Genomic DNA, 72,089 nt, shown 5'->3' with positions numbered 1-72,089 from the left:
TACCGAGTTATGAATTAACGGTACGGTGGAGAGTTTTGCACAATGGCCTCAACCATCTGGGAAAACAGTAAAACCAGTGGACCAGGAAGCAGCAAAAGGCTCTTGCAGTAATTGGTGTTCACTGCTCAGCCTAGCAGAGATGGGCTTTGTGGGAAAGAGGAGGGTAGTGAGGGGAACGGGACGGAGAGAATCGTTAAGCTGATGTCTAACTAATTACTTCATTTCTTCCCTTCACCCAGAAATCATGGTACCAGAAAGGAGACTAGAATTGTATGCTTCTGCTGAGGCCTCCCTGAAAGAGGAGCTTTTCAGAAGGCAGTGTGTAATGTGATTCAGTTTTGGGGAATAGATGGGAAGGAAGAGACAGGGCAGAGAAGACCTGAGTTTTCAGGAAAAAAAAAAGAAAAGGAAAGAAAAGATAAATCTGTGTTCTTTGCCAAGAGCCCTCGGAAGACATTTTAGAAGAACAATTAGAATTACAAACATGCACTTAGCGTTGTGTTCCCTTCCAATTCAGGCCCAAAGAGTTCAATTATTATTTTCATTAATGGTGTCAGATTTTTTTCATCTGACTGCAAAACAAGAACTTTTCCTTAGAGATGTTGCTCCCAGTGAGCCACTTGGTGCCAAGTAATGAAATTCAAGAGAGTGAAGATGTTTCTGAATAGAGAAGAAAAAAGAAATTAAAATCCAGCAGAAGGCCAGACCCTCAGAAACTAGAGAGTATTCCTGGTCAGAAAGAACTAAAACATCAAAGTGGCCCCTAGCTCTGGCAGCTCAGCTCAGCCACCAAATGGAGGGAGACACTCACTTCAGAAGAAATCAGGAGATGGCTTTGAAATGGAGTCTATCAGTAGAGTCTGATCTGCACCGTGAGGGACAGCCCCCCTTCTGGTGTCTAAGTGAATACAACATATCCTCCTGGAGGGGGGCAGCATGCTTACGAACTGAGGATCTATTGCCAAGTTGAAATGCCATTTCCAGGAGCTTGTCGCTGGAGAGAAGATGGGCTAGGAAATGTTTCCACAGGGCCGGTTGCCAGCTAGGAGTCGGCATATTGTGCTTGGAGCTTGAAAATCTTTGGCTGGCCAGAGTTCACTGCAAACAGTATCGAGGACTTAGACCCACCATCTTGCTTTGTTGTGGTCGTGTTTCCCCCTACAATCTGTTGGACTGGATTAATTATATGTATGTTGTCTTATTTTTCTTTTAATATTTTTTTTCTTTCTTTTCCTTTTTCTATCTTTTCAAAGAAAATTTTCTTTGACTATTTAAGGAGTTCTTTAAGGAAGATACATCTTATTGTAGAAAGAACCCCAGTTCACAGAGAGGATCCGATATCCACTTGTGGCAACTCATCTTGAATAATTTGGAGAGTGCATAGTTCTAAGATAGAGCTAGGCACGAGTATGTCTATCAAAAGTGATGCTGCATGTGCCAAGCTTAGCCGCCATCCCTAGAGTTTGCAGGATGACCTGCCTCTCACTACTGGCCCCAGGAGGGCCCCCATTTTTGTTGTTGTTGGTGGTGGTCATGGAGCTTGAACTCTGGGCCTGGGTGCTGTCCCTCAGCTCTTCAGCTCAAGGCAAGTGCTCTACCACTTGATCCGCAGAACCACTTTCCCGTTTTCTGGTTGTTTATTAGAGATAAGAGTCTGACCAAGTTCCCTGCCCAGGCTAGCTTTGAACTGTGATCCTCAGATCTCAGCCTCCTTAGTATCTAGGATTACAGGCGTTATCCACCAGTGCCCAGAAGTGCCCCCATTTTAAGATGAACATTTAAGTAATTGTAATCGTCATAAGAATTGCTTGAAGTCTTATGGAAATGGTAGGGACATTCCAATTAGCTGTCACAGATAAAACTGAAAATATTTGCTGCCAGAGGAATTGGCTTTGTGGTCTATGTAAAAAATCTCTATCATCAAAAACAATCATGCATCCCTGGAGTAATGCTTTCAAAATTTAGCTGCGGTGACTTGATTCTCAAAACATGTTTTCCAAGAATGACTTTAACTTCTTATGTTACAGCTCTGGCTTCTTGTCTTATTCTTAGGACAAATAGAGTCAAAATCTTCCTTATGCACTTCAGCAATCTTCTGGATTTGTTGTCATTGTTTGTTTGTTTGTTTTTGTTATTGTTGTTTTGTCACCAGTTGCAGCTCTTTGGGCAGAGCCATCGTTAGACCATTGGTGATCTTGAGAAGTCTTGGTTTCTGAACATCTGGTAGACTTGTTTATTTTCCTTTGCACTTTCAAGTAGCATTGCTACAGCACACCATCCCTGATAAGAATGATAGACATTTATGATTGTTTGCTTGTTTTTCTACATAAAGACTGACTCTGCATCCATTTCTAGAGGAAGAGGAAGCAGGTTTGTGACTGCTTGTCTGTAATGAATGGCCATTCGGCTATGGCTTCCATCTTGTCTTCAATGGAAACTTGGCCAAGTTCTCGCCACAGAGACATTTTGCTAAGAGTTAAACAAAGTACTCCACTTGCAAGCTTTCTTTTTCTTTCTAGTGGCACTGGATTTTGAACTAAGGGCCTTGCACTTACTAGATAGGTGCTCTACCACTTAAACCATGCGTCTAGCCCTTTTTGTTTTTGTTTTTTTTGTTGTTTTGGATATTGTTTCACAGTTTTGCCCAGGACCAGCTTCATACCATTCTTACTACCTATCCCTCCCAGATAGCTGAGATCACAAGTGTGAACCTCTACAACCAGCTTGTAAATTGAGATGGATTCTCACTAACTTTTGCCCAGACTGTCTTCAAACTTCAATCTTACTGATCTCTGCCTCTCAGTTAGATAGGATTATAGGTGAAGGGCCACTGAATTTGGCTTTTCTTGAATTTTCCAGATAATCTAATTTTAAGGCATTCTTTTTCATCTCCTCTGTAAAATGGGTATATTAATGCACTCACCCTTAAGAATTGGTGGGTTAAATGAAATCATGTGTGAGAAATAATATGAAATTAGTGAGTTTAGATTATTGTCAATGATTATTATAATTGTCACCCTCGTCTTTTAGCCAAAAGGAGTTCAGGCATTTGAGTGTAGGAGGAAGCAAGAACATTTTCTGCTTAAAAAATTCTTATAAGCTGCCTGCCAGTGACTCATGCCTATAATCCTAGATATTCAGGAGGCTGAGATCTGACGATTGAGGCTCCAGGTCAGCCTGAGCAGAAAAGTCTATGAGACTCTTCTCTCCAATTGACCACTAAAAAGCCAGAAGTGGAGGCCCAAGTGGGATAGCACCAGTCAACCACTTTTAGTGGTAATCCATCCCTTCCTTAGGAATTTCTGAAGGAATTAGAGAATCTTTGCCTGTCTGTCCGTAGATTTCTCTATATAGTTCAAGGAGTTGCTAAAATAGCTGGAGAAGATGGAATATTATAAAAAATGAGTGCAGTCATCCCTTGGTATCCACAGGGAATTGCTTCTGGGACCTACCGTAGATACTCAAATTGGAAGATACCAAAATTGTAAGATACCTACGCCAGTCCATCAAATTATCTCCCCCTATATCCCACATGGGTCTTCTTGGACTTCCATGCTGCAGCCGCATTTTGCTAAAAAATAACAACAACAACAGCAGAATCACAGGTGTGTCATGGTGTCATGGTCATGTTGCTTTCAGAGGTAGCAAGAGCCCATTGGGAGCTTGGCTTTCCAGAGACTTCTCATCCTGATGGGCTCTACGCAAAGTTCTCATAAGACCCTTAAAGCTTTAGGGCCTTTTCTATCCTTTCATTCTTCATTCTTCATCTTCACACCACGTCTGGCTGCTGCCTCCCTGTCCTTCCTCCAAGCTCCTGCTTGGCGTGACATCTCTGGGAAGCTTTTGGGGTAAGACATTGTGCTGCAGAAGCTTCTGCTGCTGGGACAGTCCAAGAGGAGACTACAGTTAAGAACCAGAGAGCTAGAACATTGTTGTGTTCTCCACTCGGCACTAGCGGAAGCCAGTCCCAAAACTGAAAGCAGAGGGAGGGCCATGAGGACACTTCCAGAGAGAGACATTGTACCAGGGCTCCTGAATCATGGCTTCTCTCTGATGTTAGAGCCTGGACAATGATTTAAAGCATGCGTATGTCTGAAGAAGTCCTTGAAGAAGGGGGAAATGCCTCCCTCTTCCTTTTTTTTTTTTCAAAATGTCATTCTGTGACTTAGAATAGCTGATCTCCACATTTCATAGCTGAAATAACTGGAGAGCATTTTAAGGGAGAAGGGCTGTATTCTTTTTTGAAGCACACATGAGCAGTGAAAGTCAATTTCATTTCAATTTATTGGCCTCTTAAAAAAACGGACATTTAGCAGCTAATCCAGATAAAAGGTGTCTTCCACAAAAATCAATGGACACAGACCTCTTAGCACCTACGTGATTTGTGAGGTGAGAGCTACGGGATATTTGTCTCAGCCTTCAGAGGTCCAAATTACTCACGTTACCATCAGGGCAGATAAATGGGTTCACATTGCACATCCCTGCTCTGGGGTCCTGGTGAGTGTCAGGTACAATGGGAGCTGTCTGGAAGAGGCACCCACATCATGGAAGTTGTTTCTAGAATAAGTTTGAAAGTAGCGTACCTTAAGTTTCGAGGGGGAAAATATTTGACACCTTAGTTTACTTGGCATAAGGCTCTGGACAAAGATAGTTGTTAGTAGCACTAAGTTCACAATTCTTCTATGGGCATTCTTGTCCAATCATTTCCTGGGAGGGAGAAAACAAACCCTTTGATGTCATCTACAGTGTTCACCTGAAGATTTTTATTTTATGTTAAAATTATTAAGAAGGGATTAGATCTTGCTACTAAAGTTGGAGACAAGTTTGATAGTTTCTTCTGTAAATCCTGAAGGGTGTGGTGCTGGGTTTTGTGGCAGATTGTTATCCCCCTCCCCCGTGACTTCTCAGTCTCTGGCCTCTACTACTGGACCTTCACTCTGAATACCATTTGTACAATAATGTGCAAGTCAGTTTCTATTCAAGATGGAAGCAGGACATGCAGTAAGCATGTGAGACTTTCATCATGTTCTTCAACAGTAAAGAATGGTTCCCAGATGCTAGGAGTGGAGGGAGAGAGGTTTGGATGCAAGAGCTGCTGGGATCCATAGAGTCAGTGAATCTGTAGATTCATTGGACAGGTCCATGTCTGGCTCTAGGATAATTTGGTTGTGTGCACCACAAACGCATGAGCTCTGTCACTCTTCCTGAACTTCACGCCAGGTTCCATGTACTGAATACTGAGCAATGAGTATGTGCATGAACTGAGCAGAAATTTGTTCTCTTTTTCTTTTTTTTTCTCTTTTTTCCATATGCTGAGATTGGGGTTTGAACTCAGGGCCTCAAGCTTTTGCTTGGCTTTTTAGCTTAAGGCTGGCCTGTTACCACTTGAGCCACACCTCCATTTCTGGCTTTTTGCTGTTTAACTGGGGATAAGAGTCTCACGGAATTTTCTGCCCAGGCTGACTTTGAACCATGAGCCTCAGATCTCAGACTCGAGTGACTCAGGTAAACAGGCATGACCCACTAGCACATGAGACAGCAGAGAATTTCAATGTGAAATATGTACTGTTATGACTATCTCTAACCAGATGTTTTCTTTTGTTTTTTTTTGCATTTGTGGGACTTCAGCTCAGAGCCTGGGTGCTATCCCTGAGCTTTTTTTGTTTAAGGTTAGCACTTTACTACTTCAGCCATGGTTCCACTTCTAACTCTTTGTGGCCAACTGGAAATAAGACTTTCTGGGACTTTCCTGCCCAGGCTGGCTTCAAACTTTGGTCCTCAGATCGCAGCCCCCTGAATAGCTGGGAATACAGGTGTGAGCTACCAGCACCCAGTTTATTTTAGCTTTTGTCAGAAGCCAAACTCCTCTGTTATTCTTGTTCCTTCCTCATTTTCTTCCTTCACTTTTCAGACTGTTTCTTGTAAACAAACACAATCAGTGGCTTTGATGAGATATGGTTTGCATATCAGAAGGCTTGTCCATTCATTCAAAGCATGCACTTCAGTGGACTGACCTGTACTCAAGAGTTGTGTGACCATCCTGGTAGTGTTGGCATAAGACATAGAATGCCAGGTGCACTGGGGGCTGGCAAGGCCCAGTCTCCAATCTTGTGCTCCTGGGGCATTGCTGACCACCCTCTCCAGTTCTAGCAAGTGATGTGTCACTCACAAGGTTGTCACGAGAACTCCATGAGGTCACGCATGCCGAGCCCAGAGCATGGGCCCCTCATCCACCAGCTCCCTTGCCTAAGCTTTTAGTTACTCAAAGTCAACTGCAGTCCAGAAGTGTTGAATGGAGAGTTCCAGAAATCAATCATTCATTACTGGTATTGCAATGTATTGTCATAATTGTTGTTGTTTACTAATAGGTATTGTGCATCTCATCCTAGCTTATAAATTAAACTTTATTGTAGATGTGTATATATAAGAAAAAGCCTAGAGTTCAGAGAGTTTGGAGCCTTGGAATGCATCCTATGAGGATAAGGATTGGCCGGTAGCAGGAATACTCTAGAATGTAGCCTGCCATCATTTCCTCTCCTCTATATCCTTTGCAGTATTCAACTGTTGAGTCCCGTAAATGGCCAGCAGGGACAGAAATGGCCTTGACCTAGGGTCTTCCTACACCCCATGCAGTAGAAGTCCCAAAGGGATCCTCACTGAAAGGTGGATTTTGCCTAGCCACGTGCCCCTTATCTTTGGGAACCCACTGGCCCAGAGGGACGTCAACTAGCCATCTCCCTCCCGACACTTGCCTTCCACATCCTTGTCTGGGTGTATTTGAACTGTCCCTCACATCACCTCTCCTTCCATCAAGTTCTAGTCTTTGTATCTTCAGAAGTTGTTCCCCTAAATATTCCTTTCTGGAAGGCTGTCAGTTCTATCCATTTTTCTTTGCAATCATGGATGTGTGTGTGTGTGTGTGTGTGTGTGTGCCAGCCAGTACTGGGGCTTGAACTCAGGACCAGGTAACTGTCCCTTAATTTTTTTTTTTCACTCAAAGGTGGTACTCTATCACTTGAGCCACTTACTTCTGGCTTTTTTCTGCTTAATTAGATATGAGTCTTATAGACTTTCCTGCCCAGGCTGGCTTTGAACCACCATCCTCAGTCTCGTGACTAGGTAGGATTTCACTAGCGCCCAGGTATGAGCCACCATTGCCCAGCTATGGTCATGGTATCTTGATGTTGGAAGGAAGTCTAGAGAGAACTCAATCAGACTCTTCCTTTAACCACTGAAGAAGCTGAGGCCAGAGATGTGGGGTGATTTGGTTACATTGGTAGCGGTTGGCAGGCCTGGACTAGAGCATGTGAATGCATAGTTTTGCTGTAAAGGAATGCCTTTGGTACATGACACCGCCTCCGTGACCTGGGGACCTAAAGGAATGTGTGGGTTGGTTGGGGTTCACATTTTGACCCCACCTTTCCATTCCTCCTTACCCATAAAACAGGATAAACCTCCCTGGTTTAGGGCTCATGCCTCAGGAATGCAGTCCGAAGCCCTACCCACTGCAGCCTGCTAAGTGCTTGTAATATTTATGTTGTCACTGTTGTTTGCAGAAAGTGGAAAGATTTCCTGTCTTGATGAGAAATCTGCACATTTGGTCTGAATCTTGTAATTCATTTTGGTTTTCTGTTTCAGAGTGGAGAGTGCTGACATTTTCCAGGCAGCTCCAGCTTTGGAAGGATCCAGAACCAGGGGATTCAGAGAGAATTTGTTCCTTGCACGTTAGCCTGTGGCTAAAAGATGGGGTAGGCGGGGAAGGGCTTCTCACCAAGACCCAGCACACGGCGGCATGGAGGCCACACAGGTGAATGGTGGACAGGACCCAGAGAAAGTCAGAAGTGGTATATCGGCAAGCTCCAAAATGTCTCTTCATTCATCTTTAGAACCACATACATATATATACACACACACATATATATACACACATACATGCACATGCACATGTACGTGCACATATTCACATGTGTGTATATATGTACATGTATATATACATATATACTTATATATGTGTGTATATAATCTAAGCTATAATTTATGGTGGTAGCTCTTTAGAAGTAGCAGTGTATGTAATGTCATGTATTGGATTATAATATAAAGATGGCCCATGCGCCTCAACCTCCCTCCTTTTTACCCCGCATTGGGAGCCAGATGCTAAACCCTTGGTGTGCAGGGAGTCTGAATAGGTTGTGCAGGGGTCTGTGTATGTTACAAACTCAGCCCTGAAATAAGTGAAAAGAGTCAACACTGTGTGTTTTCCATCCAGAGAGCTGTAAAGGATCCTAATTTAAAATGAATAAAGCCTCTCACAAGGCTCTGTGTTTCCCTAAATCAGTTTGATCCGAAGTGAACATTTATCTCTTTTGCACTCTTCTCCAGGCTACACCATTCACCTAAGAATGCTTTCCTGAACATCAATGTTTTCAGCAGAAATCTTAGGCGCGAAGGGGGCGATGGGAAGGAGAACACACACCAATGATTTGTAAACCAGTCCAGTTCGGGCAAACGTTCCAGAGACCAAGGAGTAAACGAAAACAAACACTGAGGCTTTGGTAGGGGAAACTGCTTTTGAGGGTGTTAGAGGGGAAATATGGTGATGGTGGGGGGGAGCGGCTATTGTTTGAAAAGAGGGTCCAAGAGAAAGGACGAGGTTTCAGCATCTCCTGCGAGCATCTCCCAGCCTTGGGAGTAGTAAAGTGGAATCTGATAGGACTGGATAGAGGAAAGGTGCTCCTTTTAGAAACAAAATGTTTGAGTCCTCCTTTCTAACTCCAGAGACCACAGGCCGACATGTGGCTGTACTCTTGAATTCTGCAGCAGGCTTGTGAATGTATACACTCTGCACAAAATCAATGCTGCCCATTTCCTTCTCTGCCCTGTCTCTCCCACCCACTAAAAGATCACAAGATAGAAGCGAACCACAGACATTACAAAGCAATTTAAAAAAATATGTGGCTGTGACTTCCAAGTTCACACTCAACCTTATTGACAGATCGCGGCAGAGGTGTGTTGCCAAATAATTTTAGCAAACAAAGGATAAAAGAACTTTGAGACAGAGTTTCCTGAGTCAATTTCCCTTCTCTATCCTTGCTTATTGTTTACCTTCTCATCAGTTTTTTGGTTTTTTTTTTGGTAAGTGATACATTCAGTTAATTGGAGGCTCTTGAATCCTTTTTTGTGATTGTTAAAAATAAAAATACACAGAAGGTCAATGGTGAGAGCATTTCCACAACTAATGCTTTAAAAACAGATTTATTTTTAAGGAAGCATTGTTGATTTGTACTTCTTTTTCGTTGTTGTTGGTAAATCCTGGAGAAAATGTATATCTTTTCCTTTAAAGTTCTAATTCAAGGCATGGTGTGAGAGTTCTGAAGGGACTTTGGGACTGCGGTAAAATTTCATTGTCATAGAAACTGGAAGGGAAATAGGCCCAACTCACCTGGGACTTGAACACTGCAAAAGCTACATTTTTTTTTAAGGGAAAGGATTCTGCAAGTGAAATAAATGAAAAAAAAACTTATTGTATTTTTAAAACAAAATTTCAAAAAGGGAACTAAGTAAATTTCTCCACAGACCACTTGGGTCATTTTTCTTGGCTGATATGGTTGTCTGCTTCCTCGGGCCTGGTTTTCAAAATCACACAGATCATTGATGAGAACATGAGCTCCCAAAGTCTGTTTATTAAATCATTTTTACAATGGAGTAGATTTTGTTACAAAGAAAGATAGCTGAAACATGAGCATGCAAGTCAGCTGGGCCTGGGGAGAGAATGGTGAGGAAGGAATGCATTTCTCCAGTCTCTAAACATGATCACAGAAGGATAGAATGTACACAGATTTGATGTGATTCATTATTATACCTCATTTGTCCATTTTGACAATTGCTGAAGTATGAATTATAATATAAATGTGCTATTTCATATCAGATATTTGTTATAAAATATGCTCTTTTATATATTTGTTATGCTAACTTTTTATCAGTTGTGGGGTTTGAACCCTGGGCCTGGGCTCTGTCCCTGAGCTCTACAGCTCATGGCTAACACTCTACCACTTGAGCCACAGTGCCACTTCTGGTTTTCTGGTGGTTAATTGGAGATAAGAGTCTCATGGACTTTCTTTCCCCAGGCACCATAATCATGTGTGCCTTTATACATTAGTGGGGGTTTTTGTTGTTGTGGGTTTTTTTTTCCTGGATAATTCCTTAATGATCTGGAAGGATATTTACACTTGTTATTAATTATGTGTATAGCAGACTGAGTCTTGGAATGGTAGCCTGCCGTTTTCAGAGATTGGATTCATTGGAAGGCATGGTCATACCAATTTCAGGTGTGAGCGTGCTGGTGTATGTGGTCTGAGGAGAGCGGGAATCAGCCAGGGGTAGAGGGGTGTGGTGGGGGGGACTGGGATATTTGGGTTATTTCCTCCCATTTTAAAACCCCCTGAACAGCAGGGGTCACTGGTGTATCTGATGCCTCTTTGCAGGGTGAATGCTGCAGAAACTCAGACACTGGCTTACAAACCAGAGCCTAGTTTGTAGGTCACCCCACGGGGATGGAAAAGGCTGGTTATCGAAAACATCCAACTTGGCGGCTGGCACAGGGGCGTCCGGGTCCCTCCCAGATGAAGGCTGGGTGACATTCCCCACACCTGAAATACAATCACGTTCCAAACCAGACCTAAGCCAGTGCAGATGAGCGTCGCCCTTATGAAATGTTTACTGGGGGGTAAAACCATAAAGTTAACACGCTGCTTTCTCTTCGCAGATTCTTTTTAAAAATTTTCCTCAAGTGCAATCAGAATTATTTTAAAATAGCGGGAAACCTCAGGCACATGAGATGGTTTCAGGTAAGACGCCATGACTATTAAATAAGTCATTTGGTTTTACCATTCTTACTCTTGTTCTTTTCTTGTCTCTCCTCCCCCTCTTCCCCCCACGTACCCATCTAGCCAGCAATGCAAAAGGTAACTGGCCCGGGTTACCTCCACACTGGCTGGGCTCCAATTGGGCGGAGGGCTTCTTCGTTTTGCAGTGTTTAGGTTTTCTGCTTCTATTGCTAAAGCCCCCGGGAGGAGCACCAACCTTTGCTGGAGAGTGGATTTTAAGCCCTCAGGCTGCCGGGCACAGGCAGCTGCCCACAGCAGGAGCCGGGTTCTTGATATTCAGCCACCTTGAGATTTTTCAAAGCTGCTTTTCTGTTCTTTTTTTTTGGTAAGCAACAGCCTCTGCCTTCCCATCTCACGATTAACTATTCAGTGGTCTCCCACACGGCATGTGGAAGCTGCAGCCCCAGCAGCCGTGGCCACTTTAAGAACTCAGCGTGACAACCAGACCCATGGGACAGTGACCCAGCTGCCCAGCAGTTAAATCTGCCACCAATTTTATCACCCTGGCCACTGATGCACTGAGGAGCTAATAAAAAACAAAAACAAAAACACCGCAACACGCAAGGCCTGTTGGGCTGGAGACAGGAGAGGGTGCAGCCCAGCTAGGCGGACTTCTCTGCCTCGGACCTGGACTACACGCACCACCTGGGAATGTGCCACCCCCAGCCATACGAGGGGCCTGGAGGCCATTCTCCACAGAAAGATGAAAAGTGGGTTAAGCAATGCTCTTTAGGCATGAGACTTAGAGACAGCCCTCAGAGCAGCTCCTGCTGGGGATGGTTAGTCCACATGCTCCAGGCACCTGAAGCCAGCTGTGGGGAGGACAGCGTCAGCTTCCTCTCCCTATCATGGGTGGGGGACGTGTTGCAGCTACTAGGCCAGGCTGACTGCCGCCCTCCTGAACTTCTGCATATGTGAACTTCTGCTAAACAATTCCCTCCCTCTCTCTCCAACTCCCTTCCTCCCTCCCTCCCTCCCTCCCTACCGCCCTCCCTCCCTTCCTTCCTTTCTTCCTTCCTTCCTTTCTTCCTTCCATCTCTTTGCTTTCTTTCTTCTTTCTTTCATTATTCTTCTCTCTGTGTCCCTGTCTCTGTCTCTATCTGTCTTGCTCTCTCAAGCATGCTTGCTGGGAAAGGTGCTCTACCACTTGAACCATGCCTCCAGTCCCCCAATGCTTGAAATGTTGTCCATTTTATACACCACCAATTAGGTGTCTTAAAAGACCTTTTGTAGTGACGTCACAGTCTGAGAGGGACTTGGAACAGAGCTACTCAGTGGCTAACAGGGGATGGGGATCAGTGGTAGAAAACCTAACTAGTATAGAGGGGCCTTGTTTCACTCTCTACCCACTGGAGGAAAAAGATAGGAAGAAAGAAAGAAGGGAAGGAAAGGAGGGAGAGAGAAAGGAAAAAAAGGAAAGGAGAGAGGGAGGGAGGGAGGGAGGGAGGGAGGGAGGGGAGAGTGGGAAGGAAGAAGCACACATCATACCCATGAGAATTATTCTGGAACAAGTCCTTTAATTAATTATTTTTTTGGGGGGGATCTGGTCGTGGGGCCTGAACTCTGGGCCTCGGTGCTTCAGCTCAAAGCTAGTGCTCTACCACTTGAGCCACAGTGCCACTTCCGGCTTTTTTTTTTTGCTTATGTGGTGCTGAGGAATTGAACCCAGAACCTCAGGCATGCAAGGCAAGCACTCTACCACTGAGCCACCTTCCCAGCCCAAACCTTTAATTAATTATTAGCTAATTTATCTTTGCTATATCATGGCTATCGAGCAATCTTGCTGTGACCAGGACACTTTTTGGTATAAGTATAGACATATTCACCATTCTTACCAGGCTCTCTTTAAAAAGGTGAGCCCTCTCCCTGTATGGAGGCCTTTCCTTTGCTGATTGATAGAAAGACAAACAAAACTACAACAAAGCTTGGGAACTGAGCAGCAATGTTGTTCCCAGGAGAATGTCCTGTCTTCAATGCCAGTGAAATGACTGTAGCCCAGAAAAGAATCTTTTGGGCAGGACTGGGATTTGAACTCAGGATCTTGCCTCTTGGTAGGCAAGTGCTCTAACCACTTGAACCACGCCCACAGCCTAAGAGTGAAATTAGAAAGAATTCCCAAAGTGCCACATTGAAAATGGAAGCTAATTTCACTCCTAGAAGATACGTGGGCAAGGGAAAGGAGCAGGCTGCTTGGGTTCTTTTTCTCCCCTCTTTTCCCTCACCATCTTCAAAGCAGGTTAGACTTGAAAAGGTTCTAACAAATGTGAAGGGTTTCTAGAAGAATGTATTCTCATTTTATCTCTCCCAAATTTTAGAAATAGGTTTGTAAAGCAAATGTAGGCAAGCTGGCCTCTACTACTCCGTTCCTTCCTTCTACTTGAGATGTTCACTGCTCAAGGGTTTGCCTTGCTGATCTCTGAATGATCTCAGCTTCTCATCCCAGAACATACCTGACTTTTTCAAAGACAACCTAAATATAAGGAAAGTTTGTATTTCTTAGGATTGCACTATTTTTAGACTAAAACCAGTGTTCATTAACAATTTTCTTTCACATTTTTCTAGAATGAGGTAAAATTAATTTGTGTACCATACAACCAACCATTTAAAAGCCACTTTAAAGTGTACAAGTCGGTGGCTTTTAGCCAACTGTCACCACCACTGATTCCAGAAATTTCCATCACACCAAAAGTATGTAATTCCGAATGAAAAGAGCAATCATTTTTAAATCACAAACACAATTATTTTCATTTAGAACTTTTGTTATATGATCAAACATGTTTAATATAAATAAGTATTATTATTACTATGTATTATTATTATTATTTTGCTGGTCCTGGGACTTGAACTGAAGGCCTGGGTACTGTCTCTGAGCTTTTTTGCACAAGGCTAGTGCTCTAGCTTTTGAGCCACACTTCTGGCGTGTGTGAGTGTGTGTGTGTGTGTGTGTGTGTGATTAGAGGTAAGAATCTCACAGACTTTCTTTCCTGAAATGGCTTTGAACTATAGTCCTCAGCATCTTGAGTGCTAGGTGAGCCATGAGCATCCAGCTAAATGATTCTTTTATGGAAATTTTAATCTGCATAATAGAACTGCAAATGCTTCTAATACAATCATGAATTCAAGAAAGCCTTCCCTTCCTCTAAGACTGGCATAATCTGAACTTTTTCCAAAAAACAATGGAACAAAGACATAAATCATTATATTAAATGGATTCCCCAAGTCTAAATGGATTCAGCTCAAGTGTTTTGGGGTGTTTGAACTCAGCGCCTCATACTTGCTAGGCAAGCACACTACCACTTGAGCCACATCACAAGTCCTTCTGCTTTAGTTAGTTTTTTGAATACGATTTTGAATTTTGGCCCAGGCTGGCCTAGACTTTGATGCTCCTCTTTACACCTCCTGTGCAGCTTAAGTGCTGGAGATACAGTGGGAACAACTCAGATATAATCTCCCACAACAGTCTCACACACTAGTTGGCTTTCATCTAGTGAAGAGATACAGAAGAGCATGTGAGTGGTTCTCATGATAGAGATATACTTCTGTGTGGTCTTCACAGGATTGGCCTGCAGAAAGTAGGACCCTGTCTGACATGGTGTCTCCTTCTTTCCTGTAGAAAGTCAGCCCTGTGCTGAGATGTGCACGATGCCCACCACTATAAATAATTTTAAGTGCTTTCAGAGGTTACCATGGCATCGTGTGTAATGCCAACAGGTCTTTTGCTTGTGGCAAGGAAGCCTAGCAGCTGTTTTCCTTCAAAATGACTTATTTCTGAAAGACCACCACAAGGGTATTTCGCCTCGGGGTGGGAGGGGGGGAGAGGGTGCTGGCCTGAATACTAGGTCACTTTGGCCTTGGCAGCCTGGACATGTGTCCCATCTCCAGATCATTTTTAATGGATGTCATCTTTCCAACACAGCACTTTCTTAGATTTAACATGTTTCTCAGCTGCTATTTACTGTGTTTTCTGAGAAACTTCTGGGTGTCTCAAGTTTACCCCTTCAATGACTTCCTTTTTTCAATTAGACGGACCTACATGATCATTCTCCATTTGTGCAATGATGACAGGGAGGGGACCCTACTCAAGGCATGCGTTTCTAGGTTTCCACAGATGAGCTTTTCTAGTGTCAGAGAAATCATTTCTGGGTTAGAGGTGACTCGTTTCTGGTTGCCTACATGCCCGGGATGGGCTGGTAGACTACTAGGTATCTTGAGGGAACTCAGAGGGGCAGAGAGGAAGGGTCCGTGCTTGGAGAGGCTGTACTAGGCAGGTCTATGAGAGAAGCCAAGGAACTGATCTGCCCACATGATCTGATCTGGCTGATCTCCAGGAGGAACTAGAGAACTCCAGGAGCGTTGTGTCTGTATTGCAGTGTACCGGGTGTCACAACCACAGAGAAGGATGGGAAATTAACATCACTAGCAAAGACACCTCGTCCTCCCAGCTGGGCGTTAGCTATTACTCGATTTGACGAAGCGATGTGAGAGCAAAGGTCATGGCTACTCATGTCTTGGAGCAGGGCCAGGAACTATCCAACAACCCCTTAGGATTTTTTTTTTAAACCCTCAGCTCTTATATAAAACTTTTAATGGCACCACCATGTATTTTCCTTAAATAAAAATTGTTGAATGTTTCCCTCACACCCATTGGAGAGAGAGAAACAAGAGTTTAAATTAACTCCAAATGGTAAAAATTTAATACAGCCCCAGCTGCCTGCAGGTTTCCTTAGTTCGGATCTCTCCTTCTGAGAGCTGCCCCAGCCGTTGGAGGGGGTCTCACGTCTCTCCACCATTTGAAAGTTGCTGCGCTACCGAACAACAGTTCTAATGCACATAATAAAATCGAGGTGACTTAGGAGCTCTCTGGCCAATGGTTGTGTCCATTACCTGGTCATAAAGCAAAGCAGAGTCCAAGTGAAGAAAGGATCGTTATCTACCTGGAGTCTGGGGAAAGCTCTGAGGTTCTGCGGGTCTTTTCCTCAGTTTGAGATTTTAAGTTTGGGAAAACTCTCCACAGCTTCCCCCATGCGTTTCCCTGGTGGCATTGCCTTCTGCGTTCCCACCCCCGGCTTTCGGTGTCCCCAGTGGTATAAGAATTGGGATGCTAGAACTTTTGACTAAAGAAAATGTGTTTTGGGTTCTTGGTGGGAGCATCATGTGAACAGGTAATTGACTAAATTGCCTTTAGGAAAGGGCACATCAGACTTCAGTTAGATGCAAACAAATACTCAAATATCTGAAGGGACTTAAATTTTGGCGCTCACCCTTCACCTGATTCCACTCCAGCACAATCAGATGTAGAACATTCTGGAGCACAGAGAGTTTCTTTGTTCGGCAGTGGTGCTACATGCATTCCTTGGCTGCTTCTGATTTAGGCTACAGGACAGGTGATTCACAGAGCCTTCAGGGGAAAGTTTGGTGGAGGAGAATGACAGAGCCCAACACTGAACCTCATCTCACACACTCTGCGGCTCCCCCAGGGCTCCCCAGATATCTTCTGGCGAAATCCCGGCCCCTGGCCTATACATTAGATGGGAAATGCAATGTATTCCACGGAAGGAACCTGAGGTGGGATAGGGGAGGCCAATGTGTCCAGCCCTTTAGAGGAAGGAGTCACTTCTACAGCAGAAACATGTCTCCCCAGTGCCAGAAAGCTGGTTTTAAAAAAAATGGCGCATTACTTCTGTACATAGTCAAAGGGATCTGAAAAAGCAAGCTCTACCATAAATCACACTCAACAAATTGTGCCAGTTGAAACCTCTTGGCAATGAGACTCTACTTCTACCTGATGGGATTTCTTCTCATAGGTGCCTGCATTGTCATCTCATCTCAAGATGTTTCAAGTTGCAGACCCCAATGTGGTCCATCTCTCAGGCCTTATCTCCACTCTTACTTTCTTAATGAAGATTTCGACTTCTGTTTTCAATTTGGGTTGGTTCTCCTCGCCTTTGGTCCCTTAGAGAGTTGAATGGCCATCACTGTACAGTAATAGTTGCTCAGAGATTGTGTCTCTAGTTTGCCCTGCTTCAGTTTATCAACTGTGTGCTAGTGTGCTGGAGGCAGTGACAGTGTCTTCTGTAAACCCACATGGCATGTAGCTCAGTGCCCGGGAGGCTCAAGAGATGCTTGATGAATGGCTGGAATGTATCCCTGTCTGGTTACCTGAGAAAGTGTCTTCTCAGGACTCATGTCATTAATGCCACAGTCCCCATGCCTTGGTGTCCACCATCCCAAGAATGCTCTGGGTCTGTCTCTATGGTGACCAACTTTGTGTATTCCTATTTGCAACTTGATACTTCACTGAACAGAAAATTTAGCCTTAGGGAGTGTGAAACAACATCTTTCCCTAAGAATTCTGGGATTTTTTTTAAGAGACAAAACCTATACTGTGGGGTAGGTGTTTAAAGCTAATTGTGGAGACTCTGGAGTCCAGTAACAAAGAAGAATCTGGGCTTTAAATCTGGTTTGGAAATTCAATGTGTGCCAAAAATGAATGGATAGGGTGAAACAAATTGCAGTAGCTGATTTGTTTGTTGTTAGCCAGTGCTGAATTAATGAGGGATTACAGAAAATAGTTTTTTTTTTTATTTTCCTCATCAGTTATGACAATTATCCAGGGCACAGAAATATCTCATAGTGTGGATTCTCAACCAGGGTGCTTAACATAGCCAGAAGTCTGTCTTGATTTTCTCTGTTGCTTTAATGGCCTCCTGGTCTCTTTCCTTCTTCCACAGGTGGAAAATAAAATCCCACATACACTTATACTTTGGGAGAGCTGAAATAATATATATAACAACTGAACAATTATAAAGGAAAAGCCCATCATGAATTTAATTCCATTTCCAGATGTAAAATGTCATAAAGAATTTTTTTCCACACTTGGCAAAATAACAGGAATTTTTGTGCCCATTTTATTTAGCAGGGTGTATGCATGTTCATAAGTATGGTAGCAGAGAGCCTTTGACATTGAGTGTGTTGTAAATGCCACGCTTTACGGCTTTCCTGAGACCCCACGTTGCGCTACGAGAGGTATGACCCTCCTCTGAAAGGCAAGAGCCCTGTGTCTGTCTAGTGGTAGGATTTGGTGTGATTTCAGAGCAAGAACTCTGAGCCAGTGGGGCAGTTCCTAACCAGCCTGATTGTTCTCTACTGACTAAAGACAGTGGCGTGTTATGTGTTTCAAAAGAAGAGGTCATGGGGCCGTTCGACCCAGCGTTCATTGACTTCTCTTGTTACTTTCCTGGTGTGAGACCGGAGAAACACCTGGAGATGAGTGGAGAAAGAGAGACTGGGAGGAAGGCCTATGTTGGTTCCTCCCCCGGCTGACGAACTCAACTCAACTATGCAGTTAGGACTCCGAGAAGGGCAAATAAAACCAACCACCAAAGTGGTGGCATTCCAAGGCACCAAGGCCATCTCAGAGTGAGGTGTAGAAATAGCCTAGCACAGGCCCACGTCAGTTTCATCAGAATTCTCAGGCCTCGGTCTCTCACGGGCCCCCATGATCCCACTATGTTATCGGAAAGTTAGCTGTGCAGGCTGAGGACCGGACCTGGGGCTGACTCCCACCGTGGCCTTTTATGGGCAGGAAAGAGCTCTTTACAACTCAGCTCCTGCTTTGTATAAATTATTAGATGGGGAGATGTGAGAAAATGTTGGGGAAATGAAAAGAAAAATAGAAATTGAGAAAGCCAATCAATTTTCCTGAGCACTTTCAGCAGACTGCAACCCACGTGTAGATTCTGAAAACTTTCTCAGGCTTCCTGGACAGGGTGTGTGTGGAGGTATCAGTATTGTATTTATGTTTCTTTGTTAGCCTCCACTGCCTTATAGGTAGTCCACTGAGCTTAAAATGAAACCCAGAATCATCATTCTCCATTTGGTCTCGGCTTCTTGAGCTGCCTTCATGAAAACTTCAAGACCATAATCAAAACAAAATAAGGGATTGCTACATACATACATACACACACACACACACACACACACACACACACACACACACACACACACACAAAAGAAAAGACCACTTTTACTTAAAAAAAAAGCAAACAATTCATTTGATCCTGACTTCTTTCCGGAGAACCTTGACTCCAAGGTTCACGATTAATGGACTTTTTCTTGCTTTTGTGCAGAATTGAATGTGGGGGCGGGGGCAGATAGGAATCGTCTTTAATGACTTAGTATTCAGATCTGCAAGTTTGCTGTCGGGGCTTTGAGCTGAGGTACAGATACATCAACTATGAGAAATAAATGAAAGTTGTCACTGGTGTCACTAGCAAAAACCCGGGGTCCATCCCTCAAATTATGGACATCTGTATTCCTAATTTGTATTCTTTAGTGTTGTGCCAGCTGAATGGCACTGCCAGGAAGGCTCGATAGCATTGGGGGAAAAAAAAATGAGGAATCACGTGTAGGTTACAGGAGACATCAAAGAAGCACAGGAGTGCTTTTGTACAGAATCCGCTCCCGTGCATTTGATAGCACACGCATGAGTTTTAGCTTTGGGCACCTTCAACTGGCACCTTCTACCCACATCAAGCTTGCTGCTTTTAAAGCAGATCAGTGTATGATTTAGGAGAACAAGTGGAATTGATTACGGCTTGGCCAGAAGTGCTTTGGTAAAGATGTATACAAATAGTTAACGAGGTAATGGTAAGAAATGTTGACCTTGATTTGTTCAGCTAAGATGTAAAGATTTTTGAAGGTCAAAGGTGTCCTCACGTAGTGTTTTGGAGTCTAACTGTGCCTGACACTCTAACGTGAAGCCGCTGGGGCCTACAGTTTTGAAGAGTGGAGCAAAGCAGGGGGAAAGGGAGAAGGGGGAGAGAACAGGAAGTTGAGTGAGGTGTTTCAGGAAGTTGTCAGGGGTTAACTATTGATTCCAGATGGAAAAGGTCAGTCTCCATGACCCAGGAAATACTCACTAGAGGAAAGAAGTTGGCTCGGGGGAAGGGGAAGCCTGGGAGTGAGATGATGTTGGAATGCATGTCCCAATTCCCTCAGTCTTAAAACATTTAGAAATTTTAACTTCTCCGAATAGAATAATATCAGGGTTGTCATCATTCATCAAGAGACAGTGAAGGAAATTAAATTCAAAGCGTTGAGTGAATCAGAAGTATTTTCACCTGCCTAATGGAGTTCATTCTTCCAGAAATAGAGTGAGTGTGTAGGAAAGTAGGAAAGTCAGCATCTGAATACACATCTGCACCAGAGGCACAATAGCCAATGTGCCTGAATTCCTGTGATGGTGTCTGTGCGTTAAATCCATTGTATTTTGCAAATCAAGTTTAATTGGCATGCTCTTTGTGGAATATAAAAAAACTAAAACTTGCCTCATCTGTCTCTCCTCTGTCTTTCTGTCTCTTTCAATCTCTCTCTCTCTCTCTCTCTCTCTCTCTCTCTCTATATATATATATATATATATATATATATATATTTACACACATTTGGACATAATTTAAAATCTTGTAATAAATTTTGCAGACACTGAAATAATTCAGGTTAATTCTCTTGCTGTTATGAGAGGCCGGCAGTAGCCAGCAAGAGATTAAAATTTATTTCCATTGTTAATAGAAAATAATGAAGTGCATCTGAACCGGCAGGGTATGTCATTTGGGAAATGTTCACTTTGGAAGTCAGTCTCACTCCACCCAAATGGATGATGATGAAATCCGCTGGTTCGGTGAAAGCCCCTTTTTCTGTGGCAGGAATGTACCAGGAGCACAGGGATGGCAGGCCAGAAGCACGCTTGTGTCTTCTCTGAGAGAATGCGCCCCAGTTCACACTGTTCTCTCATGCAGCTGGAGTTCCCTTCTCTGGGCTCATGTCAGAAGCACCTTTCCTGGTGGTCATTTGGGACTTTTGGCTTGTTTCCCACAGGTGACAGCCTTTGTTTTGGGTGGTGGTGGTGGGTGGAATCCATGTGCATTCATAGTTACTAAGTGGCCCAACCCCTCCTATTGTTTTCAGGGGTACACAGCCTCATGAGCAATGGCTTTACTCCCCGATCACCTGGCCCCTATGCTTATGCAGTCCAGTCTGTTGCCTTGGCTGTGACATATCTTGCATTTTGCCATGATCACTCTGATCAGGACTCGTGCCAAGAGTGATGGATAGCTCTGTTTTATTGTTGCCACCACATGATAGAACTCTCGAGAAGGACTTTGCTCAGATGCTAACCTGTTAACACAGTCACAATTGAAAACAGACGCAGAGCTAGAGAGGCTGCATCCCTGAATTGTGAGCAATTATATGGGTGATAATTTTCTGAATGACAACTGAGGTTTCTTTAAGTTTATTCCTTGAGCCTCCCAGGGCCTGTCCTAATGCTTGCCATGTAGTAGGAGCTCAGTGAATATCTGTTGAGTTGAGTGATTGAAACCTTCTTGTGTCCGTATGGGATTTCATGTACACCACGTCTGCCTGTGGAGTGAGGCAGTGTGGAATATTTGTGGGCTTGAGAATCTTAGAGATTTACTCAAACAGACTGCATTACAAACAACAAACATTATAAAAATAAGAAAAGATACCATCTCAAACTCTCTTTAGGGTAAAACATCTATAGATGTCTGAGAAGAGTGTTCCTTTGTGTGTTTGGGGTGGTGGTGGTTAGGAGTGACTGGGAAAGGGCCTAAGACAATTTTCTGGAAACAGAAATTATTTCATATCATTAAAGCAATGTGAGTATACGGCTAAGTCTCATGCACTTCAGTGCCTGTAATTTTTAACTTAAAAAAACAAGTACCAAAACCCTCTCCACCTCCAAACCTATGGCCACCATCATCACACACATGAAATGAGAACAGTAAGATTTTGATAAGTCTTGAGTCTGAACAATGGGACTAGGGAGTCATTACACTATTGAGTTTGTTTTGCTCATCTTAACTTATTCATAATAACAAGGTTTAAAATGTCACTGAGTTCTTTCCTATTAAGAGGTAAGGCAGGGTCAAGTGCCTCCCCCCTCCTCCCTCATTTAATGAGGAAGAAAGGGGTGGCACAATTACAAGTAGAATATCAACAAATTACATTTGGGGGCAGAGGCAGAATGAGTCATTTGGAAACACTGCTTCTCATTATCTACCTATTCAATGCCCTTCCTCCAGTGCGCTATACAAATTCATGAGCATGAATATAACAAGTTCCTTCCTTTAAAAAAAAATCTCATGCTTAACTGAGGAAAGTTGAGACATAGTTTGTTGTCCTGATGGCTCAGCTTCCTAGGTAAAGCCCATGGGTGGTAGGCAGACCCAGGTGGGCTCCCAGAACTTAGATCATGGGAGAATCTTGCAGGTAGCATCAGCGTGTTCCTGGCCAGTCAGATGGGGCAGGGGTGAGGCCCACAGGCTATACACGATTCTAATTTGGAAGGTATTGAGTGCGTCTTTCATTTTCTCATGCAGGCCTGAGAGCTAGGTCGTTTTATTTATGTTGTACAGATAAGCAGAAATGAGAATGAAAAACATTCAGTCATTTGTCATAGATTCATTGTGGGAAGTTGCAACTTGGGACTTGTATGGGTTCTCAATCCAAATTCTTGTCCTTGTACAATGCCATACTCTTGCCTCCCTTCCTTTCCTCCAGTGAGATACCAGGTCCTCCTCTTCCCCACAGTGAATCCTGGGAACTTCAGCTTCTTGCCAACAATCAGAGCATCTTTACTTACTGCTTCTGAGTGGGAAAGGAGGCTGTGGACACCCATCCACTGGCATTTTGATGCCTGGCATGGTTTGGGGCCACTTCTGAAGTGTGGGAACCATTTCCCAGGGTGGAGAAGTGGTCTTCCAGCTGACCATTCCATCGATCCTGGATTCCACACTGCACCCACTCAGTGTGACTAAAGTTCAAAGCCCTGCTGGAAATAACAGCCAAAACCTTTGAGAGAGAGTAAGGTTTCTGGACCTCACAGGCACAAGGCCAATTTTCCAATCTCATGACACAGAGATTAAACACAAATACATGACAACACATGGGCTGTGGACTGCCTCTCATTCTCCAGCCCATCCTCCCCTGCTATAAAGCTTTTCCATACTTACAGGAGGGGGTAAAAGTCTGTTGAGCTATTAAGAACATAACTCATTCCCAAGTTCTGTCCCATCTCCTCTTTGTCATACAAAAGTCTGGTGAGAGGGAATTCTGGGATGTTTGGGACTTGGTACTTCCCACTGTCCTTTCCATGCAGGTGGTGTTGTCGACCACCATAAATGTGGATGGACACGTGCTGGTTGTCTCGGATAACGTATTCATCCACAACAATTCCAAGCACGGGCGGAGACTGAGGAGGCTCGACCCATCTGAAGGTAGTAGCGTAGCAGATAAATGGAAGTTTTCTACAAGATTCCTTGTTGGAATTTCACATTGCTGTATCAGCATCACCTGGAGGAAGTACCCCCAGAGCGTGTGGGTTTCTGTAAACACTGAGGCCTGGACCATCACAAACCCCGCTCAGCCCCCAGCCAGCGCTCCATTTCCTGTGCCTCTGACTCCCATCCAGCGCTGTGTTTTTCTCTTTGCATTTCGGGTAAGTGCAGGCCTATGACATCTTAGTTAAACAGGGACATTACCATGCCAGATATGTATGAATGAGTGTCAGATGTGTCCTTAAACAGATTGTGGGCAAAACAAAACAATGTGCAGAATGAAACTGACACTAATTGATTTTTGTTTGCTTGGACAAGAAGAAATCACGGGCAGCTCTGGGTAGTTTTCCAAGTGCATTAAAGTAATTAGAAATATGGTAACTGTTAAACTTCAAGTTGTCCAAAAAAATTAACATGTATTGATGAACATTACTGACAAACTTAAGAGAGTTTGCCTTCATTCACTCCCCTTCCTCCTCCACTCACCAATGTAAGAAAGCCTTATAATACAGAATGAATGGCCAAGTGAGGCTATTATTTTTAGTGTGATGTTTTCCTATATCCTGCCTACCAGCCTATACCCCACCTCAGCCCTTAAAACGTATCTTGTATCACTTTAAATAGGAATTAATGAACTGAAAGAAAATGATTGAATCAGTAAAGAATTTGAAGTAGTGTTAATTCTCCCACAGTGGGTACTAAAAGGAGAGAAGCAAACCCCAGGGTTGAGAGCTAGGAGCCCCTTGAGTTTCTTTTGATTGATTGAATGTGATTGACTGGCTGTTCAAAGGGGGCTCGTGTTTTTGGAGTCCTGCCAAAGTTCTCCTCCAGTTTTGACCTTGACAACTTTGGAAATGGAGTGATGGATTGACTTTAGTTATGGCCTGAAAACCATATTGGGTTCCTATTGGGATGTAAAGTCAGGAGGCCTGGAAGGCTGGCAGGAAGGGAGGAAAACCATTCCTATAAAGCTACAAGAATGATTAGAAATTGCCTCTTGATAAAACTGGAAGAAAAGACAAAGCCCAAAATAAAAAGAACTTCAGCAATGATAGCTTTTGCTCTCTCCCTTTCTTCCCAGCATGTTAATGGGCCTTGTAAGTCTTCTGGTGTCACGGGGCAGAGGAGGTGGGGAGAGCAAAAGGATTTACACTTTTCTAGTGTGATTCACTTATAAAAATATGGGCAAAAACAACAGAGCTTTAAAAACACCTTTTGCACAATTAGCTAAGTGTTTTGCTTTTTTGTACATAATGGTCAACTCATTAGGCTTAATGGCCTGGTATAAAAAATCAACATCCAATTAGGGAAGGATGGCAAGTTAACACCACTGAACTTGAACTTCTTCAGATGACCAAAAGCTAAGCTCATTCCTCAAAATCTAAACTTCAGGCACCTAAGGACAAAGATGACTTTCCTTTTTCCTGCCCTCCTAGCTACCCTCTGCATCAAAGCCATCAGCCCGAATGAGGGCTGCACCACGGGCAGCGCTATGGTCATCATCAATGGCAACAACTTCTTCGATGGTCTCCAAGTGGTGTTTGGCACAATGCTCGTGTGTGAAAGGCTACTTAATTCCCAAAGCAGCAGCATGAGCAGCCTAGTACTGGGCACCTACTATGAGCAGAGCAAAAAGGAAAGCAAGATATGAAGGTCATGAGTCTGGCAAGGACAGATTCCTTAAAAACACACATGCCTACCAGGCGTGGTGGCTCACACTTGTAATCCTAGCTGCCTGGGAGATGTAGGGATCAGGAGAGTCATGGTTCAAGGCTAGCCTGGGGAAAGTGGGTGAGAAACCCTCATAGAGATTAATAAAGAGCAGAGACTTACACATAGATGGTAGGATCACAATCCAGGCTGGCCCTGGCCTAAAGATGAGACCAAGACTCAAAAATAACCAAAGCAAAAAGGTCTGAAGATGTGGTTCAGGTGGTTGAGTGACTGCCAAGAAAGTCCATGGCCTTGAGTTCAAACCCCCGTACCAATTTAAAAAGACAGATGTACATTGGAACATAATGTACATTAAAAAACAAAAGCAAGGAAGAAAAGAAAAAAAAGGGCCTAGATATTGGATTATAGGAGAATGGTAAAACAACAACAACAACAACAACACACAATAGAATGTGATGCCACCATTGAAAATTTTGATACAGAAAAATTCTGATGAGAGGAGAGATATGCCTATGTTTGTACTAGAATGCAAACAAGTTCACAAATCAGGACAGCTCCTGCCCAGGGGAAAGCTCATTCTGTGACACACAGCCCTGGAATGTATTGGAAGAGGATCAAATGACATTGACTATCTCTGAGTGATGCAACATTACTTCCCTCTAGATATTTGTGTCATTTTTTCAGCTTTATACATCAGGTATGTTCTACTCTTCTGATGATGATAATAACAACAACAACAACAACAAGAAACATTACAGAAAGACAGGTCTTAGTGCTGTGTTGGGCTTGGAAATTGCTGCATGAATGAATGCATGCTGCCAGAAGTGGCGTCCTTGATGGAGGTTGCTCTAACGGTATTCTTTTCCCCTCTGTGTCCCTCCTCAGCTGATAACCCCCGATGCCATCCTTGTGCAGACCCCTCCCCAGCACATCCCTGGTGTTGTGGAAGTGACATTATCTTACAAATCCAAACAGTTCTGCAAAGGAGCGCTGGGAAGATTCATTTACACAGGTAAGTGACCAGGTGATTCTCCAGCCTTTGCTCTCCTTCCCTTCCCAGCCTCTTTATGCTCCAGCTAACTTTTCTACACCTTTCTGTTGCTGTGGGAAATGTGGGGCAAAGGCTAGTCACTGGATGAGGAAGTGTAGACTGGATTCGGGTTGTGTGTGGATAAGCAGCTTCTGCATGCTGGAGAAGATGCCCTTGACAGCTCACTTGCCGAACACCCCCTTACAAATTTGACTTGGGCTTCACTACAAGCAGACAGATAACAGCTCTTGACATTGTGGATTGTAAGTTTTTCTTGACAATGACTCGAGAACATTTCCCAACTGTGTGGCAGAGTGATGTTTTTGGAAACATCTTGAAAGTAAAAATCACATAGCAGTGCAATTGCTCCTGAATTTCTGCTTTGCATGATTGTTAAGTTTTGAATTTATCACATGCCTCTTCTTTTTAGGTGAGATGTACCAATGATGTCTAAGCCATAGCTTCTTCCTTGTTTGGAAGCTCATTAACTTTTGGAGAAATTAGTAAGATGGAGACTTTGTAAATGAAAGGCAGAGCATATCCAGTGGAGAGACTGTGCGTCTCAAGCAGAGTCAGAGGTATCTGGAGTTGTGGGATGGAGTTGATGGAAACTGAAGGCCACATTTGAGGGAGGGGGAGGGCTTGGATGGGCAAGGAGGATGAGAACTATTCTGACTGTGGAATGCCATGTGCACAGGCCGCAGGGAGAGGAGGACGTGCACAGGCAAGATGGTGCTTGGTGTCACCATTAGAGACAGGTGCATTGCAGGGCTTTACCCAGGTCTCATTGTGTGTGAGGTGGGAAGAGGAGGGCATGAGACTACAAAACAGCCCAAGAGGGGAGTCAGATTCATAGAGGCCGTTGTGAATGGCGGCTCTTGAGGGGAAGGGGACGTGGGGAGAATGAGTGGTCATTCAGTGACCCAGATTACAAGTGTTCACCACAGTGTAGACATTACACTACTGCTTTGCACACGCAGAAGTGGTTGGGAGGCCAGTGTTCTGTCACATGCATTTCGTTCTAATTGTGTTTTCTGAGGAAGGGAGGGCTTGTGAAGGGACGTTCACATTTGCTTTGGCAAGAAGTCTGAGGACAGCTGGGGCTCCTTGCCTAGGCCAGCGGGCCACAGCGTTGCGTTTGGAGAGAGTGTGGTTGACAGGAAGGCAGGTGGCACTGAAGGTAGAATACTGGACCTTGAAAAAGGAAATAAGGGATGTAGACAAGAGAACCCCAGATACCAGGAACTATATTGGGCAGATTCCAAACGCAGCATGTGATAAATTTTTTTCATCCTTCTTTTGTGTTTCCAGCTGGGTAATAAACTGGAGGGGTGGGAAGGATCACGTTTAGGTGTGCTCATTTAAAACTTTGCCTTGGAATTTGTCCTCCTGAGATAAGCGCATCTCAAGAATTATTATTAGTAGTATTAGTATTATTACTATTACTATTGATAGACATTCCAAGGTGGCCACAGGCTCACAGTTCTAAGCCCCCAGAGGCCCAGTGCAGCCCTCATTCAAGGTGGTCTTTCTTTTGTGACCTCCACGGGGCTATCTCCCAGCCAGGGAAGGGAGCCAGGCCTAGTCCTCATCTTAGTATAACGCTCATGCACTAGGGGGTGACACCGATGACAAAGCACTTCAGGCAGTGAGGCATGAGGTAAGGAGAGCAAGTGGGCCTGGGCATGGAGATAGGGAGGCCTCTCTGAAGGAGGGGACCTTGGGCAATCTGGTGGGTCACAGGAAGGGACAAGCCACAGCAGTCTGCCCTCCCTCTCCGGTCCATGTACATGGCTTCCCTTCTCCTGTCCCCATTCCAGGGCGCCGCTCACTGGTGTGCGGTACCATATGGTTCATGATTGTGTGAACAGTGATGTCCTGGCCCAGGCAGGCCAAGAAGTAGAAAAGAGCCCTGGTTGCACAGGAAGCATGAGGCCAGTGAAGCATGCTGGGAGGTAGGGCAGGAAGGTGGCTGTGGTGAGAGGTTCTGAGGGGAAGACTTTGAGGGTGTTGAGCCTGGAAGAATGAAGATAGGAGGTAACTGGATATGAGCATGGAGGTAGAGGAGGGGGGTGGGGGGAAGGAAAAGGAGCTACAGGATGGAAGAGGACTACCAGGATGACAGAGGAGGCTGAGGAGGACTGGCTGGGGGAGAGGTAGCCAGGAGTTTGGATGATCCCTGAGCTAGGTGAGTGGCTTTCTCTCCTGGACACCTCTCACATCTGCAGTACTGCTCGTGTCTTCAAGGTGCCAATCACCGTCGCAGGACTGGGGGAGATAAGCAGGTATACTCACAAGTACGTTGGAACCCATCTTCAACTCTCTGTGCAGTTAGGAGTGACCCAAGTTTTCAGAGGGATTGTAGTCATTTGGAACTGGGTAGGGGTGGTGTGTGTGTGTGTGTGTGTGTGTGTGTGTGTGTGTGTGTGTCCACTGATAGCAGAGATTCTCATCTGTACCTATACTTCAAACTACCAACAATATCTAGGCTGGACTTCAGGCAGATAGCTGTGAAATGGCTGACTCTCTGAATCCGTATTCCTGAACACACATGTGCTCGAAATTATGCACAAAGAACAGAACCAATAAAATCAGTGTTGTTCAGCATTCTAAAGTCAGGGAAGAAGAGACAGCTACTTTTGAAGTGTTATAATTATGTTAAATCTCCTAAGAGGTGTAAAAGCAAAAAGGGTTATGAGGATACTGAGTAGAGGTTGACTAAGTAGGAGAAATCAAGGAATGCTTCTTAGAGGAGGTTACGGCATAATAACATTTGAATTTTCCGTACCTCATTCTCATGACACATGCATCTTCTGAGCATTGACCTTATACTCAGTGTTGTGCCCTATGCAGGGAAGCTATAGACACATCATGCAGGGATGGACAGAGCATGCGCATTGCGCTCAGTGCCTTGTGCTTCACAGGGAAGCTGCAGACACATAGGCAGGAATGCACTGATCATGCACGTTGCGCTCAGCATCATGTGCTTTGCTGGGAAGCTGCAGACACACCAGGCCAGGGAGCGGCCGGTGCGATCTGATGTTGGCATTGGACAATGAACGGGTGAGCTGCTCACCCCAGGGGTCAGAGTGCTGGACTTGCTTCCTGAAAGCCCTTCCCTGTGTTGTAAATGGACTACCCACTTCCCCGTGCCCACAGGACAAGTAAGGAAGCATGGAAGTTTAAAAGAAAAGAGTGGATTTCAGCATCGATATCCGTGCAAATTCTGTAAGACCAGGCCTCACTCTCACAAGCTGGCAGTGCCAGCCGAACACACGTCTGCAAGCACTGGCAACATGATCAGGTGGAGGAAGCCATCCCTTACTATTTGGAAACACAGGTTATGAGTATCATCTTTATTACTGCCATTCATCTTTTATTGCTAGACACTGACTTGAATAAAGCAGACAAAATGGGGGCTGAAAAGGAATTGCTCTGGATAATGGGATATTCTTTTTTCTTGTTTTCTTGCTATGTAGCACAAATTGGTCCTCAAAGTCACCATTCACCTGCCTCAGCCTCTCAAATGGTGGCATAAACTGAATCTTCTTAAAGTGGATAATGGGAAAACTCTTAGAATAGTCTACAGAGGGGAAACAGAACATGCAAAGGCCCTGAGATGGAAAAATAAATGCTTTCACTTGATAATCACTCTGAATAAGGCAAGAAAGGATGGACTGGTTGGGTCCAAGCTGCAAGTTCAGACCAGGTTGTCCAGACTCCGCCTAGGATCTTTTTCTCAGTTCCTCTTGAAGTGCTGTGCATTGGTGTTCTCACAAACAGATTGGTCTCTTAAATAGAGTGGTTCTGGCTGCAGTGCAGAGGTCAGATGGAGGCCAAGGTGGTGGCTCAGCAAAGAAATGCTGGCAGTGTGGACTGGGGTGCTAGTGGAGGGGACAGGCAGAAGCGGATGAATTTAGGAGGCTGTACAGATGGGCCTTGATGATTAATTGGATGGGGTGAGGGTTGGGAAGAGAGGGAGAGGGTGGCACTCAGATTACAGGCTGGAGAAATTGTGTGGGTATAGTTTAGAGAGTGAATTTTTTTAAGGTATGAAGTGTTGGGGAAGTTCAAAGGAAGGACAAAATGCTTCCAGCCGGTGGAGAGGGAGGAAGATTTAATATTGAAAAGATGCCGATTAATGAATCCATTTAACATGATGCCAATCAAAATACCAAACAAAATGTTTGTGGGGAGAACATGACAAAGTTCACCTGGGAAGGTGCTAAAAATCTAACTCCTGATTTTTAAAAGTGAAAGGGCCTTGCCCTTCTACGCTCTAAAACCTACCTTGAGTTTCCATAATTAAAAGAATATGGGGGCTTTACAGGGACACAGAGAAATGCGACACAGCAGAAAATAAAATCTGGAGCTAAACACTGGGGTAAACACTGGAGGTCCAGCCCAAGGCCAGGAGCTTTCTTAGGTCAGAGTGGAAAAAGCAGGGTGTTTGACAGTGGTTTGGCTGGCCAGTTCAAAAGTTGTTGGAAGAGAAAAGGTCGATTTCTGATTTCACATCCTACATTGAATTTTGTTCAAATGGAATATTATGCATTAAAAAAGGCAAACACTTCAAAAGATCTACACATAATTCTTAACTGAGCCTTAAGTGAGAACAGTGAAAAAAGACTGAGTTACGTAAGTGGAAAACTTCTGCATGCTGAAAGGCTACCCTGAGTCAGAAGGAAAAGAACAAACTAGACAGGCGTTGGTGGTTCACACCTGTAATTCTGCTTATGTAGGAGGCTGAGACCCGAGGATCATGGTCCAAAACCAGTTTAGGCAATTAACCACTGAAGAGCCAGGAGTAGAGATGTGTTCAAGTGATTGGGCGGTAGCCTTGAGGGGAAAACAAATTTGCTAAGCAAGTGCACACGGCTCTGAGTTCAAGTCCAAGCCTCAGTACACACACACACACACACACACACACACACACACACACACACACACACACACTGGTGTGTTCTATGCCCAACAATTCTACTTTGAAAAATGCTTAAATTTTCCCATGGCTATTCACTGAACTAGTATTTATGGTGGTGACACTATGTCCTAGTGTCCAGTAGAGGTGTCATTAAATAAGTAATGAAGCCTCTTTATGTTTTTTAAACATTAAAAATAACTGCCTATGATGAAAATTTCTGTGAAACACATGTGTAAGGGGGTTGGGAAGGTGGCTCAGTGGTAGAGTGCTTGCCTTGCATGCATGAGGTCCTGGGTTCGATTCCTCAGCAAATAAGCAGAAAAAGCCAGAAGTGGTGCAATAGCTCTAGTGGTAGAGACCTAGCCTTGAACCAAAGAGCTGGGGGTCAGCATTCAGGCCTAGAGTTCAGGCCCCATGACCACCACCACCAACAACAAAAATTTAAAAAAAGACGTGTGTAAGTTTTTAAAATGCTTATAGCTAGGTGGTGAAGCATGCCTGTAATCCAAGCACACAGGGAGTCTAAGGCAGGAGGATGCAGGCTGGGCTACACAGCAAGTTCTTAGCCAGACCAGCAATGTATTAAAAGATAATCTCAAAGTGTGTGTGCGTGTGCCTGTGCATGTAGGTGTTTATGTACATACACAATTTTGTGTGTGGATATATACACAGAAAAAATGCAAAGTATTATCAGTGATACAAATATGACCTTATTACTATGATCTTATATATATGTAAGTATATGTGATCATCTGTCTATATATCTAGTGAAAAATAATACAAAAAATATAAGTAAAGCATAGTAACCTCTATACCAAACTGTGATTATTTCTTGGTGTTGGTAATTTTTTATGTTGCATGCTTGTTTGTATTTCCTATTACTCAAGTGAAATTAAATAAGGTTAGTTAAAAATTAGAAGCATAAGATACAATATGAAAATGAGTAACACATGTTTAAAATACTGAAAACAACACTCACAAGTAAACTTGGTTCTTGGGGTAGAAAGCTCTCAGCAGGCCGGTAGGCAGTACTGGTTCACCAGAAGGCTACCCCTGTGACCTGGAAGGCGTTATATGTGTGAGGGGATTGCAGGGATTGCAGGATAGTTATTTCATAAGGAAACCTGATAGTTAAGCTCCATCTATGTGTGAGCTGTGGGCAGATGGCTGAGAACTAAGGGTGGCTGAGAACCAGGAGTGTGTGAGCATAGTGCTTCAACTGCTGTTCCCACTGTTATTTGCAGAAGCAGACTACATATTTGAGGGTGGGTTTAAAGTTTTAGTGTAAGATACAATTTGTAAGAATAAAATAATAGCCAAGAACAAGTGGCTCATGTCTACAGTCCTAGCTACTCAGGAGCCTGAGATCTAAGAATCATGGCTCAATGCCATCCCTGAGTAGAAAAGTCTATGAAACTCTTATCTCCCATTAACTACCAAAAAGCTAGAAGTTGAGTTGTGACTCAAATGTAAAGAGCTTTAGCCTTGAGCAGAAAAGTCAAGCTAGAGCATGAGGCCCTGAGTTCAAGCCCCAGTGTCAGAACAGATAGACAGACAGGCAGGAAGACAGATAGACAGATAGACAGGCAGGCAGGCAGGCAGACAGACAGACAGACAGACACACACACACACACACACACACACACACACATAGGATGATGGTAATTCGGCAAGTCTCATCTGTCATGTGTTGAGCAGGCAGGGCCAGATTCTCACAGGAAGTATTCAACACAGTCATCATCAGCTCTGCCCATCCTGACAGTTTTATTAGTATCTCAGCCTTCTAGGTGAGAATCCCGTTGCATAGCAAATGTAGTCACTGAGCGAGGTGACTGTTCATTCCGAAGTTCTGTCTGCACCCCTGGCTTATGGTCAGTGCTGTCCAGCCTATTAGAAGAAGCGCCCCCCCCCAGGCCAGCATTTGGCCCCAACTGCATTTTTCCTTGGCAAATGCTGATGGCCTGGTGTCCGGCTGTTAACTAGGAAGTGTCCAGGACTTAGCTGCAGCCAGTGAGCATGCTGGGGGTCTCAGAAGATGCCTTTCCCCTACCCAGCAAATGAGGGAAATGTCTGAATATCTCAAAGTGATGTGTTAGAGCCTGCGGGTGTTTTGAACTCCTTAGAGGGAATACCAGACAGACATCGTTGTTCCTCCTGAGTGAATTTGGCTCTGGAGGGCTGCTGGTGGGTAGCAGAGAGACAGCAGTTGGGGCTCAGAGGCTGGGATGGCCATCCACATATTTGGAGGAACTCATGCAAGTATTCTTCACCTCGTTTTTATAATCTAAAAAATGGAGCTATAATTGCAGGGGAGATGGAGTGATCTTCGCACACAAAGGCAAAGATGCACGTAGATGTAACTCAGAAGCGAAAGCTGCGGTGGGAAGGCTGTGCACGGGACTGCAGCACAGCTGGGATAGTGCCAGTGGTTCCTGTGTCATCAGCGGTGGCCTCGTTATGTGTCATCCTTTCAGTAAAAATATAGATGAGTCTTGAAGACCTGAAGATCCAGGTTAGAAATCAGGAGACAGAGTAGGCCAAGGCAGCCTGAAGACATGGGTTTTCCAGGTGGTGGGGAAGCAGGGTGGGAGGAGGAAGGGGCAGCAGATGGAGGTCAAAGGTGAATGAACACCAGAATGAAAAGAGACTGACAGCCCCACCTGGCCCAGGTGTACACAGATGCTTCAACAAGGTGCGCAGCTGAATTTAGAAGTCTACTGTGACAGCCTGGCTAATTGAGGTGCGCGGAGAAACAACGCGAAGTCTTAAACGTTTATAAGTGACATGCTTACCTCTTACTTTAGGAAAAAGAAAATCAGAGAGTTTTTAGTCAGCCTGCTCATTATTTGGGAGACAGCACTCATCAACAGCAAGAGCCGGCATTTAGAAGGAAACATGGCCGATCTGGATTTTTCCACAAAGCCCCAAATCACATAGCAGGCAGTCTCCGCCCCAAATCACATAGCAGGCAGTCTCTGCCCCAGCTCCACACGAGGCTGGAGGCCTTCTCTCTCTCTCCTCTCTCTCTCTGCATAAAGCTGCCAGAAACAGATGTGCAAACTAGATCTCAAATGTTAATTCCTCATCTACTTTGCATTTCTTATTTTCTCTTCCTAGCCTTATCTCCCCCCTCCCAGAAAAAAAAAAATTCTCCATAGAAGAAATGAATCTGAGTTTTAGTTTAAAAAAAGACCCAATGCAGACATCAAAAGCAGGGCCGAGGCCTGTTGTTCCCTGTTCAAACTGGAAACAGGTTAGATCAACAGCTCTCCTGGTAGCCCGTACTTTTGGGGAAGTTGCCTGTCCCCCACATTTTATGAAATGCAGAGACCTCTTTGTGCTGAGTGTGAGGAATGAGGCACCCCCATTGGCTTCTGAGAGAGAAGCTGTTGCTCCACCAGAGACCTGTCAGCTCCTTAATGCACTGGAGCTCCAGGCTAGAATATTCTAAATGAACACTATAGAGTAGGCGCGGATTCATAACGACTCCATGGTGGCATTTAGATTTACCCTTGAAATTTATCTTCAATTTTTACAGTTGTCTCCTTAACTGTGTATATTACTCCCTTCTTCAAACAATCTGTCTTGCGGCTGCAGTTTTTCTTGAAACCAAAGCATAATTAAATATTAAATTAATATTTCATTTAAAATTAAATATCGTCGCCGGGTGCTGGTGTCTCACGCCTGTAATCCTAGCTACTCAGGAGGCTGAGATCTGAGGATCGCAGTTCAAAGCCAGCCCGGGCAGGAGAGACTGTGAGACTCCTATTTCCAATAAACCACCAGAAAACCGGAAGTGGTGCTGTGGCTCAAGTGGTAGAGCGCTAGCCTTGAGCTGAAGAGCTGAGGGTCAGCGCCCAGGCCCAGAGTTCAAGCCCCACGACCGACAAAAATAAATAAATAAATTAAATTAAATTAAATTAAATATCAAAGGATTCTGTCTAATCTTTTGCTGATTCTCTCCTGATGTTCTTGCTCGGTGTCCACAAAGGTGAGTGCTGATCCTGTGTTGTCCGTCCGTCCATCCTTCCTTCCTTCCTCCCTTCTTTCTTTTCTTCCTTCCTTCCTTTCTCTTTCTTCCTTTCTCTCTCTCTTTCTTTCTTTCCTTCCTTATTTCTTTCTTTCTTTTTTCCCTCCTTCGTTCCATCTTTCCTTCCTTCCTCCATTTTAAAATTTATTTTCCTCCTCCTCCTCCCCCTCCTCCCCATCCTGCTCTTCCTCCTCCTCCTCTTCTTTTTCTTCTTCCTCTTCTTCTTCCTCTTCCTCCTCCTCTTCTTCTTCTTCTTCTTCTTCTTCTTCTTCTTCTTCTTCTTCTTCTTCTTCTTCTTCTTCTTCTTCTCCTTCTTCTTCTTTGGCATGAGCACTATTCCTTAACTTTTTTGCTCAAGGCTGGTACTTTACCATTTGGGCCACAGCTTCATTGTTGGCTTTTGGCTCATAATTGGACTTAAAGACTCTCATAGACTTTTTTGTCCAGGCTTTGAACCAGATCCTCATATCTCAGCCTTCTAGATAGCTAACTTTATAGGCATAAGCCACCAGCACTCTGCTTTGGTGTAACCCATGGAAACAAATGGATGTGGGCAGAGAGTTCAATGTCACCAATGTGAAAAATAACTTAGTTCAACACTCTATGATTTTATCCCCACCCATAGCCTTAGAATTGTAAGATGCAAAAGGTCTTGGGGACCATGCACACCAACCAGTTTCCTTTGAGGAGACATTAGCCAAAGCTCCCCATGGCCAAGTAATGGTAGGAAGATGACACTGTTAGTCATTCTTGACCTTGAAGTCAGATCCCATGATGCATTGGGTCTGAGCAGCAGATTCTGTGAAAACCCCTAACCCAGAGCTAATTTAATGCAAGTAGAGCTTCCTCGATCCCAAACTCTGAAAGGTGAAATGCTCCAAAAATTGAAAACCTCTTGAACATGAACAAGATGCCCCAAGTAGGAAACCCACCGCCGACATGTACACCTGATGCCATGTGACAAATCCCAGTCAAAACACAGGCGCATTTTAAAATTTTACCTAAAATCACTTTCAGGCTATGTTGATTAGATTTTGATGAAACATAAATGAATGTGGGGTTTTTAACTTTAGGCATGTACAAAGGGTTTCAAAAATCCAAAAATAAAATTCAAAATCTGCACAGTCTGACCCCAAGCAACTTGGATAAGGGATGTTCAATACATATAGCCTTTGGTTGATGGGTATTGGCCTAGTTAGGCCAAGGTAGGCAGTGGCTGAAGAGACTGAGGGCAGGAGAGAGGAGAACCCAACTCATAGCACAAGGAAGGTTGAGTTCTTGGGAACCCACAGGCAGGACAGGAAGATGGACACTGGAAAGAAGTCAAGGAACATGAGAGCTTATTCATGTACCCTTAAAGTGCCTTCAAAAGCTGGACTGCTGTACCTGCTTCAGCAGAGCAACTCAGACTCACGGACACATGCTGTGTGTGTCTTCTCAACATGCATGTGCTCCTGTGTGCTTATCAATTCTTCTGATCGGGTACGCACATACAGAGAGTCTAGCTTTTTCAGCCTTTGTTCTTGTGGCACAAAGAACAGGATTCCTTTTGGCTCTTTTATCTGTTCTTGAAAAAGTTGGGATTTAGAACTGGGACTGTGGGAAATCCTCTGATTCTGTGGGCTCCCCCCCTCAAGTTCTTTATTGGACCTTGGGCTCTGTGAACATGTGATCTAGGTAGAGACTCTATGCGCAGACACAGAGCTCAGCTCAGAATTCCTCATTCTGTGAACTCCTTGATAGCCATCCATAGATTCCACAGCCTTTCTGGGACCCAAGTGAAAACTTCATGTTGAGTAAAACTGAAAGCCAGCACTGTGCTGTGATTGGCCAACACCCCCAGCATGACACACCCACTGCCCACTCAGATCACCTCTCAAACTCATGCAAAGAAATCCCAGCAGGCCTTAGATGTTGCCACGTTTGTGATCTGTACCCCTGTTGGTTGAGGGCACAGGTAGCCTCCTACAGTGTTAAAGCCCTGTTGCTGAGGGGTGTCCAGTGCTGCTACAGGCAGCTCTTTTCTTTCCCATACTAGTCAGCATCCTTATGTTTTTGGGAAACAGAAATAGAAGCACAAGCTGGGAATGAGCATTATTTGGTCCTTCTACTGCCTCTCAAGGAAAGAAAAGAAAAAATCGTGGAGAATTTATGTATTTTATCGAACTTTGGGGAAAATCAGTATTGGGCAATAGCCAGCTGCATTTTTTGTGGTTCTCAGTAGATATTTTTAGTTAATTTTTATTTGCTTAAAAAAAGAGAGAAAACTTCACACATGGTTTGTATTTTCTACCTACTTGTTGTATCCAAAATAGGTAAGTAACTTCGTATATTATACCCACAATCAGAATGAGAAATAACACACATGAGGTCTGGGTTCTCAAGAGAAATATTATGAAATCTCAAGGTATTGATGAAAGTTTTTCAAGCTTGATCCAAATGGGATTTAGAGTCTGTGGCAGTTGAAATGTGTATTATTAAACTCCTTAAGCAAACCCGATTGAGTCCCACTGGAGGATTAAGACATTCTATGTATAGCAATGACGGAAGTCTCATGTCTTAGTGCTCTCTATTGAATTCCCCTTTGATTAGCTTCTGTAATATTTAACTTCATGCCATGCCATAATTATTTAATAAAAGGTAAATATAAATTATATTTCAGTGGGGATATGACCTTTTACCTTAATGTTATATTACTAAAGAAAGACATAGATAAATAGAGCCTATAGATTGAAGCGTATTTTTAATTTACTCTATTTTCATCTTGCCGGCGTTTCCCTGACCCTGTCAGCCAAAGGGTTGGCAGGATGGCGTATACCCTGCCTTCACACGGTAGGCCAGGCTATAAATTTACATGGATGATGGCCATTAATGACCTGGCTGGCCCTTTGAGACAGTCTTGGTGCTTGGTCTTGGGTACCTCATTAGCTAATTTAGATTCTTGGCTGGCTCAGAAAAGCCAGAGAATGCCAGGGAGCTGGAGGCTGGACAGCTGGGATCCAAGGCGAAATAGATTCTATGGGATGTGACGACAGCCAGGCAGTTGGGAACCAGAGCAGATCGTTGAGCCTGACCTTGAGGCTTTGAAGACAGAGGTGGACTGGTTTTTGACGGTGACCTGTACTTCAGATATGCACTTGATTAGATGAGATCATGAGTGCCCGCTTGCTCATGGGACATTCGTCCCTGCGTAATGCACAGGACAGACAGCACCATGGCTTGCTCGACTCTTTCTCTCTGGCATGTACACGTAGCCCACCCTACCTGCCAGGTGCCTGCGTAAAACAGTGTGCATAAGCAACAGAGAGCTGTGCCAAATCTCCTCCTTCCCTTTAAAACATACATTAGTTACCCTGTGCAGCCAAGATACTAAGTTCCTTCAAACCCTGGGGCTGGAGAGAGGAGGGCAGGAGAGGTAAACCAGACAGAATGTTGATGGCTTTCAGTCTGATGGAGGAGGCCAATCACCAGCTTCTCCAGCAGAGAATTGTATTAAAGAAACAGTGCTCTTTCTTCCCCTTCCCTGTCCTGAGGGGAGCCCAGCTTGGGAGCGCTCCTCTGTGGGCAGCAGGAAGGTGGGGAAAGCAGAAGTGGTGGTGGCTGTGGCAGGTGGCATGGTACGGGCTGCTGGGAGAGGCCTGCGGGGTGGGTGGTGGCACAGATGGAAAGAAGTGGGGGACGCTACGTAGAGAGGGGGGTAGCTGCACTGGTGAGCCATAGGATTGCTTCTGTGTGTGTTCAGCCCATCATGAGCATTCCTGGGCCTTCAGCTTTTCAGATGCCCGAGAAGAAGCTCTTCACTTGGGATGGCAAACGAAGCAATATTTGCTGCTGAGAGTTTTGTCACCAGATCTGTTTGCCCTGCAACTTCTCGGTCACTTCTCGGAGACTTAGAAGTTAGGTTACTCCGGGAGTCACCCCCAGGGGCAGCCCTTTCCTGCAGCTGAAGAAGAGGCGCAGAGAGTGACGGAAGGGCTGTCTCTAGTTCGGAGGCAGGTTTAGGGATTACAGGAGCCAGGGTTCAGATCCTTCTTTCACCCCCTAGTTTACTGTGGGGATGAAGTTCAGCCCATAGGTTTTTTCAATGAGAATTGTGATTGTGGATGACCTACTCTGGAGGCAGAAACAGAAGAATCATGGTTCAAGGCCAGCAGACTATCCACCACAGGGAAAACCACCAGTATATCCTAATTGGGGAGAGGGGATGACGATGTTCTTATTGCAGGTCATAGCCACTCAGCATCCTGTTATTAAGAAAAAGCTTCTTAAATGGATGACTTCGAATGCTAAGCAGAAGAAAACGTTTACAGGATTCCAATTACAGCGCACAGCTAGTCCGTGTGTTTCTAAGCAAAATGGTGACATAATCACTTCTCACCTCCGGAATAAGTAGGAGGGAAATAAAATCAATGGGAATGTATTCATGCTGGATCCTAAGCTCCGCTGGCATGCTAGAAAATGTGTGTGCTGGTTTGAGCGCGCCAGGTTGTTCTGCAGGCTGTGTGGTGGCTGGACTCCAGAATCTTAGGAAAGAATAGAGTTAGACCTGTAAGGAGACTGGAAAGACAAGCACCATCGTAAAAATTGATAAAATGGGTTAAATAATTTGACAAATAATACATGATAGTGAATGGAACATTAAAACACTACCTGTGGAAGACAGATGGGACTAGTATGTCCCTTCACAAAAAAACAAAAAACAAAACAAAACAAAACCAAACTCCAATTCCCAAAGACCACATTTGGGAAATCCAGGGCAGTTGTCTGGGATCAACTATCCATACCCAACCCCCTAGAAAGTATACCTATTTTTCTTGGAACAAAAAAAGAAGTGAAAACTAGATATAGAGCTGTTTGGGAAATTATAACAGAAGGGGAGGTAAAAACAAATCTGATATTGGATCTATGATAAAGCATTTAGAATTGTGAGGAAATGAATGGCTTTTCTAGACAAATGTGATACTGAGAAAGAAGAACAAATGCAAGTTTTGGGTTGGCAGTCAGGTGAATGCTGCTATTGGCCTGGAATCTCCTGACCATGAAGGCTTTGGGAGGGAGGGGTCGGTGGGTATGCAAGTGGCCATCCAGCCAACAGTTGGATATTACAGGCCGAATCCCTAGCAAGCTATAAACTAGAGATAAAAATGTGTGGTGATCAGCACATACCTGGACATGGGAGTGGTGGGGGGGCGGCTGGGTGAAGTTACCATGGCAACAATCTAGAAGGGCATCATATTTGCATAATGGGCTGAAGAACAAGAGCCCCCAGAGCAGGTTGGGATGCTTTACCAGACAGGTTAGTGGGAAGCAGAGTGAGCTCAGGAGAGCTGGTGGAGAGAAACATTTCCAGAAGGAGCAGATGTGAGCTGTGTCCGATGCCAAGTTGGGATGAAGATGATAAGGTTCCCATTGGTTCAGTGAACTCAACAAAAACAATTTGACTGGGATTCGTTCAAACTTTTAAGCAGGAGGTGCTATCCATGTTGAATATCTTTTTTCAGAACATAAACTAACACATCTCTACTTAATCTGGGTGTAGTGACTCAAGCTTACAATCTAACAAAAAGTGACTCAGCAGTGTGTGAAAGGCTTTGCCTATAATGTTTGGTCCACTCATTCTAATTCTTGGCATTTTCCAGTTGAAACAAAATTATACACAAACAAACTATTGCTCTGCTTTTTATCATAGTGAGAAATAAGGACTTGACAAAATACCCAGAATTAGGAAACCATGCAAATAAATAATGGAGTATGTTATGGAGGAAATTTGCAGTTTTAATTATAAAGGAATATTTAATAGCCTGGCGAAAGTTCATGACATGCAGTATTGTTTAGAAGGTTTTCAAAAGTAAATGATGTAACAATGTCAGTAATTTTAAGTACACATGTATTTAAATCTGGAAGGCTAGAAGAGGTAAATTGTGCTTGTCTCTGAAGTGATGTTGTCTACGGTTGGCTTTATTTTTTACTATATATTAAAGTTTGGTTACAATTTCTTTGAAGAGGCCTTGTTTATTTTTTACTATATATTAAAGTTTGGTTACAATTTCTTTGAAGAGGCCTTGTTTCAATGTAGTAATAGCAACAGATATTCATAAAATACACATACAAAAAGAAAGACTTCAAAAAAAAACCCCACACTCTCCAGAGTTTATTATTCTCTAACAGGAGTGCACACAATATTATTTTATTCTTTGTATGATTTTTTTAACCTTTGGTCATACATTAATTTTAAAACCATGAAATCTAATCAACATATTTTGAATAAAAGGAAAAAGAAAGGGAGAAAAGGAGTGAAAAAAAAAACCAAATAAACCAACGCTGAAAATTCTTGAGAAGAACAAAGATACTAAAGGATGTCATTTGTTCATTTACATACTCAGAATTACTTACTTAAACATCTACTGTATTCCTGGCAGTCTTCAGCCATGAAAACCCAGTTGGTGAGACAAAATTATTCTGCTTCAATGGATGTTTTGGTGTAGTACAAGAACCTGACATTTCTAAAATGTGTGTGCTGGGCGAGGGATATAGCACAGAGGTAGTGTGCTTGCCTTGCATGGATAAGGCCCTGGGTTCGATCCCATACAACACACACACACACACACACACACATTTGTTTAAAAGATGAGTGGATATAAAAATACAGTTAAGTGATTGATGTGTGTTTGAGAAATACTTTTTGAGGTAGAACACTTGCTTAGCATGCATATGTCTTGTCTTCAATAAACAGTGCATCCCCTCATCCAACAAAAAGTACAGGTAGATGCCTAAACCGCAAAGGGCTCAAGTGTAGGGCGCACAAGGGCAAGGTTTTATGAGCACAAGATCACAGAAGGTTATGTGTGCATGTGATGAGAATGATAAAGGAAAAAAAATGTTATTTTGAAAGATCGATTCCAGAATTGCATGTGAATTAACCAGCATCAGTGTCAGGATCTCCTGTGTGTACCTTGTGCCTGTCAGTTCTGTGAGAGTCAGTAGCAGAAGGCTTCTGTTACCTGCGTGAGACATTAACAGAAGGGTTACTCTCTGGCTTTGCTGTGTGACTCAGAGAGGATTTTCTCTTTCAGCACTCAATGAACTCACCATTGATTATGGCATCCAGAGGCTGCAGAAAGTCATCCCCAGGCACCCTGGGGATCCTGAGAGATTAGCGAAGGTAAGATACTTGGAAACTCGACCTAGGAAAGCCTCTCTGTAGAATCCCAGCAAATGTAGACAAACCTAGCCTTTTACTCCTCCATTAAAATTAATTAGCCCTTGAAATTGTCTAAAGTGTAGGAACAAGATGAACATAAAATTTAGACTATGAAACATATTATCTTTGGTCTCTCTGGAAGCATGAAACCTAAAAATTTTGGAGCCTATAAAACAGATAAACTGAAAAAATAGTCAGATGATAAAACAATGCTAGCTTTGTGGAAATAAACCTTTTGCTTAGCTTGAAATGTGGGCTTCCTCTGCTTTGTATTTAAATATGAAGCCCATCAATCTAGAAACAAGTATTCATTGAAGGCCTACTAGGTACATACAGATTTAATGACAATAAAAATGTCTCCACAGAAAACGTCGGTGGAAATGTATCACTTTTAAATGATCTTGCTTATGAAAACTTCATTGCAAATCTGGCCCATGATATTCGCTTTCTTAATTTAAAAAACATGTCAATTTATTAGTTGTCATTCAACTAATGAGAAACAATAAAAATTTTACATTTGTATTTGACTTGCACTTTAAATGCACAAGTTAAAAAGTGCTATGTTCTCTATCATGTGCTGTGAGTGTAATTCAAGTACCAGTTATTTCTATATCACACCTTGGTTTTACTCCTGGAAAAATCCCCAGCTCCACCATTAAATTAGGTGATATCTGGAAAGTAGGCTAATAGCAATTTAAAAGGTTGTTAAAAAAAACCCAGGAGGTAGAAAAGACAAGATGAGAGAGGTGGGAGTTGAGATAACTATTTCTCTCTGGTTAACGTGAACAGGGGAAATATTACTGGAAGACTTCATCTTTATTAGAATAGAATTTTGCAGTATGTGTTACCAATATAATTTCAGCACTCTGGACAGCTCCTTGGCAAACAGCTAACCTCAGGTCCATCAATCATGTCAAGAATATTTGGTTAATTAGAGTACCAGAATGATTGTTATTCCTCTTCCTCTCCTTCCCCTCTTTTCTTCCTTCGTCGTCTTCTTCCTGTTCTTCCTGTTCCTCCTCCTCCTGCTCCTTCTCCTCCATCTTGTTTTTAAATATGATGGCCCAGATGTCGTTTTCATTGAATTTTCAAGACATTAAATTTAAGCAACTTTTACCTCCATGTGGTTGGTCGTGGGTTTTGTCTGGGTCCTGACCATATTGTAGACTCGTTGTTCAACAGAATGAAATGATAGATGTAAATATTCTACCAAGCATCAGACCACTTGGTAATTATTGACATATAATTGTGTTGTTTTGCATTTAATCTGTGCATTTCTTTTGTTGGCCGTTTGGGGTTTTCTGTAGTGATGGTAGCTGGAGTCCACCTTTCTTTCTCCCCCAGAAAAAGCTGTTGAAGAGAGCTGCTGACCTTGTGGAGCCCCTCTACGGAACACCCCACAATAACCAGGTGGGATACTTTCGTCCTAACCCCTTGTGTGGAGTTTGACCCTTCATGCTGGGCACGATGCTCACGCCCACCTCTCCCTCCATAGGACATCATTTTGAAGCAAGCTGCAGACATCTCGGAGGCTCTGTACAGCGGCCCCAGGAACCCCAGTCAGATCCCAGCTCTCTCCAGCTCCCCAGCGCACGGTGGCATGATGGGCATCAATTCTTATGGCAGCCAGCTAGGGGTCAGCATCTCAGAGTCAACACAAGTAAATAATCAAGGTACGGCCTCAACTCTGAATCCAGTCAGAATGCATGTTTGTGGTCTTCATGTTAATGTTTGGTTCTGCTGGAGGAGAAGGAACTGGAGGTTAGGACTATCCAGCAGAGCAGCCCTTGAACACAGCCGTCCCAATGTAAGCTGCACCATCACAAATTGGCCCCTGTCAGCATTGCAGATGGTACATCGTTACATCTGAGCTTCTGGCACCAGAGAGAATCTCGTTAACTGTAAACATGTAAAGATGAGGTTGACTAGCATAAATTCAGAAGGGTTTGGCCCTGTGGAAACTAGGTTTGCAGATATTTACTAAATTTATGTTTATACTATTTCAGTTATCCAATTGAATAAAATAAGGTCAAATGTTGCCATTCTCATTCATTCTAGCTGTCTCTCCCCTGTGAATGAATGACTTGATCTTATTTGGGTAACTTCCATTGTGTGTTATCTTATATACAGATAAGAAGCAATGTTACAGTCCACTATACTTCAACATGTGAGGTACATCGTGTTGATTTTTTTTTTGTCAGTTGTGATGCCTGAACTCTGGACCTGGGTGCTGTCCCTCAGCTTTTCAGCTCAAGGCTAGTGCTCTACCACTTGAGCCACAGCACCACTTCCAGCTTTTTCTGCTTATGTGCTGCTGAGGAATCGAACCCAGGGCCTCATGCATGCAAGGCAAGCACTCTAACACTGAGCCACTTTCCCAGCTCCCATCGTGTTGATTTTTATCAGAGGTCAATTTTATTGTTAAAGGGCAAATCTAACTCTACCTTTCATAAATCATTTTTGAAAGTAGTAAATTTTCCTACTGACGTCCTTCACCTTGGGATATTTTATGTCTAATTTTGTTTCTCTATGGGAGGAAGAGTCTTCATATATTTTGCCCAAGGTGGGCTCTTCTCATAAGAGAGTAAGTGGGAGACATTATTACTTCATTATTATTTTTGGTAAACATGGGACCTGTGGACCATATAGCAACATTTTTTATTTGATGACAGTTTGGGCTTATTGGCTAGGTAGGTTTAGAGACAATTATCTCGTGGGTTTGCTTCAGGAGTGACTGGGCTGGATTTCACAAACATGGGAGAGGATTTATCTTCCTCCCCAGCCCACGCACACACTGAGTGCCCACACTCAACCCATGCTGTCTTAGAGTCTTAGGTTAAAGAACATAATACATAGAGCAGCCCCTCATTACTTTTTTTTTTGTTTTGTTTTGTTTTTTGTTCATCACGGGACTTGAATTCTGGGCTTGGGCGCTGTCCCTCAGCTCTTCAGCTCAAAGCTAGTGCTCTACCCTTGAGCCATAGCACCACTTCTGGTTTTCTGAGTGGTTTATTGGAGATAAGAGTCTCATGGACTTTCCTACTCAGGCTGGCTTTGAACCGTGATCCTCAGATTTCAGCTTCCTGAGTAGCTAGGATATCAGGCATGAGCCACCAGCCCCTCCAACACTCTCGCTCTCATTATTTTTTGAATGAACTTGATCCCAGTCTCTGCCATCCAACACTGAAGGCATGGTAACCTCTGCGGACTCATGCTACCGAAAGTGCATCTTGCAGAATGCAACTGACAACAGAAATGTTAGCAGGGTGCCTTCCTCCCACCCTCCCCCAAAGATGCTCTCTATCGTGTGCTCAATTTGGGAAATGCAAGATTTGCAAAGTTAAACTCACTTCCTTATTCTCTAGGCGTTTCATCGAGGAATCTTCAAGAGCTAGTTACGCGCATCACATCTGCCCAGCTTTACTTAATGTACACATGTTTCCCCGTGCCAGCGATTTGTATCTCATAGGAGTCCCATTCCTTAGATGCTGAGTGTGGGATTGGAACAGGGAGGAAAACCACAGGTGCTCTGTGGGTGGGAGGGAGAGGGGGCAGGGAAAGAGGGATAGGTAAAAGGCTAGGGACCTAGTTATCTGCCACAAAGTTATAGTTAGGTAATAGGAGGACATTCAAAGTGTTGAAGACCATGCTTGGGTGATTATCGTCAACAATAATTGTATATTCCAGGTAGTTACATGAAAAGATTTGGAATGCTCCTAACACAAAGAACCCATCCATGTTTAATGTGACAGCCAGTGAGCCTGATGTGATCACTGTCGGTTGTATACACGTATGGACAGTGCCTGGGCTGGCTTTGAACTGCAATCCTCAGACCTCAGCCTCCCAAGTAGGATTACAGGCATGGTGCCCAGCTCTGTGCTATATATATACATATTATATATATATATATTTTTTTGGGGGGGGGTCCGGTTGTGGGGCCTGAACTCTGGGCCTGGGTGCTCTCCCTCAGCTCTTCAGCTCAAGGCTAGCGCTCTACCATTTGACCCACAGTGCCACTTAGGGCTTTTTTCTTTTTGCTTATGTGGTGCTGAGGAATTGAACCCAGGGCCTCAGGCATGCAAGGCAAGCGCTCTACCACTGAGCCACCTTCCCAGCCCCACTGTGTTATATTTTTAAACTATCTTTCAGTAGTTATTATAAAGGGGTTTTGATTCAACACATCTGTTTATGCCTCTTGATCAATGTCACCTCTTCCTTAATCCTAATCTGTGGCTCTGGGACATTGCGAAAACCATTTGGGTAAAGAACCCAGATGGCCAGGCTGGGGACTTACACAATGGTTCCGGGAGACTGAGCCAGTGTGTATGTTTTTCCAGCCCTACTTAGGGAATTCTTGAGGCAAGGAACATGAGCACCTGAGGAGAGTGTTCTTGAAATTCTGGGTGTCGTCGCAAGGCCCTGCAGCTTGCCCTCTCTTTACCCAGAGTACGTCCCTCATGCCAGCAACAAGGACACATGAAGTAGATCACACAGATGCGCCTGCCAGGCTCATGCGGTAGTGGTTGTGGCGGCTGCCTCTCGCTGCCTTTGGACATTTGGTTCCCAGGGGATACGACCTTTTGAGTTATTTTTGGGTTATCTGTTTAAGACACACGGTCCACTCTCCACAGTGTGTGGGGACACAGCGACAAGTAGCAGAAAATAGCAGAGCTCATTTCTCTCAGCACAATGTAAGTTTTGTTACTGCAGACCTCTCCAGTAGTCCCAATCCATGAGTTCTGAGTGTCAACATGAATAAATTATTGTCAGTTGATTGATTTATTAAAAAAATCGATCCCATCCCAACAATGTTTTGACATATCATAAAAATCAAACAGGTAATAGGCATGTATAAACCCAGAGTTAATAGGAAACTGAGATACAAGGGAAAATGGTTAAGAAAACTAGATTAAGTCCAAGGGGCAAGCATGCATGCATTCATTCTATTTAATATTGTCTCAAGTTTACAGAATGTTAGAGGAGAACGTTGTGCTAAGATTTTATGTCCTAGCCGGGCACCATTAGCTCATGCCTATAAAAATAATCCTAACTACTTAGGGGGCTGAGATCTGAGGGTCCTGGTTTGAAGCCAGCCTGGGCAGTAAGGTCTGTGAGATTCTCATCTCCAATAAACTACTGAAAAGGCTGGATGTAGAGCTATGGCTCCAGTGGTATAGCGCTACCCATGGGTAAAAGAAGCTCAGAGATAGCGCCTAGGCCCCCAGTTCAAGGCTAGGGACTAGCAGGAAAAAAAAAGAGATTTTATGTCTAAATATTACTTGTGAGGGGGTCTTAGGGAAAATATGGGTACTTCCACTAAATAGGCTGGGAGGAGGTTTGCCTCAGGCCTTCCCTGCATATGGCAGAGACCACCTGTGTAACAATCCCACAAGCCATGTGATGTCAGGAGAGCCACTGGATGAATCTTGTCACAGAATGATGATGTCATCAGTGAGAGAGCAAATTCACAGCCTGAGTTAGTCAGGTCCTCACAAGCTCCCTGAGGCCTTGCAAATCATCAGTGTCATCACCACACTCCCTTGGAGGAGGTGAGGGATGACGTACTCAAAGATTCCTAGCCAATGAACAGTAAACGTGGGACCAGAACCTCTGTCCCCAGCCTCTAGATAACCTGTGATGAAATTAATCCAGGATGTAAAAATATTAGCGTATTTGTAATATATTCTTAGCCTGAATCATATAAAATTCCTCCCTCTCTGACCACATCCACGCTATGGAAAAGGTAGTTTTGTGCAGTTTGGTCATACATACAGGTATATGTTAGCTTAGTTTCCAACTGTGATCTTCAGATCTCAGCCTCCTACGTAGCTGGGATTATAGGCGTGAGCCACCAGTACCTGGGTAGGGTCAATTTTCATTCATAAAAATGCCTGTGTGAGTGTTAATTGCTTACTAGGTCTTAAGAGGTAATCCATCCAGTAGAGAGGCATTCTTCTCACCCTAGCAAGTAACTTTCCGATCACTCACACCAACCGCCACAAGAAAATATTACCTAAATCTGTAAGTCACCTGTGAAAACAGGAGGTATACACAGAAGAGAAAGGGATACTGGGAAGAAGGCCCTTTGTCCACAAGGAAGTAGGAAAGAGCAGAGGAGCTGGTAGTGAGTGCTTTGTTTTGGAGAGATGGTCAGAAGGAGTTGCAGTGTGGGCAGGAGATTTCTAACCATCCATCCATTGCCTTCAACTTCCCCAGCGGAGCTCATGGCAGTACCACCTGCTCTGTATTTCTAACCAAGTCTTTACTTCACTTCTCTAGCAAAGGAAAAAAAGAAAAAAAAAAAACAAGGAAAGGAAAGAAATTAAAAAAAAAAAAACAAAGCCCAGAGAGGAACAACTTAATGGATTCAGTTGACTGTGTCTAAAACACAGATCTACGATTTCACTCTTGCAACCTGTTGTAGCAGAACCATACCACGGGCCCTCCCTTGCCAGGAACATTTAACAAAGAAACAGAGGCACAGCTCCTGGTCACATTGGCTTTTCATTACAGCCACAGCTGAGGACCAGACACCTGTGTCTTTCTGTTTGTGCTCTCAGGCTGCTTCAGAACATGGTCAAACAGATGTTTGGGCATTTTTTCCCCCTCAAATCTACATACAAAGGTCACTTCCTGGCCATAGCACCGTGTGCCAGGTTCCAGCTCTGTGAGTTGCTGTGGCTGGATCCTAAGCCCCTGACAATCAGGACCTCTTAGTGTGAGCCTGGCTTGCATGCTGGCGAGTTCCTGCTGGGGGTGGCCAGTCAATCTTTGTTAGAAGAAAAGGGCTTTTCCTTAACTCCCCCCATCCGTGTAGCTTTCTGGGCCAGGTGTGTTTGCCTTTACCTTGGAGAAATTCTCAGTTGCAAATGCATGTAGTTGGCCTTCCTCAAATAATACCCTCTGCCCTCCCTAAACCTGGTTTACCCAACACCCAAGGGACCTCTTCTTCCCGGGAGACCCAGACACCAAATGGACCCCAAGTTTGGGACAGAATCCAGCCAGACCTGTCCTCAGAGATTTCTGCTTTCTTTACAGACTTAAACGGGAACCTGGGCCTCAGTATCTCTACCTTTTTAGAAATTAATATCAAGAGTTTTCTCTTGTATGATATTAAGCATTGTTATCATTTAATAGAACATCATGGAAAGAGTTTTATTTTTTTGTGTGGAAAATATTTTTGGTTTTTTAAAAGGAAGCCTGCTGTCACCCTAAGAGGAATAAATTTCTTTTAATTTATTGATACAGAAATTATATTTGTTTCTTTTCTCTTTTTTGTGCCAATCGTAGGGCTTGAACTCAGGGCACTGTCCCTGAGCTTCTTTGTTCTCAAGGCTAGCGCTCTACCATTTGAACCACAGCTCTACTAAGAATGGACCACAGACACCAGGGCTGGCACTTGCTTTTAGGACGTTAATTTCCCCAGGAATATGAGGATTTATTATCTCTGTTCTTCAGTTTGTTTGTCTGTTTGTTTTGTGCTAAAGAAGTTAACACACAATTTTGTTGACAGACCATAAAACCTTAAAGAAGAAAATAAAAATAATTCAGGAAACTATTACACTTTTTGCTAAAGATAACTATTTTGAACAATGAAATAGAGATTTTCTATTTTCAAATATTAGTTACTCATCCTGTTTTTTCACACATCAGAAGTAATATATTTTCACTGTAGAAAAAATGAAAATAAGGATAATAATAATGAATAAGAATATTTGTAATCTCATTCATCAGACAAGCCATTTTAAAGGCTGGCTGTATATTATATCCTTTTAGACTTTTGCTATATGAATTTTTTTGTACCCATAAAGCTGTGTTAATGTATATATAATCTGCTTTTCTATTCTGAAGAGATATTTTTTCATGTATGTTAAATATTCCCTAACATTAGTCTCAATGTAGTATTCTACTACACGGACTAAACATAGTTTACCATACTGAGGGTCACTTATTTCTCAATTTTTCATGATCATAAAAATGTCCTTGGATCTATTTTTTGGCACATTTCTGATTATCTCCTTGGGAATAATTTCTTGAGATTAAATTAGTGGGTAAGAGGATATGAACATTTAAAAAGATTTTGCTGTGTATTGCCAAAATCCCTCCAGAGAAATTGATTCTTTCCTTAGAAAAGAGGGAATATATGTTGCTCTGCCCTGTTAATTTTTTCTTTAATCTTTATCAGTTTAGTAAGAGAAAAATAACATCTTGTTAGTACTTTAATTATCATTCTATTACTAACCAGTTTGTGGGTTTCTGTACATGTCATCTGGTCATTTTTTTTCTTCTTTAGTGGTTTTACTTTTTATGTTCTTTGCTCATTTTCCAAATGGAGTGTATTTCTAATTTACTTATAAGAACATATTAGCTAGCAAGGACATGAATAAATTTAAGTAAGTGGTGAAAATATTTTTTTCTTACTTTGGCTTTGGCCTTTTGTGTATAGATGTGTTTTTTTTTATTACGTGGTGAATATTATCTTGCAAACTTTTATTTAAGCTTTAGGGTAAATGAATCACGAGTATTATATATTCTTACTAAGTTTTCTTCCAGCACCTTTATAATTTTATTTTTTCCATGTATTTCTTTGATCTACTTAGATTACTTGGTGATGAACATGAAGTTCTCTAAATTTAGTCTCCCAAATTTTAGTGTAGTGTTGCTATGTATTTCATAATACATAATTTCACAACAGGACATGTTACCTTTATTATGTACCAATTCATATATATATATATATACATATATATATATATATATATATATATATATATTACATATACCAGGCCCATTTCTGGACCCTCAAATTTCCTTATTTCTTTATTAATGTAACACTGATTGTAAATAATAGCACTGATTTAACTGACACAGATGTAATATTTAATATCAGTGTTTTCCTTACTAGTTGAAACAAATGTTTTGGCAAAACCTCTGACAAAGTCATAATTGAAACATAAGAAACACAGTATTTTTTTCTGAAATACATATCAAAAATCCCCTTTAGGACTTTTGTTACAGTTGTATTAACTTTTAAATAACTGGAATATAATTGATGATTTTTTACTGCATTTTTATAAAACAATTACCATAGCCGGTACTTATTCAACTCTGCAGCAGTTGTTTATTTTTTTAATGAGTTTATGTTACTAGTAATGTGCTGTGCAGAAGGACTCCCATTTGCTAAGTGGGGGTGCAGAAGTTCTTTGACCTCACCTAGCAGCGCCTGGTGTGGTGTGCCTTCTGGTCATTTACCAGAACACCCTGTGTCTGAGCAACACTTTAGGCTGGAATTAGTGATTAGGAAAGAGACTGTCTATAGAAAGGAGACATGTTCTAGGTATAAACGAAAAAGAGTGTATGAGTCAATGCAAGGCTGCATCATAAGAACCATCTTTGTCACTGTGTTTGAGTAGAACTTCTACCTTTGAGGACCCAAAAACCCAATCTGCTATCTTGGTGTCACACAACAACACAACAAAATACAACAGAGACTGAACCTTCATCAGCCTTGGGGCCTCCTGAGTCTCAGCCTCCAAATCTGTACCTTAAAGAAAGGAGGAATATTTTATGTTGTTTTTCTAGTTTATTGATGCTAGAAACAAAACTACAAAAGATTTCACTGAAACAATGAGTAAGACCCACTTTCGGTGCTTAATGTACATCCTATCTTACCAGAGTGCATTGGCCCAAATTCTATGCATCTACCACTTCAATTATTAGATGAGATTCTTGATTTTATCTTTCTTTGCAACTTATTTTCTTTGTTTATCTGATTTGAGGAAATAAATTTATTCAGATGTTTTCTTTTGTATGGCTATTTAGGTCAGGATGAGCTAAGGATAAGTATTTTTAGAGACATTTCTTTTTGTGATACTATTGGCTCATAGTTCTTCTGTAAAAGTCGCCATACTGGAGATGTCTTTTATGATTATTTTATATATGGGTGAACATAGCTCAAGATATCATTTTACATAGCGAGATGAAGGAAAGAGGAGATACAAAGCACATGAGCTTCAATTCACCTCGGACTTCCTCCTTTGTAACCTTTGTCAAAACTCATTTTACCCCACCCCCACCCCATGCCTGTTACACAGGGCAGATAGAGTTATCTCCTTGTATGATGTAACTTGGACGAATATTTGGATTTAAGAGGAAGGCCCTTCATTGTGTAAATTGCCTTTATTTTTCTTGGAAATTACCACACTTAGATTTGGCTTCCCCTAAGACATTTTAATGTTAATATTGTTAATATTGGTGTGGATTTTTCCCCTTTAAATATTATATCAGGGGAGGTGGGCTTGTAGCTTTATTTCCCAGGAGCACTGGATGTCCAGGGAGAGGGAAGTGATCTTCTAAATGTTAATAAACTCTTACATTTAATGAGAAAGCGGCCCACTGAGATAGCATTCTCAAAGAAGAAAGTAACCCTGTAAATCAAACCTCTGGAGGCCTGGGAGTTTGCAGGGAGTCACATGGCCCCCAGAGAGGACTTCTCCTAGGGTAAGAGAGAATTTTCTCATGCTGGGTAAATCTGAGAACCTTCTAAGGGATGTCAGTCTCGAGTAATCTGTTCACGAACCAGACCTATCTTAGCATCTCCTGCCATTGACTTCCTGCAGGAACTCTGTCCATGCATCTGCACATGTTGCCTGAACTTCCTTGACCATCACAGATAGGGTTTGTGCCCACCCCCTGGGGACAGGAAACATGTCACACTTCATTTCTATTGTGATCTTGGAATCTGGACCTGTGCCTATACGTGAAGCGTTTTTCCACGCGTTTCTGGAGGATCCCTCTTTCTGAGACGATTGTGCTTTGCTTTGCAGTCATGTCCTCCAGTCCCACCGTTGGCTCATCCAGCACGTCCTCCATCCTCCCGTTTTCCTCTTCAGTTTTTTCTGCTGTGAAACAGAAGAGTGCCTTGGCCCCTGTCATCAGGCCCCAAGGCTCCCGGTCCCCAGCCTGCTCCAGTAGTAACGGAAATGGATTCAGAAGTAAGCCAAGGGGCCACCTGGGGAATAGGTGAGACCCAGGTGACCCAGGTGTGGTCACAGAGCTGCTCCATAGTAGTCTGGACAGTCACTCAACTAGAGAGAGAGAGAGAGAGCCGTCGGGGTTGTGCAGCCATCACAAAGCAAGGGTAAGGGTGTACAGGGACAGGTCAGGGAGCTGCACGTCATGGAATTCCAGTGGGACCGCTATACCTGTGGTCCCTGAGTGTCTGGAGTCTGTGTGCTCAGTGGAAAGGTGTCTGACCTCTCATCCGATGCCACGTAGCCATATCATCTTCTTCCCTAAGCGGCTCACCACCTGCGCTGCATTCCCATACCACACGTGGAGTCAGGAGCAAGTTCTGAAAATTCTGGTTTAACATGCTAGCCAAATTGATAGCAGGTGCCTGATCGGGGGCGGGGTAGCGAAGGAAGAGAGAGAGAGAGCAGTCGTACTGTTTCTAGGAACAAAAATTAATATCACCCATCAAAGGCACTTTCAAGCAACGTCGGAAACTGTAATGTGACATGACATAACTCGAATGTGATGAGTACATGAGACTTGAATCACCCTATGGAGGACGGGAGGCAGCTCACGGCCAAAGAGCAAATTGGAGCCTGCTGGGCGCGATGGCTCCCTGGCATCCCACAGTGCTTTGCAGCTGACTCGAGCAGCTTCACGTGAACACAGGGACAAGCAGGGTTGGATAAAACCGTAGCTAGGCTGGGTTAACCACTCCTGGAGCAGGACAGCTGGAGATCCCCAAACCGTAGTAGGAAACCACGGCAGGAGCTGTGCACCCGCCGTGGTTTCAATAAGTGTGTGAGTTCCTGATTTTTCAGGGATGCGCGGGAGGGGTCCTTGTCCACTTGTGTGTGAATCACGCCCTGAGGGCTGTGTGAGATTGCTCTACGGCATCCTCTCCATGCTGCAAGAGCTGATGGAGATATGGACAAAGCCCATCAGGTGAAGGTGGCCCCCGCATTCTGGCAATTCTGAGTAAATTCAGCCGCAGGGGCTCCGTGCCACTCAACATGTGGATAGTTGGAAACACCTGTATCCTTCACAGAGCTTTTTTTCTCCATATCCAGATGTCCATGCCGTAGAGAAACAGTGCAGCCTGTAGCTAAGCGTCATTTCCCCTTCCAGGCTCCCAACCCCTTGCCCCCCCCTGCACTGGGGGAGGGGGAGGCCCATCTCTCATCAAGTACTAGTGGCTTCCATCCCACCAGTAATCTACTTCCTCCCCTGAAAGCAAGCTGTGGCTGAGTACTCGCTGTGTCTCCCTTCCCCACACTGGTTCCATAGCAATGCCCCTCTTTCTACCTCCCCTGGCTCTGTTCACAGACTTTGAGCCTAGTGGGGAAACACAGGGTGCGAGACGAGGGTGAGCTTGGTTTTTCTCCACGTGGGCTCCGGGAGGGGACAGGAACACTGCCCTTGCCGGTGACAATCGGTTTTACTGGAAAGAGAAGCAATGGCCCTTGAGCTCCCCTCAGCCTCCCCTACTCTCTTGCACAGGCACTGAATTCGGCGGTTCAGAGCTGCCCATTCCAGATCTGAATCTGATCTGGTCTGATCGCCCCAGGGAGACTCGCTGTGGGGCCTGCCTGGATTTGGGGCTACAGGGAGGCTGGGGCACAGGTTTTCCTGGATCTGTGGCCTGCCAACTAACCCTGTCTTCTGTGGTCCAAGGCTCCTGGATCATGGGGTGGGAAGGGAGACCCTCTCTGGGGTCCTCAGCTGAGCACATGGCCTGTCACCAGCAGCAAGGATGCTTGTCCTGGGGCAGTGGCTGAGCCTCAATCCTTGATAGTGTCAGTCAAGGTGATGACTTAGCTGTATACATGCACAAGCTCCAGGCTCTTGATTCTCTAGAATCACAGGAAATCTCCAACTTCTTTTGAATCCCATAATTCCCTTCAAGATTCCCTGTTGATGTGACCATTCAAAAAATAAATACAAGGGAACCCTACAAGAGGAAGCAGATAGCCCTGTCAGCTTAGAGCAATTGCAGAGAGAGATGGAAATAGAAAGGGATGCATGGAGACATGATGCAGGAGTCTAAGGAGAGTCTTAAAGAATATGACAGGCAGGATGATTCATTTTATAGGTGTCTGTTGGAACTCGAGTTCAGCTCTTGGCAAGCCACATGAGACTCTGCAAGCCTCGGTTTACTCATCTACCCCACAGGACAATCCGTAGCTATCCTCGAGTTTACTGTGGAAGGAACAGTGTGAGTGAAGATGGGTAGAGGATATTGCCTCAAGACCAGCAAGGACACACCACTTCCTGCTTGTCTCCATTTGGGACCATGTCAGCAGGGGCTCACTGTCCAGCTCCCTAAGGGGCCAGGAGCAGGAGAAGAGCGAGCTGGCATTTAATGCATGAGCACCTCCTCGGAGGGCAAGGCCTGGATACGCCCAGGGCACCGGCTTCCCAGGCATGGGGAAGACCGAGAAACGTGGGCCCGAGGGTCCGGTGGATCCCCAGGTGAGGAAGGGTGCTTTTCGTAGATGAGCTTTTAATTATCAACAGAGGCATGTGCAACCAGCACTCGCTAAGATACGCTGTGAGCAACGTACTGAACTGAGTGCCCTGCAACAAAGTCACTCCATTGAGCCATGCTGCCATCCCCACTTTTAGTATTAAGTACCATGTCCAAGGCCATACAGCAAGTGTCTGACAATTTGGACCCAGACATTTGGATCTCTGAGCCTGGTTCTGATAGTCCCCCGTCTTACCAGAGACTGTGCTAACGGAACTCCTCTTGTTACCTTTCACCTTTCACTACTATCTGCTTGCCACCTGGGCCAAAGGAAGGTTATTGTTTCCTGGGAAATGTCCACAGTGCAAAGGGATTGTACGATTCAAGTGTAAAGTCTCTCCGCTGCTACCCATGAAACAATTAACTTCCTCTCCGGTGTCTGTCTGCTTCCGGTCTGCGGGCTTTGTTTCCTACAAGTGAAAAAGTCCAGGTTACCCTGTGAGTAGAGATGCAGCCCACCCAGTGCTGAAGGAGGAGGGATTGGGAAGAGCTGTGGGGGGAGTCCATTTTCTTCTGGCATGGGATAGGTCTGAACACTTGAGCTTCTCTGTTCTCTGAGTGCTCCTTGGGCAAGCCTGACCTCCAGAAACCAGAAATGGATGGAGAAGTATTGAATATAACAGACAGGGTGAAGTTCAGCATGTGAGTCAGAATATACCCCCCACCCCCCAACCCCTGCTAGAGAGGCCTGTCTGCAGTGTTTTCTTGTCTCCCCTCGGCCTCATTTATCAGGCATTTATAGTTGATGAATATAGATTGTCTAGATAATATTATACAACGTGTGTCTGATTTATTTTCTAGCTCCCTCTAGGAAAGAGAAGAAAAAAAAAAAAAAAAAAAAAACCTCTTGCACTCTGGGATAATTACTAGAGTTTCTATATCTTCAAATCATCAGGGAGTGTCCAGAATTGAACTACCTTTATTGAAAACTTACATCGATTCAATATATAGTAATACAGGCAAAAATAATTAAGGCTTTGCTAGCTGTGTAAGACCTTAATCCAGATCTTGCAAACATTCAATAAAGGCTGTATGGGCAGGAAAATAGATGGTTGACGATTTTGCCCGAGAGGACTAGAGAAAGGGAGCAGTCGGGGGAAAGGAGGGGGAGGGAGGTAAAAGAGAAAAGAAGGAGGGGAAAAGAGAGAGAAAATGATGAGTAAATTGGGGAAAATAAACAGAATTTTGGCCCCTTGCTTCTAAGTGCCCTTCATCAACATGCTAGAATGACATTTGTCATTGCCTTGGTGCGGTGCAGACAAGAGAAATCAGAGAATTAGACCCAGACATGGCTAGAAGTTTTGGATTCAGAGCAAGTTTTTTTTGCCATTGTTCAAAATGTGAAAATCCTCTGGGTTCCTCCCTGACAGGGGAAAGGAATACATTTTGTCGTGTGATTTCCATATCTTCTCGGGCTACTCTGCTGTCCACATATTCTTGTCCAGATGGGAGGTAGCACTGGAGTGGGAGAAGGGGATGACTGCCTCCAAGATTAAGAATGAAATTGTTTTCTCTTCCCAGTGGATTGGCACTTGTAGATGATAGCATCACCTAGTAGTAATTCTAGATACTCAAGAGGTTGAGATCTGAGGATTGTAGTTTGAAGCCAGCCTGGGCAGAAAAGTCCATGAGACTCTTATCGCCAATGTATCAGTCAAAAACCAGAAGTGCTGCTGTGGTTGAATTGGTAGAGCACTAGCCTTGAGCACAAAGAGGTTCAGGGAAAGTGCCCAGACCCTGAATTCAGCCCAACAGCCAACAAACCAACCAACGAACAAAAAGGCTCAAAAAGGATAGAAAGCCTGATCTATTATCAACGATATACCAGCCAATGGGCTCAACATCTGGAATTTCCTTTTGTGTTCCATATAAGGGACTTGGGATAGTATAATCTGGAAGTTATTGTTAGTCCAATGATGAACAATTATCGGTACATACGCTAGAATGTAGATGCTCTGTCTATATCTACCATGTGGTTGATATAACTCCTTACTAGAAAACAAAACAAAATCTCATTCTCAGCCTGCAGCAGAAACTCCACAGCTGTGTGTCTGGGCCAGTGGCTTCTGTCTGTGACCCCAAACCTGCCCCTCTCTCTGGACTGTCCCAGGCTCTCCCCTCCACATCCCCTGCCCTCCTCTCTATGGTAGAAGTGCTGCCACACCAAGTCCCCCAGTCTCATTCCCATGTCACTGTTTGCCTTGCAGCCCTGACCGGACTCGTCGTGCCCCCGATGTGAAGCAGAGCTAGTCCTGCTTTCGCATAGCACAAAACTACTTAATCTGATGGACCAATTATGAGGAAACCACTCTGAGCTCTTTGGGGGAGAGTTGCTCCCTCCCCCCCCAAGTGGACATGATGGACAGATCTGGGAAGGCAAAATCCGTCATCTTTCTTGGTCTCACATTTCTCCTGTAGCTCTGCCAATAGCTACACAAACTGACCCCTTTGGGGACCAGGACAAAAGATGTCATTGATGTGGTCAGTACTGAGAGTAGAAATGCAATGCTTTGTTATGAATATTATGGGGGAGAAAGAAAACCACCTTCTTGTGTTTGTAAAATATTTAAGAAAAAAATTGGCAAACAATTCATGCTTAATATTTTAGATACTATTTGTTTTTCTTTGTAGGAAAAAAGTTGAAAGTTTCTATTCTCTATGAAGCCTTTCAGATACCAATTTAGTTTATGCAGGAAAAAAAAAAAACTATTGAACAAAACAGGGTAACAGCATGGAAGACTTTCAAAAAAAAAAAAAAAAAGAAACCTGAATTGAATGATGAAATGTTGTATCTGTGTTTCCTGATAGTTTAATCTCTTAAAAAAAAACAAAAAAGGGAAAATTTTAAAATGTTTTACAGTTATTTAAATAAATAAACGTGTAACTTATTATAAGTAGCAGTAGAAATTAAGGCCTTTTTTTTCTTTAAAGAAGAGAGCCATTTCTCTTTGTGATGTAAAAAGGAAACGAATCAAACATGTAGTAACGAGTCTTAAAGGTGTGTGATTGTAACTACAGTTACTTATTGGACTCCACCCTCAGCTTCACCTCCCTCTTTTCTATCATTTTTATTGACCCATGAGCAAAACTGTGGAACGTATGTGGATTCCTACAAGACTGTCTCCCTCCAAAAACAGACTCAGAGAATACACATAGACAGACACTCCAACCTATCACTCCACACCCAGTTTCCTCTGTCTTCAAATTAGTCTATAGACCCCTTTTCATATTCACTCTTGGTGAGCAGTCTCTAAAAACTCAGCTCTTCCCTCAACAATGCAGACAAAGCCGCGCTTGTTCATTGATCTCAGGCTTTGAGCATCTGAGGAGAGAAATGTCCCACCTTTGAGAAGAGCCAAAAGCCACTGGACTTTGCTAACCAAGGGCCCTCTTGCAATTCTTCCCTTCTCTCCACACAGAGGGGGGAACAATTTCAGAACTTCAAAAACAAGGCTGAGTACGATGAGATGATGCTATGTCTTCAACTCTTCAGGTCAGTCTGAAAATGTCCAAGTCCTCTCCTCACTCTGCTAACTCTTCCCTGTCTCTGTGATTAAATTCTATTTAAGGAAACATTATATATGTATTCCAAGTAACACGACTTCCAGACTAGAGTGGGATGGGTTGAAAAAGAGGATTGTTAGAACCCCAAGGCCTCCTGATGTTAAAGACATGGAAATGGGGGTTCTAAGGAGACACAGAGATTAGGGATGGCTGTGTTTTGAGCAGTGCAGTTACCCAGCCCATAGTCCTGTGACTAGTTCTTAGAGGTGAGACGTTGTAGTAGCTGCTGACAGCAGTTGGTTGGTTCCTGACATGCATCTGGACTTACTTGGGTCACCAGCCCGTCACCATGTTCCCCTGGGTCAGGGCTAGCAGTACTAGAGCTTACATACTGACTTTGTATCTGTGAGGGTCTGGATTGGGGTGCTAGCATTAGAAGTTGATAAAAACAACTTGAGTGCATGCAAGCCAAGTTTAGATGGACCCTGTTGCTGCACTAGCTGCAAATCCCCAAACCTCAACAGTCTGATTTGCCTTTAGTTCACTCTGGCCTTAACAGTATGACCCATATTTTTTCTCTATGCATATGAGAATGTAGAGAAACCTGGCATTCTTGTTTTAGAAACCTGGCATTCTTGTCACAACTGTTGACAGTCCTTCATCGTGAGGGCTGACAGCGCCAAAATACACAGAAATACATGAGAGAAAACGTTTCCTCAGCGAACAACCAGGTGGAAGGAAAGAATGTGTGGGGAGGGCAAACACTGCCATCTGAAATGATGGCAGAACAAAACTAAGCACGTTGAGATTTGGATTGGAGCCAATCCAACAGAAGGAAATGTTTAGTTTTTTTTCTTTAAAGTAACATTGCTTTTAGAACCTGTGAATTTTTGCTCTTGCATGAAGATGAGTGCTGCGGTACTATCTTCAGAAGGATTGTAGAATTTCTTGGTAGCTTTACACCGAAAAAAATTGTGTGTAACTAAATATCAGACGCCCTTGAAGTATAGCTAGAACCTTGGCAGCAACAGATCTATTTAATTGTACAAAATGTGTGTAAGGATTACTTTTAGTGTACTAATAAATTAAAAACAAAGTGACTCTGTTCTTTCTAGTCATTGCTTATGAATTCTTCGGTCCCAGGTTTATAAATGGTGCCACTTGGAATATGAATACTTGTACTAGGTGACTACAAAATTTGATCTTATCTTTGTAAGAGGAGCTGTGTAAGAGTTTTCATTTTAAAGGATAATTTACTCCATTATCTCTCTCTCTCTTTCTCTCTCTCTTTGGGTTATAGCATCAAAATTCTTCCCAGTTTTTCTTTGCACATTTCAAGTCAATATGCATGGTTTAAAAACCATTATCTTTCTCTACCTTTCGTATAGTAAAGTCTCATTTTGAAAATGTATAGTTTCATTTTTGTTTTGCTTTGTCAGTTAAATCCAGTATAAAGTTGCTATGCACAGAGCTTTTTGTAAAGTCGGCTTTTTTGTTTACTGTTTTTAATAGACTTACTTATTATGAGAGAATATCTTGTTTGTAAAATAAATGTCTACTTCAGTTTTAAACTTTAAATTATCCTAACAAAAAATAAATTTTTTTTTACTGTAAAAATGATCTTTGCTTTTTTTTTATTAATTTAAGTAGAAGAAATGTAGTTTGGGATTTGCTCTTGCTGGTATAAGTTTGCTCATAACTGCTGGTTTCTGAGTTTTCCTCTGGTTGAGAAAAACATACAGCTTTTACTTACATGGGGCATATGCCAAGATACCTAGAGGAGATGGTAGGTCAATGTTCTGTTCATATTTTTCATCTATATCTCCAGCTGTTCAAATTCCTTCATATTCCTTCCCTGAATTAAAAAAGGACTCTATTTACTTAGTTGATTTTGGATTCATAGTTTTTTCCCTTCTTCTTTGATACTAGAGAATGAACTCAGGACCTCTCATAGGCAAGCTTCTACCACCTGACCCATGCTCACAATCATTGCTCCTTTTGGATTATTTTTCATGTGGGGTCTTGTGCCTTTGCCTGGGTGAGCTTCTGACTGTGATTCTCCTACTTCTGCCTCTCAAATAGATATGCATTACCACCCCTAGTTTGTTGGTTGAGTTAGGGTCTCACTTTTTCCCATGTTGGCACTACAGTTGTATCCCACTCTACCTGGTCTGGACACATGGAATTCACAAGGTCGCTGGGGAGTCAGCTGTGTATGTATGTTACCAGAGGACCTGAACCCAAGGCATCACTTGTGCTCCGTAGGCATTCCATGGAAGTTTATTCACCTTGAGCCATGCCTCCAGCCCCTAAGTGACGTTGTCAACCAGACTGTTGAGAATCCAAGCATAAGTTGATTATCTCACTTCCCTCTGCAAGAGTACAGGTTATCTTCAAATCACAGAACTTGTTTCCTTAAGTGAGTGGCTGAGGTGTGTTTTTAAATGGTAAACTGGGGAAGCCGTGGACGTTTGTTTCTCTGAAGTTCTTCTGGCCCTTCCTCTGCCAGAAGACCCTAGCCGCTCTCTGAAGATGCGAGTGCTCCCATCTGCCCTCGGGAACTGAGCTCTGCTCCTGTCCTTGTCATCATTTGCATTCGTTTCTCTGTTGGTTATCTGGCTCCTCTTCCGATGCAAGGTTCGTAGGTGCGGGGACTTGAATGGGTTCAGCACTGAATGTGGAGCCCTGAGTCCAGTGCTGTGGCCTCACAGAGCTTGTAGAAGGGAGAAGGATCTGGCTCCATTTTCACTCAGATGCAGCTTAGCTCTGCCGTGCCTGGTGGAGGTGGGGGAGAAGAAACTGACGGGTCACGAGTGACAGGAAATGGTGCTGCTTTTCGATTACTTCTTAGGGATAGTCTTGGCCATCAGCCAGTCGGACAGCATCGTGAAGTGTGTCTCTAATATCATGTGTCTGGCTCTTGATCACATATTGGGGACAAAGTGGGTGGGGCTGAGGAAGAAGTGTCCTCTGGCTGGCAGTCTGTCAGGCAGGTTGCTTTGCCCCATTAACCTTGGAGTTCAGGGCATCTGAATGCTCTTGCTAGGATGTAATTCCAGAGCCAGAATCGGAGTCTTTTAAGGAGTGCGTATTCTGTGCCTATTCCAGGGAACACATTTATCTTGTTAACCACACACTTGAATCTCAGTGAGTTTGTAGTGTGTGTTCCAGGCTTAAAGAGGTTCTGAGTGGCAATGGGACATGAGCACGAGAGAGATAATATGTGGAAACTTCAAGGTTAGGTACAGGCTGAGGGAGAGGTTTAGTGGTAGAGCACAATGGTCCAGAGGACACCGGTTCAATGCCTGGCACTGGAAAAAGAAAAAAAAGAATTAGGTGGAGATATAGTCTCAAACAAAGTTGTCCATTATTTCAAGGGGTTTCTACCTTCTCCATAGTAATCGACTGCAGCTAACAGGAAACTATAAAAAACCTCAGTGTACGGGGCCCTTGTTCACGAATGACTTCTATTCAGATTGGTCAGTACCTGTGTTGCTCATTGTTAAATGCATTGAAATTGCAAACACCTCTGGGCTATTTCAGCCATCCAGACAGAGATGTCTGGTTCCTGAAGTAAGGCTGGGCCTAGAGATGCAAGTAGTGGAAAGATTGCAGAGACTCCTGTGGAGTTTGATGGATTTGTTGACTAGCGAGCTGTGGAAATGAGGAGAATGGGAACCAAGGATGCTGCTGAGATTGCTTCTTAGAGGACAGGTTTGGGTGATAACACTAACCCACCTGGGGAGCACAAAGGGGACCATGTTGAGGGACAGGAAAAGGACTTTTTTTTGCCTTAGTGATGGTTGGAAAGACCATTTCGGAGAAAGCCTTCTTTGGGACATGAGGCAGTAGCACGAGGGTGGCAGAGCTGGCTAGTGTCTCTCCCACCTGCTCCAAGGGATGATTTGAAATTGAGGAACAATCACTTTCATTGTTCCCTTCCATTCTTGATTTTTTTCCATCAGCTTATCAAGAAGAACTAGGGAGAATTCTATTGCTAGAATTATATATACAAAATGATTATTTCTATTCTAATAGATGGCTGACTAAAATTTCTGGAGTTTCAGAAATTAGAAACCTAGCCTTGAGAGTGAGGGAAACACAATAAATAATTATGCCTTGGACTAATAATGATGCCCATGATTAACCCAGGGCCTAGCCACTTACAAGTGTCTTAGCTGTTTTCTGACTGCCTGAAATAATCTCTCCAATTTGTAGGCTGGTGACCTCACTGGGATATGTCCTATGTGCCAGGGGTAGAAGTGTATAGATGTTCTTCCTTACCAATGTATAGACTCAAGCGTCGCTTTGTGTCTGAAGACTTCGACAGTAGCATGTGACATAGATATGTGTGCTGTCCCTTCATTGGCGTTCTTCCTGCCAGGAGTACGATTCTGCACGGGCTCTCTCCTCTCCATCGTTCATGGCAATAGCATTGGTAGTACAGGTCATTTGTCTCACTCTCCTTCCACTTTATGTCCCTTCTAACGTAGTTACACCTGCCCAGATAGTTACAACATGTTACTTCATTCTTTTCAGTAGCTATATACCATCTTTTTTTTTGGTTGTTGATCATGGGGCTCAAACTCAGGGCCTGGACACTGTCCCTGAGCTCTTCTTGCTTAAGGCCGGTGCTCTACCACTTTGAACCACAGATCTACTTCCAGTTTTCTGGTGGTTAATTGGAGATAAGAGTCTCATGCTCTTTCCTGCCTGGGCTGGCTTTGAACTATGATCCTCAGATCTCAGCCTCTTGAGTAGCTATGATTACAGACATGAGCCATGAGTACCCAGCTATTCTATTATTTTTATTGTGTTGCTTGTTTTCATTGAATGCTGGTACCTCTGCTTCAAACTATTGTCTTATAGTGGATGTTTCTTTTTATTATTGTTATGATAATTCTGAGCTTGATTACAACTTTTCTGATATAATTTATTATGTTCCTATCATCTATCCAATTATTTTACATTTCTTTGAATATTTATTATTGTTAGATCCATTTGGATAGTATTTATCTTTGATTAATTCAAGGGTCTTCTACTAAGTCAGCTATGTGACAGCTAGTTTTGAGAAGGTGGATTAGGGTTAGCAAGAATGTTAGAGGTGTATGTTCATCTGTGTGTGTGTGTGTGTGTGTGCGGGTGCACACATACGTGTGTGTGTGTGTGTGTGTGTATGTGTGTGTGTGTACATCTGTATAAGGGGGCAGAGAAAGGGAGAGAGAACTTTTAGATTTTACTTCTTTTTGGCAGCAGAGACCGGTGTTGGGGCCAAGTGGCTTAGCACTTCAACCACTCTTCGTCTCTACAGACTGCTTCCTGCACACATGGCTTGTCTGAGCAATTCCCTCCATCCATTCTCCACCCTATTGCTTTTCTCTACCCAGTGGGCTCCAGAGCCATGGCTGCCACTAGGCGGCATACATGCCCCCAGTGTTCCAGACAAGAGGCTGTGGATTTGGGCCCTCAGATAGCCCACTGGCATGACCCAACACCTGGAGTCCATGCTCAGTCACAACACACTCTCATCTGACTTTGTTTGGCTGCCATCCTAGCCCTTGCTCAGAAATCCTGATTCAGATAACTCATTATTCTAATTTCATCAAAGATGAAACTCCTGTCTCTCTCACTTCCCTGGGCTATTCTGAGAGATTCTGAGAGGGAATTAAAAAAAAGAAAGAAAGAAAGAGAAGAAAGAAAGAAAGATAGAAAAGGGAAATGGAAGGAAGGAAGGAAGGAAAGAAAGAAAGAAGGAAGAGGGGAAAAGAAGTTCCTTATACTATAGCCTGTTGCTCTGGATCTCTTCATTTAGTTTGCATTACTTTGTGATCATTCAGGAACTAGCGAGAGTTACTCAGAGCCATGAGCACCTTCATTCTACTCCCACATAGCAACTCACCTTTGACCTTGGGGATTAACCTTGAGAGCCAGCTCTGAGGCCCAGCTCAGTGACTCTATTCTTCACTTTCACACTGGATTCTGCCAAATACAAATAATAAGATACATGCAATTCCCCACACAACTAACAAGAGTTGAGTGTTTGGCTGGAATTTGTTGTAATGAATAATATAAATACAACTACAAAAGAACCCACTCCCTGACTCTTAGAAATCTGTTCAAATGGCACATGAGCTGACATAAAATTCATGGAGGTAGATTTTAGTTAGTCCCCTAGAGTGGATTAGAGTGGACTTGCATAGCAAGTCCCTATTTTTTAAATAGGTTTTATGAATAGAAGACTGTGATAAAATGGAACTAGAGAGGAATCATATGTAGAGATTTAATTTTAAGACCTGTTATCCTTAGTTATGTAATATTAAATAAATGACAACTACAAAAATACAAAGCAGTCACAAAACATTGACATGTATTCATGTATTATACATATAAATATCTGTACAAACAGTTTTGCATCAGATATAGTTATCAGAATTTAAAATGCATATACCTTAGTTGACATAAGCTCAATGAATGTTGGTTTTGCTCAAAGGTTGGGAGAAATGGTATTCTCAGTACCTGGAATTGTACTTGGCCTAAGCAGACAATTGATAAAATAAGAAGCAATTGAGTATGTAAACTTCCCATGTCATGGGGGTCAGTGAAGTCATCAACCATAGCTTGACCGTGTGTTTTCAGAGTCCTATAGACTCAGCTTGAATCCTGCCTTTTCCTCTAGCCAGTGCAAGGGCAGAAGAAACACAGAAACTCACTATCACTAAGAAAATAGGATTTCAGCCCTGGTCCTGGCCTAGGGTCAACTAACATCTTTCTCTCAACAGCTTTAGCCACTAATCAGTCATAGGATTTCCTAGGGTGGACTTGCGGTCAAAGGGTAAAGAGCAATGGGTCCAGTTTGGCTTTTGGTACCCTTTGATCCAGTGAAGATCAGGGTAAAACAAGAGGTACACTGGCCTAGCAGTGGTTCTTCAGTAGTGGGAATACAGGAGAAGCTTTAGCTCCATTACTTTACAAGGTAAATATGTGTGTATGCATATGTGTGTGTGTGTGTCTGTGTATATATATATGTATATATATATATATACATATATATATATATATGTGTGTGTATATATATATATGTGTAAATATATATATATATACACACATATATATATGTGTGTATATATATATATATATATGTATATATATATATATATATATATATATATATAATCGGAGCTATGTCCTAAAATCAATCTGTTTTTTTTCCATTAAAAGTTAATGAGAATTGTTTTTTGACAAGAATGGAACATCTGGTGAATCAAATTCTGCCTTTGAGGACAAAGCAAACATTGTGTTCAATCCCAGTGTTTCACACATCCAAGAGTTTAAACCCATGGAAAATTGCTTTTAAGACAGGAATAAGACCAAAATGACTTCCAGTATCAGATACAACAGAGTGAAGGCGAAATAATTGCTAAATATCTCAAAGACTAGGCTACATAAATTTGAAGTGCTATGGCTTTTTATTAAATATTAATAACACTTTTTGCCAACAATAATGAAATAATTGTTACAGTGGAAATTCTAAACTTTTCTCCTCTGTACTGTGGAGTAGAAGAATGAATGTGAATACTGGAAAACAACAGGCCTGAGATCTAATCCCTCCAACTCTAATTATGTGTGATTGTCAGAAAATAAACTTTATTAGATGAAATTTCCCCATGGACAAAAATGGAGATAAGGAGACCCTTATGCCAAAATTTTTTTCTTTTTGCCTGCCAAGATTGTTGTAAGTTTCAAATAAAAAACAAATGTCTAAGTGTCAGGAGCAGCAAGCATTTAGCTGTATACATTTTTGTTTCTTTCCCCTTCCTTCACCTGGGATCAAAATTAACGTGTTTATCTGGAGAGCCAGTCATCATTCTTTCTTTGTCCCTTCTCCCTGGCAGTAGTAAGAACTGATTATTAATTAGCCAGTGTTTGAAAACATCAAGAAGATAGAAGTGCGGAGTGTAAAAAAAACCCCACCATTGATATCACAATGCCTGGATTGGCTGTTCCTTCACATGGATCTACAATGAAAGGTAGGCCTAGCAGCTGTATTCCCATCAGTGTATCCTCCGTGTGGAAAGGCATGCACCTGCCAACTTTACAGCCAGTCCTGTGTGTCTGGAGAGACGATATAGAGAGTCCTCTAACCTTATTGGTGGTTGGAAAAGATGCACAGTTTACCTTATTGAAATCTATATGTTACCCCAAATTCCTTTATTATCAACTTCTACCAACAAGAAGGGTTTCTCATCTATTTCCTTGCCATAATGAATCTGGAGATAAAAGAAAATAAGAAGAATTTCAATTTTGAATAGATAAAGCAGCATTCTTCAAGGTGGGGTTGACAAGTCCTTGTGGAGGCCCTGGGCCCCATCCCTAGAACCAATCACAGAGGCTAGGTCCTCCCCGTCTGTCTCAGGAAGGTTGTAATCCCACCAGGTCACTTCAGCCAAACACCACCATCCACCGCTGTACATCGATAGGGTTCATATTGAATGCATGAACTTGGGGCTTTGGATTCTTTTTATTGTGTAAATTACTACTTTTTTTAATTTTATTTGTGAACATACTGTACAGAGGGGTTAAAATTACATGGGCAGGATAATGCATACATTTCTTACCAAGCATTGCAGCCTCCTCCTTTGTTTACCCTTCACATCCCTTCCCAGCCTCCTCCCTCTCCCCCACCCAATCCTTTCCCTCCCTCCCCCACCCCCCACCGACGTTGTAAAGCTCGTTTTTGGCATGACAACTTGTACTTCTCATTGTTGCAACAGGTCCACCTGAATCCTTAAACAATTTGTTTTTCCCCATCTCCCCCACAAGTTATACTGACATCAAATATAGTGAAAGCAGGGGTTATACTCTGGGGGAGGGACATACAAAGCAACAAAGAAATAGTCTTATAAATGCGTTAGAAACACATGCATGAAAGAAAAAAAAACATTAAAATACATATTTATGGGTTCATTTTCCTAACATCACATTATCTGACGTTTTCCGCTTGACTCATACATATACTAGATATTGCAAATAAGGGTAACCATGGAACCTGTGTTTCTTTGGGCCTGGCTTACTTCACTTAATATAATTTTTTCCAAGTCTTTCCATTTCCTAACAATGGGGCAATGCCATTCTTTCTGATGGAGGAATAGAATTCCATTGTGTATATATACCACATTTTCTTGATCCATTCATCTACTGAAGGGCATCTGGGTTGGTTCCATATCTTAGCTATGGTAAATAATGCTGCAATAAACATAGTTGTGCTGGTAGCTTTAGTGTAGTCTTGTTTGTAAACATTTGGGTAAATGCCCAAAAGTGGGATTGCTGGGTCATAGGGGAGCTCTATGTGGAGTCTTTTGAGGAACCTCCATACTGCTTTCCAAAGTGGTTGAACAAGTTTACATTCCCACCAACAATGAAGTAAGGTTCCCTTCTGTGCACATCCCCTCCAGCATCTGTTGTTGTTAGAGTTCTTGATTTTTGCCATTCTAACTGGAGTGAGGTGGTATCTCAATGTTGTTTTGATTTGCATTTCTTTTATGGCTTGGGATGTTGAGCATTTCTTCATGTGTCTGTTGGCCATCATGCATGCCCTCAGGCATGAAAATTCAATCTTAAATTTTTAGTATTGTGTAAAGCTTAATGCAAATATCGTTTAAGAAACACTGTGGCCTTTTTAAAAAGACGTTTTCCCAGTCTAAAAAAAAAATACATTCCATATTCGTTATTACCACATCTGTGTCTCAAACTTGAGATAGCTTGGGATGAGCAGAGAGGAAACCTTCAGTCATCTACTCCTTGGGTCATTATTCCTTGAACAATCAAGACCTGGTGGCAATGAGTTCCTGGGTTCTGAAATTCTGCTTCAGTAGAAGACTTCTCCATGCATGATTCTAGCATTTCATTTGTGCCTCTGAGTTATGTTCATCGTTGCAAGTCCCAGCCAAGGAACTATTGAATAATTGTCCCCACATGTCACATTTTCCTGGTGGTGTTTTCCTCCCCTTGGTCCTATGAAATAGAGAAATGTGTTTCCCATTATTAACACCACCTGGTAGTGGGCTGTATCATCTCTATAATCTGGCTCATTGAGGGCACTGCTCAGAACACAGTCAGGGGTGATACCACCCACGAAGTATTAGTTATGACGGTGACCTCTGAGCTCACAGTCTCACCTGAAACCAAGGTGACCAAACTTTGGTAGCCAATGATCCGAACTTGTGAATCGATGAATGCCAATGCCTCTGAGATCAGAGCTGTTCTAGATTTTCCCAATCTCTATGACACAAGTCACGATAGTCATCTCCCAAGAAATGCTTCATGGTATTATTTTTGAGAACTGAGAGCAACAGGTTCTTTGTATCTGTCTGTAAAGGTAGAGAAAGAAGAACCTATCACATCTCTGAATTCACTGGGTGCCCATAGCCCTCCTGGGAAATTTAGCCCTGGCTTTGCAGGAAAACCAAGAAGATGTCTCTCTGTGGGGAAGGGGTCTCTCACTGTCCTCAAGCATGGTGGGTTATAGACAAGGCTGTCCTGAAGCCACAGGAAATATTCCAGCTTACCTGCCACAGGCTCTGGGTTTGTGGACCTGGGCTAATTTGCATTTACCTTTCCCATACTAGACAGTTTTTTCTTCAGACTTTGATCATTGTTGCTGTTGTTGTTGTTGTTGGGGGTGAGGGGTGGAATCAAATAGGGAGAAGGAGAAAATGAAGAGATAACAGGGCCAGACATGCTGTACTGAGTACTAAAGGAATGCTCAGTTAAGTAAATACTCTGAGGACTCCAGTACAGGGAAGAAAACTCAGAGAAACTGGAAGTAGCCACAAGACTCTATCCAACAGGACATATCTCCTTGTGGGGTGGAGCACAGGGGGATTTCTCCATTGGCACAACATGGGCCATGGCACCAACCTCCAGGAAGTGACAACAGAACCTCGATCCTCACCTTGACATCAATCACACCGGCAGAGGAGGCAGCTGGAGGCAGCAGGGGAGGAACCAAGGAGATGCAAGGCTCAGCTCCTTGTACTTGAGACCTTCTCTTTGGCAAGACTTGGTCATGTAGATACCAAATGGTTGGAGCTCTGCAAAGATTATGGGCATGGTGGTACATGCTTGTACTCCCAGCTAGTTGAGAGGTAGACATCAGGATGATTGTAGTTGGAGGCCAGTCTAAGCAAAAAGAAAGACCCTGTCTTGACCAACAGCTGAGGATGGTGGTATATGTCTGTCTTCCCAGCAATGTGGGAGGTACAGGTAGGAAGATCACAGCCAGAAAATAACGAAAGCAAAAAGGGCTGGGAATGTACTTGAAGCAGGTGTGAGGCCCTGAGGTCACCCCCTACTACCAAACACACACACACACACACACACACACACACAATGTCATACTGGTGATAAATAAGCAGCTGAGCTGCAATGAAAAGACGAGTTTCTGATTTTTCCACTTTTTTGTTGCTATTACAAAATACCCAAAGCACCTCCCCAGTGCTTCTCAGTAATGTTTAGCCTCCTCGAATGTAACTACAGAAAGCTGCTCTTGATCAACTCCTGGCTTTCATTTCAAACATACATAAGTAAAACAACCAGTGGGCAACTGGAGGAGAGCCTTGCCAGGGTTGGTGGGTAGGAAGAGTTGAAGAATTGGGCTCCGAGGAGTGGAGGATAACAGTGATTGGCAGGGAAGGAGATGTAGGAAGAAGTGTTGAGGTCTTGGGGGAGTGGAACCCCTGCACACTGAGGGACTGTGAGTAGATGCACTGGTGCTATGGAATCGTTCTGTGAGGCTGAGTCCCATGTGTCAGCGGAAGCTGCTCTCAGGACGCAGCCATTCCCTCCAGCACCTGGCTCTGTGAGGCTCTGAAGAGAAGGAAATTCCATTGGCCATGTGATAGGGCACCTCCCATCAGGCGGAGAGCCTCGAGCGCCAACGCTGAGTTCCCGAAGGAAGAAGGAAGTTTACCTCCAGACTCTATCATCGTCTCCTGTCTCAGTTTCCAACCTCCTGGCCTATCCTACCCATTTCTCAGTTGCCAGCTCCCGTGATGGTGTGACTCTTTTTTAAGTTTTTGGCAGTGCTGGGATTTGAAATAAGGACCAAATACTTGGCACTCTGTCACTTGAATCACACCCTCAGTTGTCAGTTTTCAGATATGGTCTCCTGCTTTTTTGCCTAGAATTGGCCACACATAATCCTCCTACTTCTGCCTCTTGAATAGCAGGGATTATGGGTTTTTCCTAGCATGCTAGGTGTGAGCCAACTTTTTGAAATAAATCAACCACTCTATGACTCTCCCTTTCCCATCTCTCTCCCCTCCTTCACGCACGCGCACACACACACACACACCACGCACACACATACACATACACACTCACTTGGTTCTATTTCTCTGAAGAACCCTGACAAATGCATGCACTTTAAAACAAAGAAGTTTTAGTCTGCGTAAATTATATCTGAATGGTTGTTTTTAAGAAGAAAACTACAGGCCATATAATCTCATTTGTAGCAAACTCAAGAAACTGCAAACTAATGTGTGCTGACAGCCAGCAGAGTGGTGGCTGGCAGGGTGAGGGAGGATGAGGCCCAGGCGGGGAGGGGGGGAGGGAATGTGGGGGGAGTGTGGGGGTAGGGGTGGGATGGAGGGGGCTGTGTTTCCTCCCTTGGCCGTGGCCACAGCTTCATGGGGGTTTACAGATGTCAAAATTTATCCAAGTGTACACTGTAATTAGGTGCAGTGTATTGTATGACAATTACACCTTCACAAAGCTGGCTTTTGCAGGAAAAGATGCAAAAAGTGACCCAGAGAGGTAGAGCCAAGTTGAAAACGGTCCAAAGTTCAGAACCCAGAGGCCCATTTGGCTCCTTTTCACTCCTCCCTAGCCCCTCTTCCCCACGGCTGTGTCTGGAACAACAGGAAGATGGGGTGAGCAAAGCACCCCAT

The 72,089-nt window shown here is 43.4% G+C and overlaps 1 protein-coding gene across 1 annotated transcript; it reads left to right on the top strand.

Annotated features, from left to right (window-relative positions):
* The first annotated feature begins 24,647 nt into the window (after positions 1 to 24,647).
* On the top strand, positions 24,648 to 57,877 carry LOC122127991 (transcription factor COE2-like). Its single transcript, XM_042702298.1, has 7 exons — positions 24,648 to 24,842; positions 25,799 to 25,925; positions 41,971 to 42,059; positions 43,443 to 43,508; positions 43,594 to 43,771; positions 52,925 to 53,092; positions 57,846 to 57,877. Exons 1-7 carry the CDS (start codon positions 24,648 to 24,650, stop codon positions 57,875 to 57,877), a joined length of 855 nt encoding a protein of 284 aa, XP_042558232.1.
* The last annotated feature ends 14,212 nt before the right edge of the window (positions 57,878 to 72,089 follow it).

The sequence above is a fragment of the Dipodomys spectabilis genome, unplaced genomic scaffold (assembly GCF_019054845.1).
Source record: "Dipodomys spectabilis isolate Male_0828 unplaced genomic scaffold, ASM1905484v1 ptg000319l, whole genome shotgun sequence".
In the NCBI taxonomy this organism is placed as follows: domain Eukaryota; kingdom Metazoa; phylum Chordata; class Mammalia; order Rodentia; family Heteromyidae; genus Dipodomys; species Dipodomys spectabilis.
This window is presented reverse-complemented; position numbering and strand designations above follow the sequence as displayed.

Excerpts from the sequence above, each read along its gene's own strand:
- LOC122127991 (XM_042702298.1), top strand. The coding sequence starts at position 24,648 with ATGACTTTCCTTTTTCCTGCCCTCCTAGCTACCCTCTGCATCAAAGCC. Across the intron at positions 25,926-41,970 it reads GGGAAGATTCATTTACACAG|CACTCAATGAACTCACCATT; the intron begins GTAAGTGACCAG and ends TTTCTCTTTCAG. Across the intron at positions 53,093-57,845 it reads TAACGGAAATGGATTCAGAA|CCCTGACCGGACTCGTCGTG; the intron begins GTAAGCCAAGGG and ends TTTGCCTTGCAG.